Source organism: Mesoplodon densirostris, chromosome 12 (assembly GCF_025265405.1).
Source record: "Mesoplodon densirostris isolate mMesDen1 chromosome 12, mMesDen1 primary haplotype, whole genome shotgun sequence".
In the NCBI taxonomy this organism is placed as follows: Eukaryota; Metazoa; Chordata; class Mammalia; order Artiodactyla; family Ziphiidae; genus Mesoplodon; species Mesoplodon densirostris.
The window spans coordinates 8,999,386-9,060,333 of record NC_082672.1 but is presented as its reverse complement, the minus strand read 5'-3'; the positions used below and the strand labels follow the sequence as shown (position 1 = coordinate 9,060,333).

General features: G+C 39.5%; 1 protein-coding gene across 1 annotated transcript; it reads right to left on the bottom strand.

The window, feature by feature from the left end:
• Window positions 1-16,841: 16,841 nt before the first annotated feature.
• On the bottom strand, window positions 16,842-37,083 carry RSPH3 (radial spoke head 3). The gene is given in 10 exon segments (XM_060114795.1): window positions 16,842-17,820; window positions 18,235-18,321; window positions 20,724-20,886; window positions 22,440-22,643; window positions 23,995-24,140; window positions 25,705-25,846; window positions 31,598-31,685; window positions 36,222-36,667; window positions 36,669-36,764; window positions 36,766-37,083. Coding segments are annotated over 10 exon segments (1,965 nt in total). The 5' UTR covers window positions 37,045-37,083; the 3' UTR covers window positions 16,842-17,506.
• Between the last annotated feature and the right edge of the window lie 23,865 nt (window positions 37,084-60,948).

The window sequence follows — 60,948 nt, the reverse complement described above, 5'->3', positions numbered from 1 at the left end:
ATATTGAAGAGGAGGGAACATTCTCAAATTTATTCTATAAGGCCACCATTACTCTGATAACTAAAATCAGACAAAGACACTACAAAAAAAGAAAATTACAGGTCAATATCTACGATGAATATAGATGCAAAAATCTTCAATAAAATATTAGCAAACAGAATTCAACAATATTTAAAAAGGATCATATACCATGATTAAGTGGGATTTAATTCCAGGGATGCAAGGATGGTTCAATATCCACAAATCAATTAATCTGACACACCACATGAACAAAATGAAGGATAAAAATCACATGATCATCTCAATAGATGCAGAAAAAGCATTTGGCAAAATTCAACATTATAAAAATTCTTATCAAAGTTGGTATAGAGGGAACATATCTTAACATAATAAGGGCCATTTATGACAAATCCACAGCTAACATTATACTCAATGGTGAAAAGCTGAAACCTTTTCGTCTAAAATCAAGAATAAGACAAGGATGTCCACTCTTGCCACTTCTATTTGACATATTATTGGAAGTCCTAGCCACAGCACTCAGACAAGAAAAAGAAAAGTCATCCAAATTGGAAGGGAAGAAGTAAAACTGTCATGTATTTGCAGATGACATGATACCTTATATAGAAAACCCTGAAGTCTCCAAGTCTCCACCAAAAAACTATTAGAATTCAGTAAAGTTGCAGGATACAAAATTAATATACAGAAATCTGTTGCATTTCTGTACACTATAATGAACTATCAAAAAGAAAAAGCAATAAAACAATTCTGTTTACAATTACATCAAAAAGAATAAAATACCTAGGAATAAACTTAACCAAGGAGGTGAAAGGCCTATACTCTGAAAACTACAAAACACTGATAAAGGAGACTGAAGATGATGCAAAAAATGGAAAGATATCCCATGTTTATGTATTGGAAGAATTAATATTGTTAAAATGTCCATACTACCCAAAGCAATCTACAGATTTAATGCAATCCTTATCAAACTTTTCACAGAACTAGAACAAATAATCCTAAAATTTATATGGAACCAGAAAAGATCCTGAATAGATCAAGCAATCTTGAGAAAAAAGAACAAAGGTGGAGGTATCACATGCCCTGACTTCAGACTATACTACAAAGCAACAGTAATCAAAAAGTAATGGGGGGCTTCCCTGGTGGCACAGTGGTTGAGAGTCCACCTGCCGATGCAGGGGACACGGGTTCGTGCCCCAGTCAGGGAAGATCCCACATGCCGCTGAGTGGCTGGGCCTGTGAGCCATGGCTGCTGAGCCCGTGCGTCTGGAGCCTGTGCTCCGCAACGGGAGAGGCCACAACAGTGAGAGGCCCGCGTACGGCAAACAAACAAACAAACAAACAAAAAGTAATGGTACTGTCACAAAAACAGATACGTAGATCAATGAAACAAAATAGAGAGCTCAGAAATAAACCCACACAATTATGGTCAATTAATTCATGACAAAGGAGGCAAGAATATATAGTGGAGAAAAGGCAGTCTCTTCAATAATTGGTGCTGGGAAAACTAGAAAGTGAATGAAATTTGAACATTTCTCACACCACATACAAAAATAAACTCAAAATGGAGTAAAGACCTAAATGTATGACCTGAAGCCACAGAAGAAAACACAAGGAGAACACTCTTTAACATAACTCGTAGCAATATCTTTTTGGATCTGTCTGCTCAGGCAAAGGAAACAAAAGCAAAAATAAACAAATGGGACCTAATTAAACTTAAAAGCCTTTACACAGCAAAGGAAATCATTGACAAAATGAAAGACAACCTACGGAAAGGGAGAAAATATTTGCAAATGGTATGACTGATGAGGTGTTAACATCCAAAATATATAAACAGCTCATAAAACTCAATATAGAAAAACAAACAACCCAATTAAAAAACAGACAGAAGACCTTAATAGGCATTTTTCCAAAGAAGACATACTGATGGCCAATAGGCACATGAAAAGATGCTCAACATCACTAATCACCAGGGAAAAGCAAATCAAAACCATAATGAATATCACCTCACACCTGTCAGAATGACTTTTGTCAAAAAGACCACATATAACAAATGTTGGCAAGGATATGAAGAAAAGGGAACCCTAGTGCACTGTTGATGGGAATGCAAGTTGGTGCAGCCATTATGGAAAACAGTATGGAGGTTCCTTAAAAAACTAAAAATAGAGCTACCATATGATCTAGCAATTCCAATCCTGGGTATATATATCCAAAAACCCCACAAAAACACTAATTCGAAAAGATACATGCACCCCAATGTTCATAGAGCATTATTTACAATAGCCAAGATATGAAAGCAATCTAAGTGTCCATCAACAGATGACTGGATAAAGAAGATCTGGTATATATATGATGGAGTATTATTCCGACATAAAAAAGAATGAAATTTTGCCATTTGCAACAACATGGATGGAACTGGAGGGTATTATTCTTAGTGAAATAAGTCAGACAGAGAAAGACAAATACTGTGTGTTATCACTTATATGTGGAATCTAAAGAATAAAACAAATGAATGAAGATACCAAAACAGAAACAGACCCACAGATACAGAGAACTAATCAGTGTGTACACCTGAAACTAATATAATATTGTAAATCAATTACACTTCAATAAAAAAGTCTATAGATCTTGAAAGTGATAATAGAAAGTAAAATTTCAAGACTCCTCTCACTCCCAATGAAAAGAATTTTTGCTAGTTTCATTTATAGGATAGGAATTGTCAGGAGTTATTAATATATGTACCCTACTCAAGAGATGAGGGAGGTCTGGACAAATATTCCTACATTTTTAGATTCCACAGACTCATAACTTTTAAAAAACAAGCTTAAGAATGCACATGTAGAGGGAAAAATCCCAAGCAACTACCCTCTGTTACCTTTATTTCAATTTCTTTCATCACCCCCTTCCCAAATATAATCTCAGAATTAAAGATCTTTAAACAAAAAGACTCATAGCATTGTCCTTATTTTTCAAGGTTTGCCATGCTTAATGAAGAGTTTTTGTGGACTGAATCGAATTTTGAGATCCACAGGATTAGACAGGTTCTCAAGTCTCTTTCTGTACTATGATTATATGGTCTTCAACTCATTTTTAGGGCCTGAAATCCATACATAATCAATGTCCTGTCATAAATCATTAACTTTATTTGCTTGCTGAATTTTGATGGCCACGAAAAGTCTTTCACCTTGAAATGCAGAAATTCTTCTGGTAGACTCACAGTGAACTCATAGTAGAATGGGTTAGAAACCATCACGGGGCAAGAAGGATTGACTTGTAAATAAACTGGTATTGTATCTCAGCCATCTCTAGGGTTTAAAACTTTAAGTTTTTCTTTATTTTTTTGGAATTTTAAAAATATTTACTATTCTGACAGTTGAAATTTCCTAATGGATTGAAATATTTCCTAAATGACTAAGATATAGTCATATACCCTAAATCAGCAAAGAATATTTGCAAAAAACCAATTCCACCTGTAGAAAATTAAAAGCAGTGTGTTTGCTGGGTTTTTTCCCCACGTATATTTTGTTGTTTTAAAGGGGAGAGCTTTTGAGTTATTGGTTACTTATTAGGTGGTGGAAATCTGCTCTTTTGAAATTCTTTCATGGAACTCTTTATCTTAAGGTAGGTATATCTGAAGGAGCAACAACTCAAAAGACTGAGAATATGATGCTCTTTCTTTGTGTGACAGCAAAAACTAGTTTATCTACAGGAAGCCTCAATTACTGAACATATTTGGGGCAGAAAAACAGTCTTTCATCTATCCAGGAAGACTGAAGAATAAATTATTGTGGACAGCAAAATTGTGCAGTTGTCTGATCTTCAATTTTTTTCTATAGAGCATTACACACTAAGAATCTTACATGGAATGCACTGAACATAATTTCACTAATATTTTGATGCTTCATGGTCATCTTTATAAACATTAACTTTTTTATGCCAGCTGTATGGAGATATAACTTACATATAATAAAACTCATCCATTTAAAGTGTACTACTCGGTGCAACTATGACCACTATTTAGAGCATTTTCATTACTTAATACCCATTAGCAGGCATGCCAGTTACAACCACAAATTTACTTTCTGCCTCTAGGATTTGCCTATGCTGGACATTTCATATAAATAGAATGACATAATGTGACTTATGACTGGCTTCTTTCTGCAGTATAATTTATTTTCAAGGTTCATCCATGTTATAGCATATAAATAGCACTTCATTCTTTTTATTGCCAAATAATATTGCATTGCTTGGATATACTACTTTTTGTTTATTTAGTCATTGATGGATATTTAGATTCTTTCCATATTTTGGCTTTTATGAAAAATGCTGCTATGGACATTCATGTACACATTTCTGTGTGGATATGTTTTTATTTCTCCTGGGTGGAGAAATGGAATACCTAGGAGTGGATTGCAGGGTCATACGTAACTCTATGTTTAACATTTTAAGAAACTGTCAAACTGTTTTCCAAAGTGGCTGTACCATTTTACAATTCCATCAGCAGTAAATGAGCCTCCCAATTTCTCTTTATCTTCATCATCTCTTGCTATTGTCTGGCTTTGATTTTAGCCATCTTAGTGGGTATGAAGCAGTATAATAATGTGATTTTGATTTGTATTTCCTTGTTGACTAATGACGTTGAACCCCTTTCATGTGCTCATTGCCCATTTGTTTAAATTCTTTGGGAAAATCTCTATTCAAATCCTTTGCTGATTTTTAAATTGGGTTGTCATTTTATTGTTGAGTTGTAAGAGTTCTTTGTATATTTTGGATATAAGTTCCTTATTAGGTATACGGTTTCAACATGTTTTCTCCCATTCCGTGGTTTGTCTTTTTACTTTCTTGATGGTGTCCTTTGAAGAACAACATTTAAAATTTTGATGAAATCAAATTTATCTATTTTTTTCTTCTGTCATTTATGCTTTTGATGTCATATATAAGAGACCATTTTCTAACCCGTGGTCACACAATTATACTCCTCTGTTTTCTTCCAAGAGTTTTAAAGTTTTAGCTTTTTACATTTAGGTCTTTGACGTAAATCCACATGAGTTCATCCATTTTGAGCTAATTTTTGCATATGGTATGAAGTAGGGGTCAAACTTCATTCTTTTACCTGTGGGTATCCAGTTGTCCCAGCACTATTTGTTGAAAAGACTATTCTTTCTCCATTGAATAGTTTTGAACACTTGTTAAAATGAATTGGCCATAAATGTATGGGTTTATTTTGACTCTCTGTTGACCTGTACATCTATCTTTATCCCACACTACACTGTTTTCATTACTGTAGCTTTTTTTTTTTTTTTTTTTGCTGTACGCGGGCCTCTCACTGCTGTGGCCTCTCCCGTTGCGGAGCACAGGCTCCGGACACACAGGCTCCGCGGCCATGGCTTGCGGGCCCAGCCGCTCCGCGGCATGTGGGATCTTCCGGGATCGGGGCACGAACCCGTGTCCCCTGCATCGGCAGGTGGACTCTCAACCACTGCGCCACCAGGGAAGCCCTCATTACTGTAGCTTTGTAGTAAGTTTTGAAATTGGGAAGTGTGAGTCCTATGACTTTGCTCTTCTTTTTCAAGATTGTTTAGTTTTTTTTTTTTAGTTCTCCTGAAATTCCATATGAATTGTAGGATAGGCTTTTCCATTTCTGAAAAAAAGACTGTTTCGATTTTGATTGGTATTGCATTGAATTTGTGGCTCACTTTGGGGAGCACTGCCATCTTTCCAATATTGTCTTCCAACATGAACATACAATGTCTTTCTATTTATTTAGGTCTCTAATTTCTTTCATCAGTTTTGTTGTTTTCATTATGTACGCCTGCATCTCTTTGGTTAAATTTATACTTCAGTATTTTATTCCTTTTGATGCTATTATAAATAAAATAGCTTTCTTAATTTCCTTTCAGATTGTTCATTGCTAGTGTATAGAAATACAATTGACTTTTGCATACTATTGATTTTATAGGCTGAAAACTTGCTGAACTCATTAATTAGTTCTAGTAGTCTTTTCGTAGATTCCTTAAAATTTCTGTACACAAGACCATGCCTTCTGCAATTAGAGGTAGTCTTACTTTTCCTTTTCAATCTGGATGCTAGATACCTTTTATTTATTTTTTCCCACCTAACTGCCATTGCCAGAACTTTCAGTACAATGTTGAATAGAAGTGGTAAGAGTAGACATTTTTGTCTTGTTCCTGATCTTAGGGGGATAAAGCATTCAGTCTTTCACATTATGTTATGATGTTAGCTGTGGGGTTTTCCTAAATGCCTTTTATAGGGCTGAGGGAGGTCTCCTCTATTCCCAGTATTGTTGGCTACTTTAATTTAAAAAACTGAATTTTGTCAAATGCTGTTTCTGCATCTATAGAGATGATCAGGTTTTGTTCTTTATTTTATTAATATGGTATATGACATCGATTGATTTTCAGATTTCACAACTTTGTATCCTTGGGATAAATCCCACTTGGTCATGATACATAATCCTTTTTATATGTTGCTGGATTCAATTTGCTAGTATTTTGTTGAGGGTTCTTGCAACTATGACTTTAAAAAATGTTGATCTGTAGTTTTCTTTTGATGTCTTTGGTATCAAGGTAAACTACCCTCATACAATGAATTGGGAAGAATTCCCTCTTCTATGTTTTGAAGAGTTTGTGAAGGATTGGTATCTCTTTTTCTTTAAATGCTTATTAGAATTCACCTGTAAAGCTATCTTAGCCTGGGTTTCTGTGAAAAGTTTTTAAAATTATTAGCTCAATCTTTTTATTTGTTATAGTTATATTCAGTTTTTCTATTTCTTCTTAAGTCAGTTTTGGTAATCTGTGTCTTTCTAGGAATTTGTCCAATTCATCTAGGTTATTTAACTTTGTAGCATACAGCTGTTCATAATATTCTCATTATAATTCTTTTTATTACTGTAGAGTTGGTAGTGATATCCTCTCTTTCATTTGTAATTTTAGTAATTTGAGTCTTCTTGGTCACTCTAGCTAAGGGTTGTCAATTTTGTTGATACTTGCAAAGGACCAACTTGTGGCTTTATTGATTCTATTGTTTTTCTATTCTCCGTTTATTTCTACTCTAACCTTTATTATTTTCTTCCTTCTGCTTCCTCTGAGTTTATTTCACTCTTCATCATCTAATTTCCTAGGTGGAAGATTAGGTTACTGACTTAAGATCTTTCTTCTTTTAAACAAAGGGAAATTCCTGGTGGTCCAGTGGTTAGGACTCCATGCTTTCACTGCTGAGGATACAGGTTCGATCCCTGGTTGGGGAACTAAGATCCCGCAAGCTGCGTAGCGTGGCCAAAAACAAACAAAAAAAAGTTGGTGCATCCCATAAATTTTGGTAGTTATATTTTTGTTTTCATTCATCTCAAAATACTTCCTAATTTTCCTGTGATTTCTTTTTTGGCCTATTTATTTAGGGGTATGTATAATTTCCATATTTGTGAATTTCCAAAATGTCCTTCTGTTATTGACTTCTAATTTAAATGTATTGTGGTTGGAGAACATACTTCGTACGACTTTAATATTTCAAATTTATTAAGGCTTATTTTATGGCCAAATACCTATCCTGGAGAATGTTCCAGGTACACTTGAAAAGAATATATAATCTGTTGCTGGGTGGAGTGCTCTATGGATGTGTAATCCTAGTTGGTTCATAATGTAGTTCCCATGTTCTATTTTTTTGTTGATCTGCTGCCTAGTTGTTTGATCCATTACTGAAAGTGGGGTTTTGAAGTCCTCAACTGTTGTTTTCGAATTGTCTATTTCTCCAGTTAGTTCTGTCAGTTTTTGCTTCACTATTTTGGAATTCTGTTGTTATATTCCTAGGTGTTTATAATTGTTATGTCTTCCTGATAATTGATACTTTTATCATCATATAATACACTTCTTTATCTCCTGTAACAATTTCTGTCTTAAAGTCTATTTTGTCTGATATTAGTATAGCCACTCCAGTTCTCTTTTAGTTACTGTTTGCATGTCATATCTTTTTCTATCCTTTTACTTTCAACCCACTGGTTCTTTCAATCTAAATTATGTCTCTTATAGATAGTATAGTTAAATTGTTTTTAAAAAATCCATTTTGCCAATCTCTGCCTTTTTTTTTTTTTTTTTTGCGGTACATGGGCCTCTCACTGTTGTGGCCTCTCCCGTTGCGGAGCACAGGCTCCGGACGCACAGGCTCAGCGGCCATGGCTCACAGGCACAGCCACTCCGTGGCATGTGGGATCTTCCCAGACTGGGGCACGAACCCGTGTCCCCTGCATTGGCAGGCGAACTCTCAACCACTGTGTCACCAGGGAAGCCCATCTTCTGGCACTTTTAAGTACATCATTCTACTGCTTTCTGACCTCCATGGTGACTGAATAAAAACAAGCTGTTAATATTGAGGAGCCCTTGTATATGATGAGTTATTTTTGTCTTGCTGCTGTTGAGGCCCAGGGCATGCTGCCCCCAAATATGTCTCAGTGGCATATTGATTATTTTGAATTAAAGTTACTTGAAAAACAGTCAGTGAAAAAAATGATATAAAAAACCCACTATGCTCCCCACTCCTTACCCCCTAAAAGTGGGAAATAAATCTCCCATGTGAAGAAGGTATCCTCCCTGTACCAGCAGGATAGAAAGCATCCTTAACAATGGAGTTAGAAAATTCAAGCTTAAGAAAGCGGTATAAACAAACTTTGTTACTTCCTTTCTTTGCTACTCCAAGCACAAACCCCTTTATTTTATAACATGCACAAATAATTGTTTCTTTGTCTAAAAATGATATGTAAACAATCTGCTTTGGTGACTTTGGGGGTCCCATTTATATGAGACCTCTGTACATACAAATTCAACTGATTTTTTTTCCTATTAATCTGTCTTATGGCAGTTTAATTATTAGACCAGCCAAAAGAATTCAAGATGGGTAGGGGGAGAATTTCTCCCTCCCCAGCACTGTCTCAGAATTGTCTTTGTCTCTGTCTCTTGGCAGTTGGACTATGATGTGTGCAGTTGTGGATCTCTTTGAGTTTATTATACATGGAGTTTACTGAGCTTCTTGCATGTAAATATTAACATTTTTTTCCATCAAATTGAGGATGTTTTTAGCCATGGTTTCTTCAAGTGTTCTTTCTGCCCCTTTCTCTCTCTCCTCTCCTTCTGGGATTCCCATTATGTGTCTGTCAGTGTTCTTATAGTGTCCCACATGTCTCTGAGGCTCTATTCATTTTTCTTCATTCATTTTTCTTTCTGTTCCTCAGAATGGATAATCTCAATTGATTTAACTTCAATTTCATGGCTTCTTTCTTCTAACAGTTCACATCTGAGGCCCTCTGGTTAATTTTTCATTTCAGTTATTGTACTTTTCAACACCAGAATTTCTATTTGGTTCCTTTTTATGATTTCTATCTCTTGATATTCACTCTTGGGTGAGAATCATGCTCATACTTTAAGTCTTTAGACATGGTTTCCTTTAGTTCTTTGAACATATTTATAATTGCTGATTAATGTCTTTGTTAAATAGGTTCAAAATTTGGACTTTCTCAGGGACAGTTTCTATTGACTGCTTTGTTTTTTCTTCTGCATGGACCATATTTTCTTATTCTTTCCATGTCTTGTATTTTTTGTTGAAATTTGAACATTTTATTCTATTTATTTATTTTTGGCTGCATTGGGTTTTCGTTGCTGCATGTGGGCTTCTCCCTAGTTGCGGTGAGCGGGGGCTACTCTTCGTTGCGGTGCGTGGGCTTCTCACTGTGGTGGCTTCTCTTGGTGCAGAGCATGGGCTCTAGGCACACAGGCTTCAGTAGTTGTGGCATGCAGGCTCAGTAGTTGTGGCTCACAGGCTTAGTTGTTCCACGGCATGTGGATCTTCCCGGACCAGGGCTCAAACCCGTGTCCCCTGCGTTGGCAGGCGGATTCTTAACCACTGCGCCACCAGAGAAGCCCTGGACATTTTAAAGAATTAAACTGTGGTAACTCTGGACATCAGATTCTTGCTCTATCCCTTCAACCTGGGTTGTTTGTTGGTGTTTGTCTGTTTAATGGCCTTCCTGAACAAATTCTGTAAAGTCCGTGTTCTTTGTGTTGCCACTGAAGTCTGCTCAGTTGGCTTAGTGTTCAGCTAATGATTAGAGAGATTTCTTAAGTGCCCTGAACCAGTAAGTCCTACACCCTTTGCTGAGGGGCTCTATGTGTGTCGAGACACACCCTCAGTATTTCAGCAGTTTATAACTCTGACTTAGCTTTTAACTCCTGCTTGTGTAGATCCTCAAGGTCAGCCGGGGATGAGAGATAAGGGCCTTCCCAGGTCTTTCCTGGGCATGCAAACAGCCCTACAAAGCACCCTATACCTGTAGATTCCCAGGAATACGTTGAAGCTTTTCAAAACCTCCTGTGGACATCTCATTCCTCAGATTTCCTTTCCAAGTTTTTTGGCCAGCCTCCTGTTTGCTCCAACTGGCATTTCCGCCTCAGACAGCTGTGATGTTAGACAATTACTGCTGATTATTTATTTATTTTTAAACAAATGCCCTGGTGTTGGGACTTTCCTCACCGAGCAAGCTCTGAGTCAGGTCAAATAACGATAAGCCCTGTAAAAGGACTTATCCAGGGAGCTAGCCGCCAGACAGGTCAAATACTGACAGTTTTCTGGGGATATGGCTTTTCTGGAGAGTTCTAGGCATGCTTTGTTCCCTCCAGGGGCTGACAGGCTGCTTGTTTTCTCAGTTACCATGGTTTTGAGTCTGTTGGTTTTCAAGGCTATTATGGAGCTGGGAAGAATGAGATGGGAATAGGGCAAGTTAAAATGCCACAAAGCTTACTCTTGTGTGATTCAGCTACTTTTCTTGAATAAATACTCTTCATTGTTGCAAGCCTTTGGTTAATTTCCAGAGTTCTGAAAATGTCATTTTTTGGACAATTTTTGCCTGTGTTCTCATTGCTTTTATGGAGGACCTGAGTTTCAGAGGTCCTTACTCCACCATTCCAGAATTGCTTCTTCCATAAACATTAATTTCTGTACTGTGCTGTAATGTAATCATGTATTCAAGAGTGGATGAGGAATATTCAATTTTGGCCCCAGACTGCTGTGCCTTTTGAGCTATCTATTTTTTCCCGCCTTTCTTCTACCTTTTTTTTCTTATAAATGTTAGCCCATGGTCTTCCCATAGCAGTCCCTCTCTCCTTGTCAATATGTTACTTCTAATACGCTGTGGGGTTAATAAACAGCCAAATTGGGTAGCAATGTTAGAATAGCTTTGGATGGTCCATGGCAAAATGTGTGGACTCTGACACTGCGACTGCTCAGAAGTCACTTTGGCTTTCTCTCTCCTATGCTCTAAAAATGAGGTTTCTAGATATCTGAATTTAGAAGAAGTGAGTTGGTGATGTCCAAATCATGGGAGATAACAGTCCCACAATACTCCTTGCTGAGTCAGATTATATCTATAGTAGTATACCTAATTTTGGGAAACATGTTTTAAGATGACTTTGACCAAATAGGAATTTCAAGGTAACAGTAACCAGGATGGAGAGTGAGTAGTTCTAAAACTATGCCATACAAGGAATAATTGGGAAGGGTGGTGGTATTTCACTGGGAGAAAGAAAAACTTGGAAAAAAGAAAAAACTATTGGAGTACAGGACAGGGCTGGTATGGTAATAAAATTATTCTGTCTCCCTCCACCATAATCATGCCAATTGATTACAGGTTATAAAGGAAAAAGAATAGGTTATAATGGGACAGATTTTGACTCAGTATAGAAGAGATTTCTAAAAATGAGAACTGTCCAACAATGTAATTGACTAAGTATTTACCGTAGCTTGAGCCTGGGGAGACAAAACTAAATAAGATAGAATCACTATTCTAGGGCAGCTCATAAAGGGAAAGCCTCATCCTTAGTGATTAAACAGAGACTAAGTGACCACCTGTTAAGGACGCTGTATTGGATAGAAGACTGGAGTATATACAGCTAAAGTCCATTCTAAAACTACCATTTTAAGGCTCTGAGGTACAGGGTGGAGTCTGCTGCAGTCCCTACAGAGCTGGCAGATGACTTTAGGGCAAGATAGAATATTCAGTGTGAGTCTAGAGCAGCAGTCCCCAACTTTTTTGGCACCAGGGACTGGTTTCGTGGAAGACAATTTTTCCAGGGATGGGGGAGGTGTAAGATGGTTCACGCGGTAATGAGAGCGATGGGGAGCGGCAGATGAAGCTTCGCTGGCTGGCCCGCTGCTCACCTCCAGCTGTGCGCCGCTTCCTGACAGCCTGAGGACCGGTAGTGGTCCGCGGCCCAGGAGTTGGGGACCCCTGATCTAGAGTCTCCAAGGAGTACAATATATTTTTGAACTCTCTGTCTACAAAGGTCTCTTTAGGGTCATTAAGTTATGTATGACGTTGGAGGCAAGTCAGCTTTACTTTAGGGATTTACTGACACCTAGTGGTAAAAATAGATATCAATATAATCCAAAATGTTAGAAGACAACACACACAAGTTCATTATCAAAAATAAAGATGTATAGAATGGACTAGAGGATATGGGAAGGGGGAAGGGTAAGCTGTGACAAAGTGAGAGAGAGGCATGGACATATATACACTACCAAACGTAAAATAGATAGCTAGTGGGAAGCAGCCGTATAGCACAGGGAGATCAGCTCGGTGCTTTGGGACCACCTAGAGGGGTGGGATAGGGAGGGTGGGAGGGAGGGAGACGCAAGAGGGAAGAGATATGGGAACGTATGTATATGTATAACTGATTCACTTCGTTATAAAGCAGAAACTAACACACCATTGTAAAGCAATTATACTCCAGTAAAGATGTAAAACAAAAAACAAAAAACAAATAAACCCACTGGGGGAAAAAAAAAAGAATCTGCCTGCCAAGGCAGGGGACATGGGTTCGAGCCCTGGTCAGGAAAGATCCCACATGCCACGGAGCAGCTAAGCCCATGTGCCACAACTACTGAGCCTGCAGGCCACAACTACTGAAGCCCGTGCACCTAGAGCCGGTGCTCCACAACAAGTGCAGCAAGAGAAGCCACCGCAATGAGAATCCCGCACACCGCAACAAAGAGTAGCCCCCGCTCGCCACAACTAGAGAAAGCCTGCGCATAGCAACGAAGACCCAACGCAGCCATAAATAAATAAATAAATAAACAAACAAACAAACAAATAAATAAATAAATAAAAATTAAGTCAGAAAAATAAATAAAATAAAGATGTATAACAACAAAATGTATAATTTACAAAAATTATAAATGCACATTGTGATAAAAATGTATTAATGTTTCAAATTCTATTTTCAAAAAGAATTTTAAATTCTTTAAATGTTACATTTTTATATTGAAATTTCACACTTAAAACATCACCTAAGCTATCAATTTATTAAATTTTAATTTGTAAGTTGAAAGCACTAAAACAGAAAGGTTAATATGCTCTAATTCAAAGGGAGAATTATAGACATCAATCCAATACCATTAACAGTAGTTTTTCATGATAGTGACACCTGATCTGCAGCATTTTTGTTTGGGTCTCTGTGAACAAACTTGGAGAAGCCTGGAGAAGGTTGGTTCTGGTTAGACCTAGGAACTATGGCTAAAAAACAATAGGTGTTAATTGGGCTATGGGGAAACCAAACCCATATTTGGGCCTCTTCAGAATGCCTTTATGCTAAATAAACTGAGATAAATGGCTATGGCTATTGAGCTATAGAATACATAATAAAACTTTCTGTGATTCACCTACAAACAAAAGAGAAAAGCAGAATGTAACAAATTTTGCATAGTAAATAAAACATATGAAAACTAAAATTATAGATAAAAAATTTAGCTGATGTGGTTAATATGTTTTAACATGACAAGAAAATGAAAGTTTTTTAGGTTAGAAGAAATGAGTACCATTAATATTCTGATGGTTATGGTACCATAACCTTTTGATAAGATATGCAAAATGCCACTTCTCCCACACCCATTATGAGTTTTAAAGGAACGATCATCTCCAAATCCTTTTTCCTTCTGCAAAACCTCCAATCTCCTACATGTTTTCAAAATAAGCCACAGTCTGATAAACCAGTTCTTTTTCCTAACTACAGAGGCAAACCCATTATGTGTGGTGAAGAACTCAAGACCAGGCAATCTGGCTCTGGTGTCCGCTTTCAGTCACCACCCTGTGATGCTCTGAGTGACTTCTCAGGCCACGCCAATATTCCTCAGCTCAACAGAAGTCAGAATGGCTTAAACACCATGATACCTACACTAGAGAAAATTACTTCTACCTTTCAGATCTATTTCAGTGATATGGGAATTTTTGTCAGGGATGACAATCTCTATAATGCTATTACGTATTATCCGTTTTATTTGTTTTATTACTATTTAGCTTCTGTTAGCTTAGTGTTGGTTGAAAATAGAAAGGAACAGAACTTGTAAGAAGAGTATTGGCAAATGTGAGCATAGCCAATTTAAAGTTTCCACTCAATATTTTTTTCTACAGATAATATATAACTGGCTTCACGGGACACTGCCCTAACTTCTCAACTATTTTTTTCTCTCTAGGATGGAACAGGATGGCAGTTAAGCTTAACCAGCTTCAGTGTGGGGTCTACAGATTTAGGTATATTTAATAAATTGAATTAACTTATGGAATTGTAGAGCTCAGAACTGGAAGGTTAGCAAAACATCTGCAAAGTGTTTAATGGACTGGCTTACTATAGAAGGTCATTCTTTTTTTTTTGCGGTACGCGGGCCTCTCACTGTTGTGGCCTCTCCCGCCGCAGAGCACAGGCTCCGGACGCGCAGGCTCAGCGGCCTGGCTCACGGGCCCAGCCGCTCTGCGGCATGTGGGATCCTCCCGGACCGGGGCACGAACCCGCGTCCCCTGCCTCGGCAGGCGGACTCTCAACCATTGAGCCACCAGGGAAGCCCGACTGGCTTACTATAAAGGAAGATTAGAATTGTGGAAGATAATCAACCTCAAATCCATCTTGAAAGCATTCTTAAAATTGTGGGCATTTAACAATCCATAATAAAAGTGATCCACAACAACCCCAATTAAAAAAAATTTCCTGGTCTTACTACCAAAATTAGTATTTTGTAAATTTTAGGAGGATCATAAAGACTGTTTAACAAGATAGAACTAACCCAGCAACGAATAACAGCAGTGATTCCAATTTTTAAAATGCTGTTAATGCAATAATTTATTTGAAGTTATTCTTTGCACCTCACAAAGGTTCAAGGTTGTTCAGAAGAACGTATAGTAGATTAGAAGGAAGGAGATTTGGGCTCCAGCTTTCATCCCATTACTTACTAGGCTTGTCACTTAGGGCAAATCTCTTAAAACCCCTGAGCTGTGGTTTCCTCATTTTACCCCTGCTTCATTCAGCTCCACTGCTAGGCTGTATCTGCAGCCTCCTCAAGGTGCTCCACACCCAGCAGGCACCCAGTGAATGTCTGCTGGCTGAACAACCAAAGATCGATTGAAAATGAAAATCAAAATATTGTCACATACACCGCAGAAGTCGCTCTGAGGTTAAAATGATGTGGGGTTATGATATGTAGAGAATTAGCTTGAGAATCATGAAAAATGCTATAGAGACATACAGTGCAGTTCTTTTTACGAATGGAGAAAGATGTTCTTATATATTTTTAATACTTAATTTAAAAAGAAACTAAGGTTGGGACTTCTCTGGTGGTCCAGTGGTTAAGACTTCACCTTCCAATGCAAGGGGTGCAGGCTTGATCCCTGGTTGGGGAGCTAAGACTTTGTGGCCAAAAAACCAAAACACATAAAACAGAAGCAATATTGTAACAAATTCAATAAAGACCTTAAAAATGGTCCACATCAAAAAAAATCTTAAAAAAAAAAGAAACTAAGGTAAGTGTATTAGTAGCTGCAAGCTATTTCAAATAGCTTATATATTTATAAATATTTATATATATTTATAAATATTATACATTTATAAATATTTATATTTATAAATATTATATATTTATAAATATTCTGAGAAAAACAGACTATATCTACCTAAAGCCTCAGAAGACTTCAGTGATTAAAGATTAACATAACTTTAGAAATAAAATATCTGTGGTTTTCAGTAGTGCAGGTAAATTTACCAAAGAAGATCAGATTAAAAAGTCAAATGGTGGGCTTCCCTGGTGGCGCAGTGGTTGAGAGTCCGCCTGCCGATGCAGGAGACACGGGTTCGTGCCCCGGTCTGGGAAGATCCCACATGCCGCGGAGCGGCTGGGCCCGTGAGCCATGGCCGCTGAGCCTGCGCGTCTGGAGCCTGTGCTCCGCGGCGGGAGAGGCCACAACAGTGAGAGGCCCACGTACCACAAAAAAAAAAAAAAAAAAGTCAAATGGTAATTCCCTATAACACAGTCATACTAGGTATTATCTTACCATATTTTAAAAAGAGATTTATATGTACTAATGTTGAAAGGTCTAAGATATACTGTTAGGTGAAAAATGCAAATAATACAACCCATGTATTTCCAGGTGTTCAAATCTATATCTATAAAAATATCTTGAAAAAGGCCTGGAAGGTACACACCTGATGGATGACAGTGGTCATCTCTGAGGAGGGACTTTTAGCTTTATTGGCACTGTCTGAAATTTTTTTTTTTTTTTTTTGCGTTACGCAGGCCTCTCACTGTTGTGGCCTCTCCCGTTGCGGAGCACAGGCTCCGGACGTGCGGGCTCAGTGGCCATGGCTCACGGGCCCAGCCGCTCCGCGGCATGTGGGATCCTCCCGGACTGGGGCACAAACCCGTGTCCCCTGCATCGGCAGGTGGACTCTCAACCATTGCGCCACCAGGGAAGCCCCTGCCTGAAATTTTTTAATAGCAGGAATGTGAAAAAATAGATGAGAGCATATTACTAATTCATAGAATCCCTTGAGCATTACTTGAATATTGAAGATTGAAGGGGTAACTATCTGTTTAAGTTTATACAAATATGGGTATACTTCTTGGTCTTTGCAAGGAGAGAGCACTATAGCTTTCAGTTACCCAACATTTAGGGATTCTTGGTTAGAGTAAGTTAAACAGTTTTTCTGCAGAGAAGAAAAGCTCAATGGCTGTCAGCACTGATATCTAACATTAAACAGCATACTTACTAAAAAAAGAACTAAACCACAAAACTAAGGGAAAATATATTAGCTATATATGGTGGTAATGGGAACAGTAAGTAAAAATGTATTAGCTACACAGTGGCGATGGAAGGACAAGGAAAAATACATTCATTAGTTATACATACTGGTAATGGGAAGCTTGTAATTAGACATAATTCTCATTAGAGTTATAATATAGCTTCTAAATAGTCTACTATTAAATAAAGTTTCATTTTAAAATTTAGTTTTATTATTTCAACGTATTTGATTTACTCAGTCCATTAGACAGGAGCACATGTTGACTAAACACAACCTAATGCATAACCTGAGGGGACTCGCGCATCATTACCTGATTGCCTGCAATGCTGACTGGCTGCTGATGGGTTCCACGGCTCTGAAGCTCCCCTCTATTGCAACAGTTCTTCACTACTGAAGGACTTCCTCATTTCTGTTTGCTCATCCTCTTGTTCCATAAGCTTCCTTTCTTGGGATGACACTCTCTCCATATACCTTGCATCATATGATGTTCTTTGCAGGGAGTCTCTGTCTGGAAGTGGCCTCTGTGCCTGTGATGCACCGTGATCCTGGAATTCGTAGCCCAACAGTGGATCTCTCATTCCTCCAGGACCATTGAGCCCATCCTCAGGTTTCAGAGAAGAGTGCTTGTCCTCCTTACGCTCATACAGACTCAGTCGTTTCTCAACCACCTCACGAATCAACACTGAAAAATTATATGTGCAGAAATCACTGTGATTTTTCGTATTTTAGTAGTTATAATGCTGACTTACAGATGAGTACAAAATATTCACCAGCCCTCGTCCCTTCCCTGTATCATGACCTTTTATATAAAGTCAACATACTTACCTTCTGTGCCACTTAATGCACTAAATATGCATTATATTCAATGCCCGTTTTAACAGAATATAATTTATAAAGTAATGACAGAAGAGATTAATTCTGATCAAATTATAAAAGAACCAAAATTAATACTGAGGGCAAAAATATGTATCTTTGTTAATATAATCGATATACTGAAAATTTAAAAACCAAAACTTTAAAATATCTTTCTTCTATATATTCTTTCTACTGAAAAATTTCAGAGATGACTTTCCAATAATAAAATAAAAGAACTTACTGTCAACCACTGTTCTTCCAACCATGCTGCACTCCATGGTTTTGACAACTTCATTCATCAGCCATGGAAGGAATCCTATCTCAATATCTGTAATTTAAAAAGTTAACTTCATTAAGCAATTTTTAGGAATCATTATAGATTGGAAGAATTTGTGCTTTCCCCCTAATGTTACAGATACATCAATATTGTTTTCTTATTATAAAATGTCAAATAGACTTACACAGCATCACTTTTGTGGTTACCACATTCTCTATATATCTTCTGGTCCATTTCCATTCAACTGCAGTAGAAACAGTATTTTTAGAACTATGAGCCCTTCCTTGGAGTCAAAGCTGTTAGAACTGACTTTATAGGTGCAACGTGAGATGAATCAAGGAGGCGGTGGGTGGAAGCAGGGGGTGTGGAACTGGGAGCAGAACTCCAAACCAAATGCAATGCAAAGCCAGGACTGAGCAATGCTGGCACCTCCACCTGAAGCCCAGCTGAAGCCTGGGGATGACAGTAGATGATCAAGATTCAGAGGTAAGGGTCAGAGGGCATCTAAGAAGGCCATGTAGAAATGGGTCGGAAACGAGGTGTTTCCATTAGTGATAAATTTGTTCAAATTGAAATGGAAATCTACTCTATGGTGTAAGCCTTTAAACAATATGGTCCCTGGGCTTCCCTGGTGGCACAGTGGTTGAGAGTCCCCCTGCCGATGCAGGGGATGCGGGTTCGTGCCGCGGTCCGGGAAGATCCCACATGCAGCAGAGCGGCTGGGCCCGTGAGCCATGGCCGCTGAGCCTGAGCGTCCGGAGCCTGTGCTCTGCAACGGGAGAGGCCACAACAGTGAGAGGCCTGCGTACCGCAAAAAAAAAAAAAAAAAAAAAGGTCCCTTACAATATACATTTTAATGTTTTAAAATGGCTTTTTTGGGGGACTTTTCTGGAGGTCCAGTGGTTAAGACTCTGCACTTAAACTGCAGGGGGCACAGGTTCAACCCCTGTTTGGGGAACTACGATCCCACATGCCGTGCGGCATGGCCAACAAAAAAGAAAAGGCTTTTTTGGGGGGCAGGCATCTAATTGTTATTTTTCAATGGGTGACAAGAGAGAGTGTGATAGAATATATATTCACTACTATAAATAGTCTTAATCTGAAGCATGAATCTCCTTTGCAAGCTTTTAAATGATCTATAACTGACTTTTCCAGCAACCCATGAATGCAGAAAAGGTTGCTGGCCTCTGTGACTAAAGCAAGAGGCCCAGCTGGACTCCGGGAAGCTGGCAGCATGGCAAGGGCACTGGACCTGGAGTCAGAGTCCCAGTCAGTCCAGGCCTAAGCACCCCCCGAGTGTCCAAGAGCAATTCAAGTTCTCTGAGCTTCAGTTTCTATTTCTGAAAAATGGGACTTAATCTGCTGTACTCCCTCCCTCACAGCCCTTTCGGATGGGCCAAATGGTATCACGTGTGAAAAACACGACAAAAATTGCGAAGTACAATAGAAGTATAAACTAATAATATTTGTCTGTAACCTGACCCTTATGTATTGAATTGAGTGTGTCATCGGTGAAAACTGACATTGCTAATATCTGCCCTCAGCCAGTATTAGCCCTTTGAAATAGGACCTGTGTACAAAGCAACATGGATGTAAGTGCTTTTGGACCCGAGGAAGGAGGGCGGCAGTGAGAAAGTGCCATCTCTTCCCCTCCGTTTGGCCACACTAAGCTGAGGAGAGTGGCTCTGAGGGGATGCTGGGGGATGGCTAACAGGTACAAGTTCTATCAAGGCTGAGATCAGGTTGGTTTGGTTGTTGTTGAAGCCTCCAACTCTTAATACAGTGCCTGGGATAGTATAAACACCTCATTACATAACCTCACTAGCTGTCCCCAAAGAGATTTTGATTGGAATAGGAAGTCTACTGAGAAAAACTTAGCGACAACTACTTACACATATAGATTACATATACAATTGACCCTTGAAGGACGTGGCGGTTGGGGCTGCTGACCGCAGGCACAGCCAAACATCTGCGTATGACTTCACAGGCAGACCTCTGTATCTGCAGGTCTGCATCTGCGGCTTCAACCAACCATGGGCCGTACTATGCTGCAGTACGTGTTGGGTGAAAAAAGTCCGCGTTTAAGTTTTATTTACATTATGACGTTTAGCTCCTAAATAATGCTCGTGTCACACAGGAGGAGACTGAAGGTCATCAAGCTAGTTAATGATAAAACTGGGATTCAAGCTCAGGTTTTTGACATCAAGTCCATATTTCTTTCTACTATCCAATGTTGTTTCTCAATGAAAGTAAACATCCTAAAATCAAGATCTTTATAATGCACCTCTTACTAGTAACAGTTCTTTCTTAAAACAAATTGATTGTAATTGATTTTAAAATTTGTTTCAGAAATAGAAAGATTCCAATTCAAAATAAAAATGGGCACGTGATAAATCCGAACCATGAAGAGGATGCTTATTGTGACAGTTAGTCTAACAAAGACCTCCACAGACCTCTTTCAACAGGATCATAAAAGTAGCCACCATCCCTGAGGCTGCTGAAAACAGAAGGGAGAAGGTCGGCCAGGTAACGCTGTGCAAACGCTTGGGCGGCGATTTTCTGTGCAGTCTCGTTATGCTTGTGGACCACTTGCCACTGCTGTTGCTTACGACGTTCCTGCCCAGAGAAAAATGCCACCACAGGTGGTTATTCAGCTATTACGTCTTCCCCAAATACTGATTCTAGTGAGCGGAAGAATTTGGACTTATTTTTGTATCCAAAAGTGAACAGCAAGGTGTCTATTACCAGTTCATGTTTTTCATCAAGATTTTAATGAATTTCAACAGCTAGGTAGGTACTGAATTCAGAGGAGATGAAGCTTAAGGTAAAATTTGTTTCCTGATCCATTTTCAAATAAAATAATTTCAAGACATACATGTTTGACTGTATGGCTGATATCAAAGCATAATAATAGTTATATGTATTTTTAATTAGTATTTTAAAGTATTGCTGATATGAAAATTACAGTTGCTTAGACATCTTTGATTAAAAACTTGGGCCAATAAATTACCTCATTTGTAATGATTCTTTGAGTTCATAAAGTTCAGAAAATTATGAAACCTCTTTTTGTTTTTGTTGCTTCTTGTAGCTCATATGAAATCTGTGAAGCTAATGAACTATTCTCTATCCCTATGTACAAGTGGGAACATTAATATATTTTCTAATTAAATCTATTTTCAAAGTTTAAGCAAATATAAATCTAGATGATTTGTAGACTTCATTTTTTAAAATATATTTCCTAACAGTAAATCAACAAATTTAACTATTTTTTGATAAAGTCTCCACTAATTATTTCAACAAAGCTAATTCTGTCAGTGTTCATTGTATAATTGTGAGCAAATAATCGTGCATTTGCACAATCTTTACCATCAGCCCCATGCTCTTTACACAATTAATTATTCACTTTGGAGGAGAACTGAAAGTCCATTTGACTAGGTTTTGGGTAGAATGTCCCGACAACTAAGCTATTCTGTGTGGTAAGCTAGACTCTTTGAGCCCTTTCAGGTGTTTGGGAACTCTTTCATCATTTATCCAGCCAGTGTTTAATACAGGGTGACAGTTATTGCCAAACCCAGACAGACTCTTATCTAAAGATTACTGAGCCTCGTGCTTCCTAACTAGAGGTTTCTGGTATATTTTAAAAATTGGATCCTAAAACTTTTTTTATTAAAGGTTCTAAAAACCTATAATCTAGAGGAATATTCTATAAAGACCCAAGTAGTAGACTCTACAGATGTGCAGCAAGGCTCACCACAGAGAAGAAGATCCAGAATTCTAGGCAGACCCTCTGCTTCTTACCACCCACCTACCCAAAGATACTCCACTTTTTCCTGCCACCTTCTCTGCCACTGACTTGGGGCAAATTGACGTTCTTTCTTTCTCTAGCACTCTTGATATTTAAGAGTGCCTTTCACTGGAACATATGTAATTTAAATTGTTACATTTAGGAACTTTGGGAACTCTGCGTAGGTACATTTATGTAAACTGGAATTTAAAAACGTAATTCAGTCCAGGAAAGATCTGTGATCTACAGGAGAGACCTGAGCAACAATTACTACAGGTCTTTTCTATATGTTGGCAAAGATCTTTAGCTCTGTTCATACTACATGTGATTTTGAACATAGTCTATTAAATAACCAAAATCTAAGAGAGAAACTAAAATTCTGTACTTTTTCCTCTCGGTGTCGTCTCTCTCGCTCTTCAAGTCGCTGAACTTCCGCAAGCTCGACGTTGCGTAACTCCTCATGTGCGCGCTGACGGGCCTGCAGGTTCGCCAACTCTTCTTCTTCCATTACTTCCAGAAGAGACTGCTCGATGGTCTTTCCCACCAAAACTTCTAACATTGGTTTAACTTCAAGGTCAAAGTCAAAGAGCTTAAACACACAAAACAAAGCAAGTTTAAAATTGTAATCATGAACCAAAGGCTCAGTGAAAAAATATCCAGAAGAGTAGCAATAACAGGATACTATTTATTGAGTGTCTTCTGTGTGCCAGACACCGTGCTGGTGTTTTATTTATGGTTTCTAATCCTCAAAATAGCCCGAAGGGCACACAAGCTGTTCACAAGCAAAAAATGATTGAGTCAAAGTTATAAAAAGACCTATGCAATCATCAGAATGAACCTCGATACTCAACAATTTTCAGATCAAACTCTGAAACCCAAGGGAAATATCTGTCTTTCTTATTCTCTGCCTTTTCTGCTCAATTTTTACTGGTTGTTTTGATAACGGTTTGAAGAACAAAGGAACAAGAATAATGGATATTTTGGTGATTCATCTCTAGGATTTCGAGGCAAATATATCCTTCTATGTAGATTATGAAAACTTACTTTATTTCCCAATTTCAATGACAGTACTTTCAAGTTCCTTCGAATCTTAAATCTCACTGAAGTCATTATGTATATAAGGATTGCCTTCTCTTCAATTTCATAAACTGGCCTATTTATGCATTCCACACTGATATGAAAATATAATTATTTTAGGATTATTTTCCTAACATAGATTATCTTCATAAAATTTATGTAATCTACAAGGAACTAACAGTGGAACTTTTTATACCAGAGATATTACTTTTCTTTATTTGGTACAAATCTACCTTATATTCATACATTAAGCAAGTATGCAAACACACAAAAATTAAATATGTAAATATTCTAAAGACATTTCTAAAAATTTTTATTTCTGAACAGCAAAGAGGGAAAATGAGATCATGGTATTTAAAAACATGCAGACCTACTAGAGAATGGACTTGAGGATACGGGGAGGGGGAAGGGTAAGCTGGGACAAAGCGAGAGAGTGGCATGGACATATATACACTACCAAACGTAAAATAGATAGCTAGTGGGAAGCAGCCACATAGCACAGGGAGATCAGCTCGGTGCTTTGTGACCACCTAGAGGGGTGGGATAGGGAGGGTGGGAGGGAGGGAGATGCAAGAAGAGATATGGGAACATATGTATATGTATAACTGATTCACTTTGTTATAAAGCAGAAACTGACATACCATTGTAAAGCAATTATACTCTAATAAAGATGTTAAAAAATAATTAAAAAAATAACATTTCTGGGTAGCTCAGGATAAAACTATTATAGATAAATTTGGAAAGAAATGCAGTAAGCAGAATCTTCTTGACTGTGAAGTGGTTTGTATTCATGTTAAGCTTTTAACTAAACCTAACTAACTATGTATAAAGAAGATAGAGGGAAGTCCAATAATGTACTATACCTCTCCTTCTAGAATTTGGGTGGCCACATCTTTGCCAGTTTTGGCAGGAATAAAGAGCGGTGTTGGTGGTTTGTCCAAAAATGCATCTGTTTGGCATTCCATATCAACTTCTATTATGCGGTCAGCAATTTCTTCAAGGTATAATTCTAAGAGAACACCATATACACTGAGTTTGAAATTCTGGTCTATTTCAAGTATTTGAAACTACAGTCCCTTCAAAATAGAATTGAATGGATCAGAAAACAAGTCTTGGAATAAAAGTACTCAAATGTGGGGTTCAATTCACATAGTGTACTAAGCGTTTTTATAATATTTGGAAGACTATAGAGTCACTCAGGCTAGAACATTAATTAAATGTTGAGAAAGCACTGAGCTTTGTATTTGAAAACAGAACTAAAGAAGAGCATGAAACCATAGACGTACGTAAGACACAAAGTATAACACAGGATGCAAAGTTAACAATCCATTTATTAAACGAGTCCTAAGAGAGTCAACTTATAAAGATTTGAAAATTCCTGGATATTTAAAAAAACTATGCACCATGTCACTGTGTTACTTGATGTTTCCTCTAGCCTACATATTATAAACAGACATATGAAACCAAATTTCACCTTAGGAATAATTTATATGTGGCAAGGGCAGTAGGGTATCATGCAAAGAACATGAGAACCGGAGTCAGATGTTGAACACAGAACCTAGCCAAATTACATCCTCTTTGGGCCTCAGTTTCTTCATGTGTAAAAGGGATCATAATTATCAGTCACATGGAGTCTTCGTAATAATAAAGGAGATACATAGGAAAAAGACCTGGTATAGTCTCTGAGATATAAGAAATACTCAACAAAAAGTACCTGCTATTCCATCACTTAATATTCTGATGGTGTAAATAAACACTAAAATTTAGCTCTCTCAGAATTACAGCTATGTTGGCTAATCACAGACATATACTCATTCTAGACTTGGCCACAACGTAGGGAAAAAACACGGAATGGTCCTCTTCCTTTCATCCTTATTATCCAGAAATATCTCAGATGAATCCACTCACCATCTTGGCAGGGTGCAAGGTGAATGCCGAGTAGTTACACTGGTCCAAGGAGAACACCAAGTATTGTTTGACTATCAAGATTCTGTCAACAACACAGCTAGACCCTATAGGTCTAGGTAAGCCTCCACAGCTGACAACAGTCAAACAAGCAGGAAAAGCCTGGCACTAGCCTAGGAGAGCCCCCATGGCCCTGGGGAGTATGCAAAGCGAATGGAGAACAAAAGGAGAGACAAGAAGAGGCCATGGTGAGAGAAGTGGGCGACTCAGATCTAAATGGGTTTACTCCCCTCAAAAGACAAAACACCAAAATAAAACTAGATTGCTGTCCTCTCCTGTTGGTCCAACACTGATTCATGTTGGGCTATAAAAAGTAAGAAATAATGCCAGTTTGAGAATAGAATATGTGAAAAGGGCTAAGAGAGAACTTAATTTGGTCATTAAATTCTTTTTTCAAAAACCCCATCTCATACTTTCAGCCATACCCAATATAATAATAATATATAGTCTATGAGTTTGTTTAATGAAGGGACTTCTCCAACCATGTGACTGGGGAAGTACTGGACAGCATAACAGATACATAAATAATATAAAGGCCAAATAAAATGAACTGACATAGAAAACCAAGCACACCCAGGAGCCACCACGCCAATGGCAGGCCCACATACCTGTCTGCACATCTACATGCTTTCTGCCTTCCACGGGTTCAGGCGTTCGTGGTCTGAGCTGTTTTTGGGCTCGTTTTTTGGCAAGAGCCCTCCTCTTAGCCTGCTGCTGTCTCTGAATCTCTGCAGGATCGGGCTGCCCAGGCTGAGTGACAGAAAAGGCTTCTAAAATTTAGAAAATATTTCTCAAAACATATAGGACTGCTGTTCCAAAAGTGATTCCTGGATGGTATAAAAGCATCTGTCATAGAATGCCTCCTGATTATCAGTGACTTGATGATTAAAAATTTGAACTTTGGTAATTACAAAGGTATCTGACAAAACATATAAAGTAACTTCAATTTATGACTGTTAATTAAAATGGGTGCAGAATCCCATCGAATAAATTGTTTTTCCTCATTCAAGGATTTTTACCATGAACTCCTCTGGTGCCTAGTAAACCGATACAACCATTCAGTCACAGTAAATTTTAATGTGTAGTTAAGAAATTGAAAAGCGCTCAAATTTTTAAAAAATCTGATTTCATGGACAGAATTTCCTTAAAAGATATATTAGCTCACAAAGAAAATATCCTCAGTCCGAACGAAGCCTGTCCAAGTGCACAAAATAATAGCTGACTAAGGGATTAAAAGTATAATTATTCACAGTAGTTCTGCAATATGTGGCAGTCCTTGATTTCATATCCATATCTAATTTTGTAGTCCTTCTCTATAGCTAACTTGTCTTATCTCAAGGTAAATATGAAAAGAAAAGGAGAAATATAAAAGTACTTTACATGAAAATTTTTAATATTTAAAATTAGATTTCTAAAAACATTTTAATTGAAATGAAATTGTAGTTTTTTTGAAAAGAAAAAAGAAAATTACCTATAATCCCATCTTCCTAATACAATGGCTATTGCTAGTTAAATGCATACAGTTTTTTTGAAGTTGTGGTGATACCATACATTTTATGCAGTTTTCCTAACTTAACACTACCTATCGTAAATTTTCCCCATATTCACATTATATAGTGGAAAGAAGAGCATTGGCTCTGAAGCTCAAATTCCAACTCCTTAATTTATTAATTACTAGGATTAGTAAAGCTTGGACTAATAACCCACATTTTCAGATATTCAGTTTTCTCATCTGTACAATGGGAATAATATCTGTTAAGTTTTAGATTATAAGGAACAAATCAGATGATAATGTAACAAGTCTAACACAATACCTGTCATAGAATAGCTCTTCCCTTACATAGTTATCATTTCCTTTTATTATAAAATAACCACCCAAAAGAAAGAAATATCTTTACCAAATATCTTTACCAAAAAGAAAGAAATATCATCTACAGTTTTGTTTTTCTAATATAATTACTAATATCATTTTGGGATAATTCAATGGAGGACTTTTCCTTTGTATAACGTGTATATTCTATATTACTATAAATATCATGCTTGATTTATTTCTATTTTTTTAATGTAATTATAAATGTCAGCCTTGAAAGATTTAGGGTAACAGAAATACAACAAGTTCATTTTAGAAATGCATTGCCTAACTTAACTGTTTCAGATCTAGTTATAATCTCTTTTTTTTTTTTTTTTTTTTTTTTTTTTGCTGTACGCGGGCCTCTCACTGCTGTGGCCTCTCCCGTTGCGGAGCACAGGCTCCGGACACACAGGCTCCGCGGCCATGGCTCGCGGGCCCAGCCGCTCCGCGGCATGTGGGATCTTCCGGGATCGGGGCACGAACCCGTGTCCCCTGCATCGGCAGGCGGACTCTCAACCACTGCGCCACCAGGGAAGCCCTATAATCTCTTTTTAAAAAAGTTTTATTTTGAAATAATTCACAGAAATTTGCAAAAACTGTACATAGCGTCCTGTGTATGCTTCATCCAGCTTCTTTCAATGGTGACATTTTATACAGTTATAACAAAATATCAAAATCAGGAAATTAACACATAAGATGTTAACAGATCTTACTTGGTTTTCACAATTTTTACAGGCATTGATTTGTGTCTGTGTATATTATTCTATGTGATTTTATATATAGATTTGTGTAACCACTACCACAATAAAGATAGAGACCTATCTCATTGCCCCAGAGGAGCCTCTTTTATATTTCTCCAAGTCCCACCTTCAATTCTGTTCTCCATCTCTAGATTTTGTCTTTTTAAGAATGTTATATACAAGGAATCATTCAGAATGTAACCTTTTGAGATTGCCTTTTTTTTTTTACTAAGCATAATGTCCTTGAGGTCCACCCACGTTGTTACCTGTATCAATAGTTCATTCCTTTTTTAAAAAATTTATGTATTTAATTTATTTATTTTTGGCTGGGTTGGGTCTTCGCTGCTGCACTCTGGCTTTCTCTAGTTGCTGCAAGCAGGGGCTACTCTTCGTTGCAGTGCATGGGCTTCTCACCGCAGTGGCTTCTCTTGTTGCAGGGCACGGGCTCTAGGCGCATGGGCTTCGGTAGTTGCAGCACATGGGCTCAGTAGTTGTGGCTCATGGACTCTAGAACGCAGGCTCAGTAGTTGTGGTGCATGGGCTTAGTTGCTCCGCGGCATGTGGGATCTTCCCAGACCAGGGCTTGAACCTGTGTTCCCTGCATTGGCAGGCGGATTCTTAACCACTGCACCACCAGGGAAGCCCTCATGGCCTTTTGTTAGTAGTACTTGATTGCATGGATGTACCAGGTTTGTTTAACCATTTACCTACTGAAAAACACTTGGTTTTTTCCAGTTTTTTGGCTATTATGAATAAAGCTGCTATGAGTGTTCATTTGTGAACAGGTTAATATGTGCACATATGTTCCCATTTCTCTGGGATAAATGTCTAAGAGTTCAATTGTGGACTTGAATGGTAAGTGCTTGTTAGTTTTTATAGGCAGCTACTCAACAATGTTCTGGGGTCAATGTACCATTTTACATTTCAAACTGCAATCTACCAGGGTTCCAGTTGTTCTACATCCTCACAAGCACTTCATCTTACTATTATTTTAAAAGTTTAGCTTTTCTAACAGGTGTGTAGTTACATCATTGTGGTTTTAATTTGTATTTCTCTAATTGGTATTTCCCTAATCTTGGTTTCAAGACTTTTTTTGTGTTTTGCTTTTGGAAGTTTGATTTTGATGTGTCTTGGTGAAAATGTGTAGGTTTATGCCTTTTGTCAAACTTGTAGAATTTTCAGGCACGATTTCTTTGAGTATTTTTTCAAATCCCACACTTTTCCTCCTTTCCTGGGACTGAATTTAGATATTTTATAACGTAATTTAGATATTTTGTTATTGTTCTTCAGATCTCTGAGGCTTTTTTGGAGGCAGGGGTCTATTTTCTACTTGTTCTTCAGACCAGGTAATTCCATTGATTTGTTTCTGTATTGACTGGTTGTTTCCTATGTCATCTCCAATAAGTCCATCTGAGAGATTTTTATTTTGGTTATTGTATTTTTCAGTTCTATATTTTCCATTTGGTTCATTTTAATATTGTCTATTTCTTTGCAAAGATTTTCTATTTTTTTCCATTTGTTTCAAGAAAGTTCATAATTGTTCATTTTTGATGGAAGTATTTTTACGATGACTGCTTTAGAAGTCTTGTCAGGTTACTCCTACGTCTGAGTCATCTTGGTGTTGTCACCTCTTGATTGATTTTTCTCATTCAAGTTGTGACTGTCCTGGTTCTTGGTACAATTGAGTGATTTTTAAATTGTATTCTGGACGTTTTGGGTATTATGTTGTGAGACTATGGGTCTTAATCGTTTTAGCAGGAAGTCACCTTTTGTTTTGGTGCACAGGTGTGAGTGGAGAGGGAAGTTTACCACCAGGCAGTGAAAGCAGGATGCCAACCTGCATCACCTCACTGGTGCCCGGTGGGGGTGAGAGTTCAGCTCCTTGCTATGCTCCACTGACACTAGTGTTGGAGTGCAGGGGAGTTGAGTTCTGGCTAGCACTGCCTCTTACTACCTTGTTCCTCCTTGTTGCTGTCAGGTAGGGTTGAAAATTCAGCTCCCTCCTGGCTCGGCTGATGCCACCCCAGAAAAAGTAGGAGATCCATTTATACCATCTCTTACCACCTCACTGCCCCTGGGTGAGGGTGGCACTTCAGCCTCCTGCTCTGCCCTTGTTGATACCAACTCCATGGATGAATCAGAGGACTGATCCGTGTTGTTACTGTCACGTGGAGATCACGTGATATTAAAAGGTCCAGCTCTCCACCTTAGCCTCACCAATGGCCATGCAGAGGGGCAGGGCGGTTTATCCACTGGTGTGTGGCTGGAGGAGGGGTACTATGGTAAGAAGGTTTCTGTTCCACGAGGCCACCCTCTATCTTTGGATAGAGGGAGCAGGCTTTTCTTAGGGCGTGCCAGGTTCCAGAGTGGTCATGGCTGCAGGTGGCAGGCTTCTCTGGCACTCTGGGATATGTGAGAGGCAAAAAGAAAACCCATGGACTCACTGCCATGTTGTTCAAGCCCAGAGGTCCCTAGCCAGTCCACTTTCTTCTTTCCACCTTTCAGAATCTTCCTATGTTTGTTTGTGGTGCGACATCCAGGGTTTTTTAGTTGTAAGAGGAGGAATAGGAAGGAATTGGTGAATTCCTACTTGTCTGGAACTGGAAGTCTGAGTATACTTTTAAAGTGAGGTGTTGATGAACTGACTAAAGAACTAAAAAAAAAAAAATGTACCAAATCATCATAATATTTTTTTTTTTAAATGGGACTAAAAAAGCAGTGATTCTCCATTCTACTCTTGTTCGAGGTCTGGCAGTACTCATCGCTACTGCCACAAGAAAATGCTGGAACGTGTCTATATCACATGTTTGAGCTATTGTTTCTAAATGCTGGCCCCTAAACTGGCTGTACCAGAATGGCCCAGGGAAGTTTATTAATACTACATACCCCTGTGTCTAACTTTTGGAGGTTCTAATGCAGTAGATGCATGGTATGCTGAAGCATATATATTTTTGAGTTTTCTAGGTGATTTTGATATATGCTGATTCAGAATGTCTAACATCCCATACATCCCATGTGGTGTTAAGCATTTATATGTCAAATAGTGTTTACAAGTTAACTATATTTCATTTCTGTGCCAAGAAATCATTCTTTTTTTAAATTAAATTTAATTTTTTTAATACAGCAGGTTCTTATTAGTTATCTATTTTATACATATTAGTGCACATATGTCAATCCCCAAGAAATCATTCTTAATATCACACTACATCTTACTCATCTCTGTATCCTACATACCCAGCACAGGACTTAAAACTCAATAAATATTTGTTGAGTGAACTAAAGAAAAGAAGCATAATTCAGACTTTTTGATTAAATAATGATAACAGTATTGGAGCATGAGATAATTTAAACAAACCTAAATATATTAGACCAGTGCTACTGAAAGTGTGGTCCTCAGACTCGTGTTGTCTGTGAGCTATTTGAACTGGTCTATAACAATTTAATTACAGAAATTGAGAGTAAGCATTTGGAAACTTTTAGAATAGATCTCCACAGTTCTATTAACCTAGTAAAAAATTGGGGTTTGTATTTTTTAAAATACTTTTAATTGTGGTAAAATACACATAAAATTTACCATCTTAACCATTTTTAAGTGCACAGTTCAGTGGCATTAACTACATTCACATTGTGCAACCGTCACCACCATCCATCTCCAGAACTCTTTTCATCTTGTAAAACTGAAACTCCGTACCCGTTAAATAACTACTCCCTATTCCCCCATCCCTGGCAACCACTATCTGGCTTGTATTTTGCATGTCTTTTTTTAAAATTTCATTTTTCTAGCAATCCATCTTTATTTTATTTCATAAATGTGTTAGTCTGTAACAGATTAGAAATTAAAAGAAAGAAACAAAAATTGGTCCTTCACCGCATGAACGCTCTGTGTTAGACTATTCACATTATACTTACCAGTGGTACTGTCTGCAGAGCATAAGTGTTGCCTCGGATCACCCTTCTGTCATACATTATGTTTCCGTAACGCATAGGTTCTTCAGCTCTGTAAAAAAGCAAATTCTAAATAATGACTGTAATAGAGTATTGGTATCTGTCAATTCATTTTTTAAAATTGAAGTATACTTGATTTACAGTGTTGTGTTAGTTTCAGGTGTACAGCAAAGTGATTCAATTATACATATAAATATTTTTTCAGATTCTTTTCCATTATAAGGTATTACAAGATACTGAATGTAGTTCCCTGCTATATAGTAGGTCCTTGCTATTTATCTATTTTATATATAGTAATGTGTATCTGTTAACCCCAAATTCCCAATTTATTCCTCTCCCTCCTTTCCCCTTTGGTAATCATAAGTTTGTTTTCTATGTCTGTGAGTCTATTTCTGTTTTGTTAATAAGTTCAATTATATCACTTCTTTAGATTCCACATATAAGTGATATCATATTTGTCTTTGTCTGAAGTCAACTCATTTTTAATAGGATTTAGAAATGAAAATATTTTCATTTAAGATGAAAATATTTTATTTTTATTTTTTTAGCACAGTCCATAAAGTAAGGAGACAAATGGCTGCCATTTATGGAATGTTTATTATAAAGCCAGGCGCTTCACAGGTATTATTTATTGCTCACAATAAGCTTCAAGTTGGGAATGATGGTTGCCATTTGACTGAAGAGGAAGTAGACCCAGAAAGGAATCTGACCAAGGTTACTTAGCTAGTGAGAGGTGGAGCTAGATTTAGGATGTAAATCTGTTAGACTACTTAACAAACCTGAAAAGAGCCCAGGTGAAATGGGGCTTGCTCTAAAGGACTGAAAAAATTTTGATTCCAGAATTGAAAAGTTACATTAATAGAATCAGGCTTTAAAAATGTTAAATTTATTATTGTTCTTTAACCTCAAAGATATTTTGAAATGATATTTTAAAAATATTAATAAAATTTTAACTTCAGAGGTCAGAATGATCAATAGTGAAAAATACACAGCTGATATTTTCATTTGAAATTCTTTAAACGATATGCCATTTGTGGCTATGAAACCAAATAGCGACCTATACCAATAACAGTACTCTCTCAGAAATGATTCTGTTAGGGGTAGTAAATTGCTTGTTTATCACATACTGAAACCACTGCTGGATAGCCTGACATCATATTACTTAAAACCCAGACATGCTTCACTGCTCATCTTACTTGACTCCTGGACAGTGTTCGGCTCAGCAGGCCACTTCCCCGCTGAAGTATGCTCCATCCCAGGCCTCCCTGATACCACCATATTATTCTGAATGCTCTTCTGCTTTTTCTGACTCCTTTCTCAGCCAGGTGTTTGCTATTTCCCCCCACTGGAGAATTTCCTCATGATTCAGCCTTCTCTTGTCCTGAGTTGACCTCATCCACTCTCAAGGCTTCACTTAATGTCCATATACCTAAAACTCCCAATTTTATCTTTAGCTCAGAACTCTCCTCTGAGCTCCAGACTGTACAGCCAGTTGACATGCCTGATGACATCTCACTCAAAAGTCTCAAAGGCAACCTCAAAATTGAACTAATTATCATTTTCCCACTCCAACTTGTTACTTCTGTAGTGTTCTCTATTATATTAAATGGTACTACTAACCACCCAATTGGTTTAGAAGCCTGGGAGTCATCCATGACTCTTCCCTCTTCTCCATTTTCTACAACCAGCAAATCCTATTGATTCTACCCCCCAAATCTTTCTGGCATCCATCCACTGCTCACTGCCACCACTATCGTTTACTGGGACTGTTGCAGAAGTCTCTTAACTGTCTCTTAACAGCATTTCTATCCACTGTAGCCAGTGATCTTTCAGAATGGAAAAATCCAAACATAATGCTTACTTGATTAAAGCCTCCTAGTGCTAATCAAAAGTGATAGTGAGGATAAATTTTGGTTTTGTTTTTATGATATCAAAGACAAAAAGAAAAAAATCCATAACACCTATTGCTGGAGAGGATGTGGGAAAAAGGGTATGTTTAAACATTTCTGGAGGAAAGATATTTTGTTCCATTTGTCTGTATTAAAGAAACACATGACTTAACAATCCCACCCTGGGAATCTGCCTCATAGATTTAAAAAAGCCAGTACAGGGGCTTCCCTGGTGGCGCAGTGGTTGAGAGTCCGCCTGCCAATGCAGGGGACACGGGTTCATGCCCCGGTCCGGGAAGATCCCACATGCCGCGGAGCGACTGGGCCCGTGTGCCATGGCCGCTGAGCCTGCGCGTCCGGAGCCTGTGCTCCGCAACGGGAGAGGCCACAACAGTGAGAGGCCCACATACCGCAAAAAAAAGAAAAAAAAAAAAAGCCAGTACATAAGGCTATTTACTGAAACTTCCTTCTTTGTGGTAAAAACTTGAAGTGAACTGAATATCTATCAATAGTGGAAAATTTTAATAACATATGGTATCAGGCGATATCATGCTGCTATTAAAAACAATTGGAGGAATTTCCACAAAGAATTAAGTGAGTGAAGGAAGATGTTGAGAATTGTGTATGTTACCATTGCTATGAAGTAAAGCCCTTGTAGCTGTGTATCTGTATGTATATATTTATACACGTGTACATAAACATGTGAACCTGGAGAAAAGTACAAAAGTATTCATTCAAAGTCTTTAACATGGTTTGGGGGCAGGAGAGGGAGAGCAGGTTTGCAAGGGAAGGGGCTGGGGAATAAAGCTGTACTAAGAAAACCCACAGGCATGAGTGATAGGATAATTATTAAAAGATTAGATATGTATGTGCATGTATACATAAAGAAATTAGGGTAAAAAGGAATTAGAAATTATAAAATGGGTGGGGGAGCGAACTGCAGATTAATAGGTGTAGTATGATTCTACTTTGGAAATAAACCTTCTATACATATGTGCATATGCTCCTGTATGTGTGAACAAGCAAGGAGGCGTGGAAGAATAAGATTTTTTAAAAAATTTATTTATTTTGGCTGCATTGGGTCTTCTTTGCTGTGCGCAGGCTTTCTCTAGTTGTGGCGAGCGGGGGGCTACTCTTCATTGCGGTGCGTGGGCTTCTCATTGCGGTGGCTTCTCTTGCTGCGGAGCACGGGCTCTGGCGCGCAGGCTTCAGTAGTTCTGGTGTGTGGACTCACTAGTTGTGGCTCACGGGCTCTAGAGTGCAGGCTCAGTAGTTGTGGCGCACGGGCTTACCTGCTCCACGGCATGTGGGATCTTCCCGGACCAGGGGAAGATCGAACCCATGTCCCCTGCTTTGGCAGGCGGATTCTTCACCACTGCGCCACCAGGGAAGCCCAAGATTGTTAAATTTGGTTACAACAAGAAAGTGGGAGTAGAGGTCGGTGGGAGATAATTAACTCTGCCTTTATTCCCCCTTATTTTGTATTTCGCATTTGCTTCAACAAGCATATATTACTTTTATAAATTGAAAATTACCAATAAGGATAATTTTAAACTGAAAAATCAGGCTCCTTTGATTTGAAAAATCAAAGAACTCCTTCCAAAGGCTTGAATCAACAGATTACTTGAATATACCAATCAACTAACTCTATAAAAAAAGAAATTGTTCCTAATGAACCACCATTGATTCTTATTTCAACGGTTGGTGTGATTTAATAGGAAGGATTTGTAAGCAACCACTTAAAGGCACCAGGAAGTATTTCTCAAAGGAGTCCCTTTTAAAATTGAATCCTTTTATAATATAAATAATTTAAATTTTCTTGTTTTGGTTTTCTTAAAGTGGTAGACACTTCTTATAAAAGAAGTCTTTATTGTCAGAATAAGATAATTATGAATTTAGACTCTGTTTGAAATAAGCATCAAGAGCTACACTGCTCCTGTTCAGTCATTAATTCAGCAATTTGTGTTGAGTGCTATGTGTCAGGCACAGTCTTAAGTGAACAAAAGTCACAAAGGTTCCTGTTTGCATGGAGCCTGCATTCTTGGAAAGTTCTGCTGATTCCCAAATTTGAGGCTCACGGCAAGAACTTTAGGAGAACCATAACATTTCACGCCCTTTCCAAATATGGATATTTGAATATTTGCAAAGACTGATGAATGTAAAAGTACAATTTGGGGTCCAGCATGTTAGCATAACCTGATTCCTGCCCAAAGACTGCTGTGGAAACAGCTTTAGTTGGCTCCCATTTTGGACACGCTATTGCGTGTGACACCTTTTTACCTCAGTTTCTTCCTTTGCATAATGGAGTTATAGACCAAGTTCACAGCACTGGGGACTACGTAAGAAAATGTCTGTAAATGCCCCTAGAAGGTGCTTGCATGGCACATAGTCGGCCAACAATAAACATCAGTTGACTCAAACTTAGTGAAATAAGTCGGTTCCGTCCACATGTTATCAATCATGCCAGCATCATCATCAGTAAGAGTTAACTAATGCCCTTTCTTGCTTCAGTTCTCCACACCACGGGAGAGTTCTTTAGGGGAGGAAATTTTATATTTCGCAGAGTGTAGAGAAGGGAAAGCAGCATAGGCAGGTTTTGCCAGGGCGAAGGGGCCAGGACCCCGCGGCCCCGGGACGTGTGTGTGTGTGTGTGGGGGGGGGGGGGTGGAGACCACAGAAGGGTTGGTTGGCTCACTCACGGCTGCATCTGGTCGTCCCGGTAACGGCGGCGCTGGCAAGGCAGGGCCCGGGGCCGGCTTTTGTAGGTGTAGGTGGCCATGGACGGAGAGGCGCGGTCCGTCAACGTGCAGGCCACGCCCAGGGTCAGACCGCTTCGCTTTCGGTGAAGCTTGGCTTCGAAGCAGGTGGCCACGAAAGTGTCGTGGGAGCCGGAGAGATGCACGTAGTGCCAAGGGCAGGGATTCCGCGACGCAAGGAGAGGCGGCAAGAAGGGAAGCGGGCGGGACGGGAAGTTGCCAGGGCAGGAGGTGGGAGCTACACTCGGCTTACTCGGTGCAGCACTGAGCCCGCCGGCGCCACCCGCGCCGGTTGCCCAGCAACCAAGCGTTCCGGCTGGAAGCGGGACCTCAGGGAAGTCCCTGCTGGCGGGTTTCCGGGGGAGAACAGTGCGCCGGGGCACTTCCGGCTCTTGACTCCGCCCACCCAAGCCTACCTTGTAGATGCACCTGTGCGTGAAGGAGCCGGGCATGGCGATCCCCCGCGGAGGCTTGAGGAGGACGGCGGCGGTCCCCGGCCCCACTTTTGAGTGTAGCTTTGCGGGGCCTGTGTTGGCGCCGTTCTCCCAGGCCTCGTTCCTTGGGGGCCGCCCTCGGCTGCTTCTCCCGGCACTGACGCCGCGCCTCTTCTCCGGGCTGTCCACCTACGATCGCACACGCGTGGCACCCGGGCTCCCAGCTCTGTTACGTGCCAGGGCCGGGCCAGGGCTTCCCTGGTGCCTCCCAGCACCGCCACCTCTCCCGCCCCAGGGGCCGCCTGCCGCCGTCCTCCGCAGCTGGTCTGCATTTTCCGCCTTCTCTGCTTACCGCTCTGTTGCTAGTCCTTCAAGAGACCCTCGGGCGCACGGAGCGTGAAGGCCTGCCCCAGCGACGTCTCATTTTGGGAAAGGGTGGGCACTTTCTTGAGTCTTTTAGGCCCCCTTTGCCCTGAAGAATGAAGCATCATGGGGTGAGTCTGCCCTTAGAAACGCAATGGATTGGTTTTAGTATTGGCAATGTAAAAATATTGGTTTGTGTAAGTGAAGTTTAGGCATCCCTGAGTGATCGGTTATTTGCATTTGCGTTTGCGTTCTTCAATTCAGTTAAGTGCTGTGTGGATTTAAATCCAGGTTCTGCAATGTACTAGCCCTGTAACCTCTGGCAAGGTAATGTTTTTGTGCTTCATCTTGCTAATTTGCAAAATAGGGGTAATAGAATTTATCTCTTAAGAGTTTGTCATGAGGATTAAAAGAATTAAGTGTAAAATACGTAGAACTGTATTTGGTAAATGATAAGGCGTTCTATTAAGATCGAGATCCCTCCTGTGCTTTGAAGCTTATGGTCTAAAGCAGATGTAGGCATTGTATAAACACTAACATAAAGGTATATGGTAAATGCTAGAGGTAGAAACACTGGATGAAGATTTTAGGTCCGATCTCTTAATTTTGAGGTGGTTTCTGAATGGGCCAAAGGACAAAGTGACATTTAAATTGTGTTTGATGTGCGTAGAAACAGATGGACTAGATGTGGGGGGCTAGAGAAAGAAACGAGTTAAAGATCACTCTAAGGGTTTTGATTAAATGTTGGACACTGTAGAAAAAAATGCAGAGACGCTCTAGCTTATGTTGTTTTTCTTCAGAGGATTTAGTTTTATTCAACTGGCAGAGTTGGCATTTGATAAAGGATTCAGGCTTTGGGAGGACTGATCGATTTCTGGTTTGCCCTTATTCCAGACCATAGGCCTTTAAGAATCTCAACAGAAAACCTAGCATTTTAACAGGTCCCCATCTTGGGGAACCTTGAACTCTGTAAGTTTGTATTCCCAGCTCTGTGAGATTGTGGAAAGGTCTACTTAGCTTTCTGACCACTTAGCACCTGCTTGGTATCTTGATTTCTAGTGCCCTTGCAGCTTAGAATTAACCAAATGTCTCAAGGATAAAAGGATAATAGTCAAGCAAATTGTCCGATATACTTCTCTGTGGTCCCCCTATCTCTGGGGTCTTGTCCCTTCAAGACCTGTCTAAAGTTCTCAACTCTAACTTCTATCTTCCCAGATCTGAAAGACTCCTGACACTTCTGGATCACTGCTTTCTGCTTGCACTAAGTGCTGTGCTCAGAAACTCAGTAAATGCCCCAGGAGAAAAAGCAATGGAGAAGTTCTCTATCACTATGTATTTTTCTTCTCCCTGGGATCCCAATCCCTTATGTCCTCACTGGCTTGGTTGCTCTCCAGTGCCTTCAAATCGCCTGTGTGATTTTTGTTTTGTTTTGTTTTTTCAGCTTTTCTTGGGTTTTGTTTTACTCTTATCCTTTGGTTTTATTTTTCTTTTCAGCAACAGATATTCCTAATTCCTATAGAAGTGTTGGTTTGATTCAAGCTATTAAGTCATAGCTAGAAGTTATGCCAAGAATGAAGTTTCCGTTTACTGATACAGGGAACACTGGGAAGGAGCAGATTTGGGGGCGCAGCACTGGAAGCTCAGTTTTGGGCACATTAAGCTTGAGAGGCATGTTAGTCATCTGAATGTAGAGATATTGAGTAGGAGTTGGATATGGGAGTCTAGGGTTTCAGGGGATTGGTCCAGAGTAGAGATGTGGATTTTTGACTCAATAGCATATAGATGGCATTTAAAGCCATGAGACTTGATGAGATTATCAAAGGAGTATAGAGAGATGAGCCTTGAGCATATTTAGAGGTTGGAAAGTTAAGGAATAAGCAAAGGAGACTGAAAAAGGTGATCAGAGAGATGGAGGAAATTGCAGACAGTTTGGTCACCTGGGAGTCGAGTGATGAAAGTGTTTCAAGGAGAAGGGAGTAGTCAGCGATGTCTGATCCTATTCAGAAGTTAAGCAAGATGTGAACATTGGATCTAGCAACATAGAGGTGATCTGGAAAAGCACACCTTCAGTAGAGTTATGGAGAAGAAAGGTCAGTTATAATGGATTCAGAAGAGAATGGGAGGAGAGAAATTTGTGACTCAAGGAGGTTTGCCACAAAGGAAAAGAAGGAACTAAGGTGGTAGCTAGAAGGAAGTTGGGTCAAGAGAAGGTTTTCTATTTTTTAATGGGAGAATTAACTGTATATGTGTTTATTTAAAGGAGTGATTCAGTAGAGAGGGCAGAATGGATGATGTAGGAGAGAGAGGGAATGGATGTAAGGATGTAGGCAAGAAGGGCTGGGCTCTTACCCACAAGTAGAGGGATTGGCCTTGTCTAGAAGCATGGACAGTTCATCCATAGCATTGGAGAAAAGGTAGGTATATGATCACAGATTCAGGTAGATTGGTAATACAGATGGTCCCCAACTACAGTGGTTCGACTTATGATTTTTTGACTTTACAATGTTGTGAAAGCAATAGCATCCAGTAGAAACCTTACTTTGAATTTTGAATTTAGATCTCTTCCCAGGCTAGCAGTATGTGGGACCATCCTCTCTCATGATGCTGGGCAGAGACGGTGACCCACAGCTCCCCGTGAGGCATGACAGGAGAGTCAACAACTGATACAGTTACAACCATTCTGTTTTTTACTTCCAGTAAGGTGTTCCACAAATTACATGAAGTTTTCAATACTTTATTGTAAAATAGGCTTTGTGTTAGATGGTTTTACCCAACTGTAGGCTAATGTAAATGTTCTGAGCATGTTTAAGGGAGGCTAGGATAAGCTGGGATGTTTGTTAGGTTATGCATTTTCGACTTATGATGTTATCAACTTACGATGGGTTTCTTGAGACATAACCCCATTGTAAGTCGAGGAGGATCTGTAATTTTTTTTTTTTTTTTTTTTGCGTTACATGGGTCTCTCACTGTTGTGGCCTCTCCCGTTGCGGAGCACAGGCTCCGGATGCGCAGGCTCAACGGCCATGGCTCACGGGTCCAGCCGCTCCGTGGTATGTGGGATCTTCCCAGACCGGGGCACGAACCCGTGTCCCCTGCATCGGCAGGCGGACTCTCAACCACTGCGCCACCAGGGAAGCCCCTATAATTTTAAAACCCCTTAGCAATTCATGGAGGTTTCTGATATAGCAGGCACTATGCTAAGCACTTTGCATGCATGATTTCATACAACCTTTGAGGTTGTATGACCCTTTGAGGTTAGTTGTCATATTGTTTCTATTTAACTTACAAGGAAATTGAAGCTTAAGGATGTTAATGTAACCAAAGCCATACAGCAAGTAAGTGACCGAACCAAGATTTAAACCCTTATCTGTCTGACTCTAGAACCTATGCACTAACATATCAGCTTACGGTGGTTGTTCTCTTCCCATCCCTCCACCTCTTTTGCTGTGTATCTCTCTCTCTCTCTCTCTCTCTCTCTCTCTCTCTCTCTCTCTCTGTATATATATATATCTATATATATATCTATATATCTATATATCTCCCAAATAATCACCAAGCCGTGCCCATTTTACCTCCTAAATGCTTCTTGATTCTGAGTCCTCTTCTTTGCATTCTTACTATTCTTACCAGCCTTTGACCAGACCCATACAGCCTAAGTTGGATCTTCTGTGCAACCAGAGAATGGTCTATCTGAAGTGCAACTCTGATCATGCTAGTTCCCTCCTCAAATATTTCTGTCACCACTTTGCCCTATGAGTTCAAACTCCTTAAACGTGCTGTGAGCCTTCACTGTCTGGTTACTACTGCCTGTTTTTCCATCTCAAATATTGTTAGACTCTCCATAGTCCTCAACCAATTTCTATCTTTTACTTATCAGGTGATACTCATAATAATGTGTTGACATGTTTGCCTCCACAACTAGGCCATGAGTTCCTTGAGGGTAGGGATTGTATCCTATTTGTGTTTGTAATGTTTGTCTATAATAGTTTGTTGAGTGAATGTGTGAATGAACGAATGAATAGCACAGTTGTATAGTTTTTCCAAGGAAAAGAAAAGGAAGCATCTTATCCTTTTAGAGTTTTTTTAAAAAATGAGTGAATGGCTGTGGTTTCTGAAATTTTCTGAGCATAGGTAAGAGAATGCAAGAGAGAACTTAGGACAGTTCATTATTCAAGACACATCAAGCACCTTCCTTGTACCAGGCACTTTAGTGAGAGCTAGGGATAGGTAGAGGCAGATAACAGGCAAGTAAACCAAAAAAGAAAGAAAGAAGACAATTGGGGAGAGTGATAAAAGCTGCGATGGAAACAAAGCAGGGTGTTATGATAAGGAGTGCCTGAGCAGCTGCTTTAGATTAGCTCGAAGACAAGGCCTGAGGAGGTAATACTTACCTTGAGACCCGTGTGACATAAGAAGGAAGCAACCATATGGAATTTAGAGGACAGCAGCACAGGCAGAGGGCAGGAGCTGGTGCACCATCCCGTCCTGAAGGCGGAAGAGAGCTTGGCAGTGAGTCTTTAGAGGTAGTGAGGCGACAAAGCGCGTTAGGGCCTTGTAGCATGGGGGAGGACTTTGGAGTATGGGGAGCTGTTCAAAGGTTTTTTTTGTTTGTTTGTTTGTTTTGCGGCACGCGGGCCTCTCACTGCTGTGGCCTCTCCCGTTGCAGAGCACAGGCTCCGGACGCGCAGGCTCAGCGGCCATGGCTCACGGGCCCAGCCGCTCCGCGGCATGTGGGATCTTCCCGGACCGGGGCACGAACCCGCGTCCCCTGCATCGGCAGGCGGACTCTCAACCACTGCGCCACCAGGGAAGCCCCAAAGGTTTTAAGGTGGGGGGATGACCGAATCTGAGTTAGCTTGTACAAAGGTCACCCATCGCTCCGTGAAGAAAGGATTGTAAGAGGTAAGGGTACGAAATGAGTCAGGAAGGCGTTGCAGGTTAGAGAGAGGGTGTGGCTTGAGTCAGGGTGATGGCAGGGAAGGTGGAGAGAAGGAGTGCATTTGGGATACTTTGGAGAATGAATTTAGGTAACTTACTGATGGATTAGATGGAGGGGAGGAATAAAGGAGCAAAGGGTGACTGCTAAGTTTTCGGCTTGAGCAAAATGATGTGATAATCATGTCATTTATAGAGACGCAGCTGACTGGGTGGACGGAGTAGGAAGTCAGGAGTTCTGTTTTGGGCACGTTCATTCTGAAATGCTTTGGGCATCAAATGGATGTGTCACGGGAGTAGGCTAGAGATGTGAGCCTGGAGTTTGGTGGAAAGGTTGGGGCTAGAGATAAGAGTTTGGTACTCATGAACAGCTTTAGAGATTTTAGAAGTTGAAAAGAAACAGTGTGGTCTTGCTGAAACCGAAAGTTTCAGGACCGGTGGGGTCAGCCTAGTCAAATATGAGAAGTTAAGTAAGATGAGAACTGAGAAGTAACCATTGGGTTTGCCAACATGGAAGTTGTCTGTGAACTTGACAAAAATAGCAGTTTCCGTGAAGTGGTGGGAACTGAGCCCAAGTGGAGCAAGGGGAGGACAGTTTTAGTTGTGAGAAGCAGAGTCTACAACCATGGATTACTCCTTCCAGAAGTTTTGCTATTGTCTTAACTACTTAGTGAAGGACATAAGGCCTTTGGACAAGTCTCTCAACTGAAAATGGATGGTAGTAGCTCACACATTAATGTGTTTTTGCCACAAGGTGTCACCAATTCTTTATTATCTTCTGGTAAGTAAAATTATTGCAGCACAAGCATACCTTGTATTAAGGAAATACTGTTTTTTGTTTTTTGTTTTTTTTAAAATCACATTTACAAAATAGGCCAATTAGAAGGTAGTTGTTTATACTGGGGAAAGGTTTCCTTTCAAGAGCCAGTCTCTCTAGAATATTCAACATCTGTGCACAGGCCTTAAGGGGCACATTGAACATGAGGCTAGGAATCAGAGGGCCAGGATTCTGGACTTAGAGCACTGCATGGAGGGTTAGAAGACTGGGGTGCAACTCCAGTTTTGCGCTCACTAGCTGTGTGACCTCAGGCAAAATTTAAATGATTCTTTGTCTTATTGATTTTTTAATCTTTCATTATTATTTTAAAATAACAGAGTAGAGGCTACTTTACCCATCTCACCCAATTATTTTTACACGTCAAAAGAGATGTGTGTAACAGAGATGCTTAGAAAATGGTGAAGTGCAATGTAAATACAAGATTTTAAACAATTTTTATATAAATCATTTATACCCAACTTTATAGCAATGTAGATATAACATTAGGCAGTTATATTAGTGAAGACTCTTGATGGCAAATGGTAGAAACCCAGTTTGAACTTGCTTGGCAAGCAGGGTATGTTTTGATGTTTCTAAGGGCAGTTCATGTGACTTCCGGAATTGCAGCGCTGCGGGGATGGGAGGGCTTCGGGCGTCACTGGAATCAGGGATTTGAATGACAGCAACGTGGGCACCCCTACTTTCCTCTTTCCTTCTGTATAATGTCTTTATCTCTTTGGTTCCAGCTTGCTTCCTCCACCTAATAGGGAACATGTTGATATTATGAAGGTTGTGGGACATCCACATGACAGCATCCCGTAGGTTGAGAAGACAGAGCTGAAGAAGTAGATGCTATAAATTACCTTGATTTTGGTGAAGAGAATGTGAATTTCAAATTTATGAAAGCCATTGTCAATACTGATTTTCAAATTAATAAAAATAAAAACCAAATGTTCTGAAACAGTCTAGTATCTTTGGGTCTGCATGTCTTTATTTTTAAAAATTAGACAGTCTTCCATTATTATCTTCAATAAGTTCATATTATAAAGAGTTAAGATAATGGGATCAATGTACCTAATTTAAAGAAATCAGAGTTTTTTTAAAATTACCAAAAAAAGAGGTATAATTTTTTTAAAAGAAATCTTCATTTTAAACATTTCAGAATGGTATTCTTTTAAAAGGCATTCTGATCTGGAATATATGTTAATTAAAACCTATTTTTACATAACTCTTCAGGAACATATGTATCACAATTTTATGAGGGGTATTTGCTAGTCATGTATGATCTATTTAATTTCTTTTAAACCCCCCCAAGTATGCCAATTCCTTTTAACCAAAAAATCTTAAAAAGAACTATTACTGAATTTTTTCCCTGCATAGGCATTAATTAATCAAAAGTCACTGTAGTTATCCATGAGATTTTATCTGAAAATAAATTCTGAGCTGGATTCCCTTAGCAGAAGCAGAAGCAAGTTTTATAAACTTTCTTATATTGAATGGATGGAATCTCTCTTCCCAGCCCTGAGATTATGGTGAAATCCAGGAAATGCAGACCCTAGCACTTAAGTCCCCTGTTTTGAGGGAAACATCTCAAAAGCAGAGACCATTCCCTTTCCTGGGAGACTGGTGTCTCCCTGCTCTCCATACAGCTCACCCAAACATTGACAACATCGGTAGAATTGTGCTTTATTGTATATATGCCCCAGCTGTTTATGAATATTGTTAAATATTTAGATCTCTATAAGAAACTCTGATACAACATAGGACATAACTAGGTCTTCTAAACTGTGTTCTAGGATATTTCCCAAAATTATAACATCCTTGTCCCTGTGATTTGTTTTAAAAGGACAGGGTTGGGGACTCTTGGTTTAAAATGGCATTGACTGAAGTGGGAATTTCTTCCAGCTACTAGCTACATATCCGTGGCAGCAGTGATAGGGTTTGTCCATTTCTGTTTAGAAAAGCTCAGTAGATGTAAGCAAGGGGCAGGGGGATAGAAGTTGTGCATAGCAGTCTGTTTCAGCTTGAGAAGGAGATTTAAAATGCACCCAGGTAGACAACGAGTGAGGCCGGGGGGCAGTTATGATGCTGTTTGTTGGCAAAGCACCAAGTCTGGATTTATTCCCTTGCTGTAAGGTAAGAGTGAGGAGGAAGAGCAGAAACATGGAGCTTCTGGAAAAAGTGCTGTCAAACAGGGGAAAGGAAATATGTATTTGGACAGTCAGAGGAAGATGCATCTCTAGAAGTGAGACTGTTTGGCATCCCTGAAGACATTGGCACCACCCATGAATAAAAGCAGGAAGCCACAAGGAAAAGAATACTTGAAAGACAATGAGATGCGATTGAAAGGGGGTGATATTATAGGCAAAACTACTTTCTGAATGCCAGGGATTGTGCTGGGGGCTGAGATTAGGATGATGAATAAAGTTGCCATGGTTCTTGCCCTCACGACTCTAGTGGGGTAACCAGGGGAACAGAAACTTCCAATCCTGTGTGATATGAGTGATAACAGGGTGGGACAGGGTGCAATAGAAGCACGAGGACCCCTAACCCATGCTGGGGGTCATGGCAGGCTTCCTGCGTGACATGATGCTGGAGATCAGGCCGTATGAAATTGTAGGAGTTTGCCAGATGAAATGAAGGGGAAAGAATACCAGGTGTGAAGCCCAGGAGGTGAGAGAATGCCTAGAATTTTGAGGATCTGAGAGCTCAACGTGTCTGAATCAGAATATGAGGCAGGGGGTATTAAAAATATGTGATTAAAAAGAGATTAAACCTGCAGTTACAGAATTCAAATCCACATTATGGAGAATGTTGTTGAACGTCAAATCAGAGATTTAAAGAACCATCCTGAGAAATGTTCCCAGAACTAGAGGAAAGGATTAAAATATTGACCCAGCATGGGAGATGATAGGTATTGATATATAGGAGAGCAGATAAGAATTCAACCTAAAGCTCATATTCCTATGGGACCATAGAAGTAACAACGAAAGATGTAATTTAAGAAGTGTTCCCTGAGTTGAAAAAGTAGTTGAATACACAGATCAAGATGGCTCTCCACAATCCAAGAAAAACTAATGGCAACATTTTTATACTACAGAGATATAGAAAACAGTTCTTATGAGCATTCAGGCAAAAAGAAGCAAATTACCTTGCAAGAATGAAAATCCCACTGACCTTAGGCTTTTCTGCAACAAGATCAGAAGACAATTTAACAACATCTAATAGAGTTTTCAGGGAAAATGTTGGGAACAACCTCACCCTCAAAAATTCCATTATTTTTCAAGGCAGTAGCATTTACTTTCAGACTTGCAAAGCCTTGCACCATAGACCATCCTGTCCCTCATTAAAAAATACTCACAAAAGAGCAGTCAAAATGAAGAACTCAGTAATGAGGAAATTATGATTCACAAGGACTTATGAGACCAACCTTACTCACTTTGGACCAAAATACAGCTACTTGGTTGACCTCCATGTGGTCTGGTCGGTTCTGGGGACTGAGGGTTAACTTGTCCTACAGAACTTCCCTGAGCTATTCCTCCTGAGGCAACTCTCATGTCCCAGAAAATGCATTTCTTGCCTCACATGCTTTACCCCTTGTTTCAGAAGGAATGTCATGTTTGATGACTGCTTAAAACTGATTTGGTTTCCAACGTCTGCTAATGTTGGCTTAGCTACTCACCTGGTTGAGATACAATGTCGAGAAGAACTAAACACTCCCCTCTTCTCAGAACAGAGTCATGTAGCTTATTGATCATTTTCATGTCCAGATCTTGCAGTTCTTTTAATTGGGCAAGACTAGTAAACTGTGTCTTAGCAGCCATTGAGTCCTGAATCTTTGCCTTATCTCATCTGGGACTTGTGAATGTCCCTGTGTTACCTGTGGTTGGAACCAGCATGTTCATTATATACATATGATGCTGACGTTTAGAAATGTAGCTTATCTCTTTTTCTATTTCTTACAGAAAATCTCAGAAGCAGATGCACAATTTATCATGTCCTTTTGATCAAGGAAGTTAGTGACTCATTTCAGTAAGAGAGATATTCTTAAAGGCACAGAAAAAACCCTGAAAATCATAACATTTCTAGTTACTATTGCTGTGTAACTAGTTCCCCCAGAAATGAGTGGCTTCAGTAATAACCACTGTCTCATGCTCCCAGATTTTGTGGGTCAGGAATTGGAACAGGATGCAGTGGGGATGGTTTGTCTTTACTCCGTGAGGCCTGGGACCTCAGCTAGTAAGACTCAAACTGGGGATGACTTGACAGCTAGGGGCTGGAAACATCTGGAAGCTCTTCCACTCTCCTGTCTGGTGCCTGGGTTGTGATGACTTGAATACTAGGACCACTGAGCAAAATAGTTGCTAACTTGCCCAGACTCAAGGAAAGGGGATGTAGATCCCACTTTCAGTGGGAGGAGTGTCAAAAAATTTGTGGCTCTGTTTTAGAAACTACCTAATAATAAATTGCTAACATTGGTTTTCTTTGGCTCACAGGTTTTGGAATGGTGTTATGGGTTGAATTGTGTCTCCCCACAAATTCATCTGTTAAAGTCCTAACCTTCAGTACTTTGGAAATAGGGTCTTTGCAGATACAATTAGTTTATTTAGAATGATGTCATACTGGAGTGGGGTGGGCTCCTAGTCCAACATGATTGGGGTCCTTTTAAGAAGGGGAGTTTGAACACAAACCCCCCCACACACACACACAGGGAGAAACCCTGTGAAGCTAAAGACAGAGACTGGTATGGTGCTGCTACAAGCCAAGGGATGCCAAAGACTTCCAGGGAGCTACCAGAAGCTAGGGGAGAGGACTGGAATAGACTCCTTCACAGCCCTCAGAAGGAACCAACCTGAGTAACACCATGAACACCATGATCTTGGACTTCTAGCCTCCGCAACTATGAGACAATAAACTCCTGGTATTTAAGCCAATCGATTTGTTACAGCAGCCCTAGAAAACTAACACAGATGGTTTTTAGTTTCTTTATACTTTTCAATATTTTTCATATTTTTGACAAGGAACATATGTTTCTTTAAAAGTGAGGGAAATAGGGCCTCCCTGGTGGCGCAGTGGTTGAGAGCCCGCCTGCCGATGCAGGGGATACAGGTTCGTGCCCCGGTCCGGGAGGATCCCATATGCCGCGGAGTGGCTGGGCCCGTGAGCCATGGCCGCTGAGCCTGTGCATCCTGAGTCTGTGCTCCGCAACGGGAGAGGCCACAGCAGTGAGAGGCCTGCGTACCGCAAAAAAAAAAAAAAAAAAAAAAAAAAAAAGTGAGGGAAATAGATTTATTTAATATAATAATTTCAATTTCTAGTTTCCATAAAACATGGAAATATACTTTGGTTGTATCTGAGTAATGCAACTATGGGTAATTTTTTAAAAAATGCCTTCTACTTCTCTATACTGAAAATGTTTTCTATCATAAGTGTGTGTCATTTTATTATGGGAGGGAAAAGAGACCGCAGGAAGCAGCCATTGAAAGTAGAAAGAGTAAGGGCTTCAGGGAGATGACCCTGTGTCCTGCTCTGCTACTTAGTAATTCTGAGCCTGTTTCCTAATCTGAACATGGGAGGACTATTTCTCAGTGTTGCTGTAAGATGTCAATGAACGAACACATCTGAAATCACCTAACCTGGTGCCTCATAAGCTTCGCCTTCACTCTCTACAGTTTAACTGACAACCTCCATGACTGTGATTATGGGGGTGGGTGGAAGACTGAAGTAATTTAAGAGCTCATGCATGATTTTCCCTGATGGTTAGTGGGAGACTAAGGGCATGAAAAGGTAGGGAGCCTAGAGGTGGCTTTTACTGTGAAGCAGAGGCCGCTTGAGCTAATAGTCTCTACTTACCCAGCTCCCTCCTAAGGCTTTGGGCAGGGTCAAGGTCAAAAATGGATCAAATGGTCATGTGGCTTTGAAAAATCTGCAAAAGGTATTTTAACTGCAATCAGTTAGGACTGTGGTCTCCTTCCACTCTGACCCTCTGCCCCGACCCCCAGCAACTTGGATGGCCTTGGAGTGGCCATGGGGATTTGGGGCCTGGGCTAAGGGAAAGTTGACTTATGGATACATTTAATTTGGGTTCAGTGAGATGTATTTATGTGGTTTGCAGTCACCTCCTTGAATATGTAAGCTGTTAATAGCTAATCTGGGGTACAAGGGCCTTGAAGAGGTATTCCCACTGGACACTGTGCCTACTCACCCAGCTTTTGAGACGAATAAGAACACATATAAGGGGCTTTCCTGGTGGCGCAGTGGCTAAGAATATGCCTGCCAATGCAGGGGACACGGGTTCAAGCCCTGATTCAGGAAGATCCCACATGCCGCAGAGCGCCTAAGCCCTTGCGCCACCGCAATGAGAAGCCCGCACACTGCAACGAAGACCCAATGCAGCCAAAAATAAATAAATTAAAAAAATATATATATATAAAATATGTTAAAATACACATGTAAGAACACTTTTTACAGAGCCTAGCACTGACGCAGTATGTGGGTACTGGAGGAGAAAAAAGGTTTGAGATATATGGAGCCAGAAAGTTGCCTGTGGAAAAAATTTCCAGATTTTACAGCTTCTATATGAAAGAAACTTGATAGAAATTTCTCCAAGTTTGACAACAGTCTTAAAAATTTAAATGACATTACCAATAATGAGTTGAGAAGCTGAAAAAATTATTCTAAACTATTAATGTTGACGAGAACACCATTTTAATCAAGTAAGCTAAAAAAATCAGATTTAAGTTTTATTCTTTCTACACAAAATGTTACAAAATCTTTATAGGAAGAAGTGATTTAAAAGGGTATGCAGAAAAAATCTTATTAAAAAGTGATTAAAAAACTACAATGAGGTATCACCTCACACCAGTCAGAATGGCCATCATCAAAAAAATTTATGAACAATAAATGCTAGACAGGGTGTGGAGGAAAGGGACCCCTCTTGCACTGCTGGTGGGAATGTAAAGTGTTACAGCCACTATGGAGAACAGTATAGAGGTTCCTTAAAAACTAAAAATAGAATTACCATATGACCCAGCAATCCCACTACTGGACATATACCCTGAGAAAACCATAATTCAAAAAGAGTCATGTACCACAGTGTTCATTGCGGCTCTATTTACAATAGCCAGGACATGGAAGCAACCTAAGTGTCCATCTACAGATGAATGGATAAAGAAGATGTGGCACATATATACAATGGAATATTACTCAGCCATAAAAAGAAACGAAATTGAGTTATTTGTAGTGAGGTGGATGGACCTAGAATCTCTCATACAGAGTGAAGTAAGTCAGAAAGAGAAAAACAAATACCATATGCTAACACATATATGTGGAATCTTAAAAAAAAAAAACAAGGTTCTGAAGAACCTAGGGGCAGGACAGGAATAAAGACGCAGACATAGAGAATGAACTTGATATGGGGAGGGGGAAGGGTAAGCTGGGATGAAGTGAGAGAGTGGCATGGACATATATACACTACCAAATGTAAAATAGATAGCTAGTGGGAAGCAGCCGCATAACACAGGGAGATCAGCTTGGTGCTCTGTGACTACCTAGAGGGGTGGGATAGGGAGGGTGGGAGGGAGACACAAGAGGGAGGAGATATGGGGATATAAGTATATGTATAGCTGATTCACTTTGTTACAAAGCAATTATACTTCAATAAAGTTGTTAAAAAGAAAGTGATTAAAAAGTGTATGCAGAAAAAGGAGCATTAATGAAATGTGTCTAGAGGTTGTTAATCAAAATATTAATATTATGTAATTTTGAGGGGGGATTTTATTGTCACACAAACCACTGCTTCATTAAATTTATAACTTATCTAATATGAACATTAAGTTTATAATTTGTGATTTGTTTCTCTATATAAATATTTGTATCCATTTTAAAATTTGTATTTGTAAGTTTGCATCCTTTTTCTCCAAAATGACAGAAGGCCCCTCAATACCTGGGTCTGGCTTAAAAGAGCCCAAGTTTCAGATTAATCCTTGTTCTTCTGCAAAGTTGTTACATGAATCTGATGCTAATATTTAGCATTGTAGCTTCCGCTTTTCCATTTCCTACAGCAGAACTGAAAATTGGAGGAGGTATTTACCGATCATTTCCTTTTGATCTAAAAGGTTTCAGTGGCTCTGTCTAATAAGAGTTTGAGGATGCTGTTCACCTAGTCAGAGTAAAACCATGACTCAGAGTGTGAGAAAATGGCTCTCATCTTCCCAGGAAGCTTTAAATATAAAAACATGCTGTGCTTTTGAATAAAAAGTACAATTTAAAGCCAGTAGGTGGAAATTTCTTGTAAGAAGATATCAAAACCCCCTCACTCTTCCTGTTCTTAAAAATAAGAGTTATTTTTGTCACAGGAGCTGAGACCTGAATATATTTTTGGAAGTGAATTAGGCAGATTGTGATAAGGCCCATGAGTCTGTACATCTTTCCTTGGGGCAGCCCCTCCAGTACCCCCCTTTTGCACCCACTGTGCTTGGGTGTCTTGCTGTTTCAAAACACAGGAAAAATGGACTTGCATAATAAAATTACTTTTGCACATATATGATTTTAATTTAAAGCCAGGAACTACTCTGTTGTTTTAAAAATATTTCAGGTCTGTGAAGCTCTATTACAGATTTATTTAAAGCAGATTTATTACAGAAAGAACATAAAACCAGTATCCAGCCTCGAGTATGGTCCTCACCGCCTATGCTGGTATGGAGAAAAAGAGCACGTCTTCAGAATATCCATGTTCAAATGCCGACTTCATTATGGGGCAAGTTACTAAATTTTCTCATCTATAAAACATAGATATTAATATTCACCCACAAAGTTGTGAGAATTAAATGAGACAGGTAAAATTTTTTTAAAAACCTTTCCCATCTAGTCCCCTGGCGCCAAGAAGGAGCTAAGTAAATGCTTAAAGGAAAAGAAAGATAATGTCTTAAATCTCCTTGCAAAGAGTGGGATCTAGAATATAGCAGAAAAGAAGGATCAAAGGAAAAGAATTAAATCATGGAGCCCTTGAAGTTGATGAATATTGAAGGAAGTTGTAGAAAGATGAGTGATTGTAGTTTGGAGAAATTCTACTAAGATGTAAGCAGATAAATTATGTGTAAGGAACCACTGTTAGATTTTCCTGGTTGAATTAAAGTTTTCACATTCGTTTATTTGTTTGTTCTTTCATTAACTCAACAAACATGTAACGAACATTATAACATATGCCAGGAAGGTTTTTAGGACGGGGAATACAAAGAGAAACGCAACCCGTTTTTGCCCTCAGAGAAGTTACAGTCTACATGGGGGAGAGTAACGTGACAAAAACAAGAACTTTAAAATGTGGGGTACAGAAGAGGAGGGATCAGTTTTACATCAGAAAGGAGGCGGGCTCAGCGAGGGCTCCGTGGCAGAGGTGATTCTTGAGAAAGTGTCTGCACAGCAGAGGAGGTGGAGGAGGGTAGACGGTGTAGAGCGCAGGCAGAGGAGCTGGAGTGAACAAAGGCGCAGGCATGAATCAGCTTTGCACGCGTGTGGGAGGGGCAGGTGGGGCGATGGCAGGCGGTGCAGGGGCGCCTGGAGCTGTGGGCTGGAGAAAGGCAGGGTCAGATGGCGGAGAGCCTCACCCGCTATGCTTTGTGGCAGGGCCATGAGGGGGTAACGACAGTGGTGATGGAGGGGACTCCAAGAACAAAGAGACCACCTCTAGTGGGCCAGGCAGGAGAGAGGAATGTGAAGGTTTTGATAAACACGATGAAGTGAGATTTGGAAGGTGAGGCTTCCCATCACTGCTCGCTGTATCAGTTGCAGGGGGAGCACAACTGACGTGTCGAGCACAAAACGGAGCACTTCTGCCCATAAGACAGCCTCTCAGATCGCTCTAAGGGATGGCTCCCAAGAGGTAAGGGAGGAGCCAGGATATAGAGGAGTTTTTGCAAGAAAGACCAGGTATTCAGAACGTCAAAAGATTACTGTTAATTAAAGAAAACGTGCTTTTCTATATACGGGAAGATGCAGGAGTCTGGGCTCATTGAAATCCTTCCTTTGATATGTACCTTAGGACCAGTATCCTGCTTTTCTCCAGCCTGAATCCCTTCAGGGTGCACAGCTGGGGGCAGCTGCAGTGGCTACTGGCTTGATGGCCACAACATCCTTTGTATAATGATACGTCAGGCACAATTTTTTCATCAACAGAGGCAAGGATATTAAATAAGATGACATTTTTAAAGCCTGGGCATTTGATGATATGGACTTGGACCAGTAGACTGTAGTTTAAATTTTGCCTAATTTCTAACTCTTTGATTTCTAAGAATGGCCGGAAAATTTGAAAAATTACTATCTCTGTTATGGGGTTGCATAGTCAGATACGAACGTTCACAAATTAGATCTGAAACATGACTCAAACAATTTGTTTAAAAAATGATGTAACAAGAGGAACTGCACACATGCAAATGAACACCTGTGAAAATTCTTAGGCAAGAACTGCTAAGTTTAGCAACATGAGTTTAGCAGTTTGAGAGAGGAATCTCTTTTGAGGCCAAATGCCCAGTTTTACAGATTGCTTTGCTGCTTGGCTCTGCTGGAATGTTTGTTGAACAAACAATTCCTGTCTTTAAAGGAGTTATTGAACTTTATAATTAATAATCCTGGAAGGAATAAATTTAGATCGTGTGCATCTCATTGTGTTCTGAGGCCTGCAGATGTTTGATGTACCTTTCAGGATTTAGACATATAAACCTCACTGTATAAAATTTTCCTTAGTAACTAAGTGCATGCAATTCAAGTGTTGTGTTACCTACAAGTCTGCCAGAAACCAAGCTACACTTTTTCTTATTTCCAATACAGTGAAAACCCCATCACTTTTTGCTACAGATTCACAGATAAAAATAATTAGGGTCACGAATGAAATGCCCAGATGACTTCCCTGTCACACTACAGAGAGAGTCGCCACTTGACATGTTTCTGGTTCCTTAAGACTTTAAAATATTTTTCTTTCTTTTTTTCATACTTTCTTAAAACTAAAAAAAGAAAAAGAAAACATGGAAAGAAAAAAATAGAAGATATATACCAAGAAAATATTAACCAAAACAAAGCTGACATTGACACTGTTAATAATATACAAAATAACATCAAGAAAAAGCAGCATTAAGGACATTATAAAATGATTAAAGATTCAATTCATCGAGAATGTATAACAATTCTGAACTTGTATTCTTTTTTTTATTAAAAAATTTTTTTTGATTACCAAAGCAAAGACACTGATAAAGCAAATACAATCTGCAACAATAAATACATCTGCAATAGATGCTAAATTTCGTTAAATTATGTAAGTTAGACAGTAAGCGTGGTCTATTTTTGCTTCTTTCCAATAGAATACATTTGATCACTTTTTTTTATACAGCAGGTTCTTATTAGTCATCCATTTTATATACATCAGTGTACACATGTCAATCCCAATCTCCCAATTCATCACCCTCCCACCCTCCCCCCACCACCGCTCTCCGGCCTTGGTGTCCATATGTTTGTTCTCTACATCTGTGTCTCAACTTCTGCCCTGCAAACCAGATCATCTGTACCATTTTTCTAGGTTCCACATATATGCGTTAATATACGATATTTGTTTTTCTCTTTCTGACTTACTTCACTCTGTATGACAGTCTCTAGATCCATCCACGGCTCTACAAATGACCCAATTTCGTTCTTTTTTATGGCTGAGTAATATTCCATTGTGTATATGTACCACATCTTCTTTATCCATTTGTCTGTCAATAGGCATTTAATTTGCTTCCATGACCTGGCTATTGTAAATAGTGCTGCAGTGAACATTGGGGTGCATGTGTCTTTTTAAATTATGGTTTTCTCTGGGTATATGCCCAGTAGTGGGACTGCTGGGTTATATGGTAATTCTATTTTTAGTTTTTTTTTTTTTTTTTTTTTTTTTTTTTTTTTGCGGTATGCGGGCCTCTCACTGTTGTGGCCTCCCCCGTTGCGGAGCACAGGCTCCAGACGCGCAGGCTCCGGACGCGCAGGCTCAGCGGCCATGGCTCACGGGCCCAGCCGCTCCGCGGCATATGGGATCCTCCCAGACCGGGGCACGAACCCGTATCCCCTGCATCGGCAGGCGGACTCTCAACCACTTGCGCCACCAGGGAGGCCCTATTTTTAGTTTTTTAAGGAACCTCCATACTGTTCTCCATAGTGGCTGTATCAGTTTACATTCCCACCGACAGTGCAAGGGGGTTCCCTTTTCTCTACACCCTCTCCAGCATTTGTTGTTTGTAGATTTTCTGATGATGCCCATTCTGTTGTGTGGTGACACCTCACTGTAGTTTTGATTTGCATTTCTCTAATAATTAGTGATGTTGAGCAGCTTTTCATGTGCTTCTTGGCCATCTGTATGTCTTCTTTGGAGAAATGTCTATTTAGGTCTTCTGCCCATTTTTGGGTTGGGTTCTTTGTTCTTTTAATATCGAGCTGCATGAGCTGTTTATATATTTTGGAGATTAATCCTTTGTCCGTTGATTCATTTGCAAATATTTTCCTCCATTCTGAGGGCTGTCTTTTCATTTTGTTTATGGTTTCCTTTGCTGTGCAAAAGCTTTGAAGTTTCATTAGGTCCCATTTGTTTATTTTTGTTTTTATTTCCATTCCTCTAGGAGGTGGATCAAAGAAGATCTTGCTGTGATTTATGTCAAAGAGTGTTCTTGCTATGTTTTCCTCTAAGAGTTTTATAGTGTCTAGCCTTACATTTAGATCTCTAATCCATTTTCAGTTTATTTTTGTGTATGGTGTTAGGGAGCGTTCTAATTTCATTCTTTTACATGTAGCTGTCCAGTTTTCCCAGCACCAGTTATTGAAGAGGCTGTCTTTTCTCCATTGTATATCCTTGCTTCCTTTGTCATAGATTAGCTGACCATAGGTGCGTGGGTTTACCCCTGGGCTTTGTATCTTTTTCCATTGATCTATGTTTCTGTTTTTGTGCCAGTACCATATTGTCTTGATTCCTGTAGCTTTGTAGTATAGTCTGAATTCAGGGAGTCTGATTCCTCCAGCTCCATTTTTTCTCCTCAAGACTGCTTTGGCTATTTGGGGTCTTTTGTGTCTCCAGACAAATTTTAAGATTTTTTTGTTCTAGTTCTGTGAAAAATGCCATTGGTAATTTGATAGAGATTGCATTGACTCTGTAGATTGCTTTGGGCAGTATAGTCATTTTCACAATATTGATTCTTCCAATCCAAGAACATGGTACATCTCTCCATCTGTTTATATCATCTTTAATTTCTTTCATCAGTGTCTTATAGTTTTCTGCATACAGGTCTTTTGTGTCCCTAGGTAGGTTTATTCCTAGGTATGTTATTCTTTTTGTTGCAGTGGTAAGTGGGAGTGTTTCCTTAATTTCTCGTTCAGATTTTTCATCATTAGTGTATAGGAATGCAAGAGATTTCTGTGCATTAATTTTGTATCCTGCTACTTTACCAAATTCATTGATTAGCTCTAGTAGTTTTCTGGTGGGATCTTTAGGATTCTCTATGTATAGTATCATGTCATCTGCAAAGAGTGGCAGTTTTACTTCTTCTTTTCCAATCTGTATTCCTTTTATTTCTTTCTCTTCTCTGATTGCCGTGGCTAGGACTTCCAAAACTATGTTGTATAATAGTGGTGAGAGTGGACATCCTTGTCTTGTTCCTGGTCTTAGAGGAAATGCTTTCAGTTTTTCACCATTGAGAATGATGTTTGTTGTGGGTTTGTCATATACGGCCTTTAATATGTTCAGGTAGGTTCCCTCTATGCCCACTTTCTGGAGAGTTTTGATCATAAATCGGTGTTGAATTTTGTCAAAAGATTCTTCTGCATCTATCGAGATGATCATATAGTTTTTATTCTTCAGTTTGTTAATATGGTGTATCACATTGATTGATTTGTGTATATTGAAGAATCCTTGCATCCCAGGGATAAATCACACTTGATCATGGTGTATGATCCTTTTAATGTGTTGCTGGATTGTGTTTGCTAGTATTTTTTTGAGGATTTTTGCATTATATTCATGAGTGATATTGGTCTGTAATTTTCTTTTTTTGTAGTGTCTTTGTCTGGTTTTGGTATCAGGGTGATGGTGGCCTCATAGAATGAGTTTGGGAGTGTTCCTGCCTCTGCAGTTTTTTGGAAGAGTTTGAGAAGTATGAGTGTTAGCTCTTCTCTAAATGTTTGATAGAATTGACCTGTGAAACCATCTGGTACTGGACTTTTGTTTGTTGGAAGATTTTTAATCACAGTTTCAGTTTCATTACTTGTGATTGGTCTGTTCATATTTTCTATTTCTTCCTGATTCAGTCTTGGAAGGTTATACCTTTCTAAGAATTTGTCCATGTCTTCCAGGTTGTCCATTTTATTGGCATAGAGTTGCTTGTAGTAGTCATTTAGGAGGCTTTGTATTTCTGCAGTGTCTGTTGTAACTTCTCCTTTTTCATTTCTAATTTTATTTTTTTTTATTTTTTTTAATTTATTTTTTCTTTTTGCTGTATGCGGGCCTCTCACTGCTGTGGCCTCTCCCGTTGCGGAGCACAGACTCCGGATGCGCAGGCCCAGCGGCCATGGCTCACGGGCCCAGCCGCTCCGCGGCATATGGGATCCTCCCAGACCGGGGCACGAACCCGTATCCCCTGCATCGGCAGGCGGACTCTTAACCACTGCGCCACCAGGGAGGCCCTCTAATTTTATTGATTTGAGTCCTCTCCCTCTTTTTCTTGATGAGTCTGGCTAATGGTTTATCAATTTTGTTTATCTTCTCAAAGAACCAACTTTTAGTTTTATTGATCTTTGCTATTGTTTTCTTTGTTTCTGTGTCAGTTATTTCTGCTCTGATCTTTATGATTTCTTTCCTTCTACTAACTTTGGGTTTTGTTTGTTCTTCTTTCTCTAGTTACTTTAGGTGTAAGGTGAGCTTATTTATTTGAGATTTTTCTTGTTCTTGAGGTAGGCTTGTTTAGCTATAAACTTCCCTCTTAGAACTGCTTTTGCTGCATCCCATAGGTTTTGGATCGTCGTGTTTTCATTGTCATTTGTCTCTAGGTATTTTTTGATTTCCTCTTTGATTTATTCAGTGATCTCTTGGTTATTTAGTAACGTATTGTTTAGCCTCTGTGTGTTTGTGTTTTTTACATTTTTTCCCCTGTAATTCATTTCTAATCTCATAGTGTTGTGGTCAGAAAAGATGCTTGATATGATTTCAGTTTTCTTAAATTTACTGAAGCTTGATTTGTGACCCAAGATGTGATCTATCCTAGAGACTGTTCCTTGCGCACTTGAGAAGAAAGTGTAATCTGTTTTTGGATGGAATGTCCTATAAATATCTATTAAATCTATCTGGTCTATTGTGTCATTTAAAGATTCTGTTTCCTTATTTATTTTCATTTTGGATGATCTGTCCATTAGTGTAGGTGAGGTGTTAAAGTCCCCCACTATTATTGTGTTACTGTTGATTTCCTCTTTTACAGCTCTTAGCAGTTGCGTATGTATTGAGGTGCTCCTATGTTGGGTGCATATATATTTATAATTGTTATATCTTCTTCTTGGATTCATCCTGGATTGATCCCTTGATCATTATGTAGTGTCCTTCCTTGTCTCTTGTAACATTCTTTATTTTAAAGTCTATTTTATCTGATATGAGTGTTGCTACTCCAGCTTTCTTTTGATTTTCATTTGCATGGAATATCTTTTTCCATCCCCTCACTTTTAGTCTGTATGTGTCCCTAGGTCTGAAGTGGGTCTCTTGTAGACAGCATGTGTATGGGTCTTGTTTTTGTATCCATTCAGCAAGCCTGTGTCTTTTTTTTTTTTTTTTTTTGTGGTATGTGGTCCTCTCACTGTTGTGGCCTCTCCCACTGCAGAGCACAGGCTCTGGATGTGCAGGCCCAGTGGCCATGGCTCACGGGCCCAGCCACTCCGCAGCACGTGGGATCCTCCCAGACCGGGGCACGAACCCACATCCCCTGCATTGGCAGGCGGACTCTCAACCACTGCACCACCAGGGAAGCCCAGACCTGTGTCTTTTGGTTGGAGCATTTAATCCATTCACGTTTAAGGTAATTATTGATATGTATGTTCCTATGACCATTTTCTTAATTGTTTTGGGTTTGTTTTTGTAGGTCCTTTTCTTCTCTTGTGTTTCCCACTTAGAGAAGTTCCTTTAGCATTAGTTGTAGAGCTGGTTTGGTGGTGCTGACTTCTCTTAGCTTTTGCTTGTCTGTAAAGCTTTTGATTTCTCCATCAAATCTGAATGAGATCCTTTCCAGGTAGGGTAATCTTGACTGTAGGTTCTTCCCTTTCATCACTTTAAGTATATCATGCCACTCCCTTCTGGCTTGTAGGGTTTCTGCTGAGAAATCAGCTGTTAACCCTATGGGAGTTCCCTTGTATGTTATTTGTCATTTTTCCCTTGCTGCTTTCAATAATTTTTCTTTGTCTTTAATTTTTGCCAATTTGATCATTATGTGTATCGGCATGTTTCTCCTTGGGTTTATCCTGGATGGGACTTGCTGTGCTTCCTGAACTTGGGTGGCTATTTCCTTTCCCATGTTAGGGAAGTTTCATCTATAATCTCTTCAAATATTTTCTCAGGTGCTTTCTCTCTCTCTTGTCCTTCTCGGACCCCTATAATGCAAATGTTGTTGCATTTAATGTTGTCCCAGAGGTCTCTTAGGCTGTCTTCATTTCTTTTCATTCTTTTTTCTTTATTCTGTTCCTCAGCAGTGAATTCCACCATTCTGTCTTCCAGGTCACTTATCCATTCTTCTGCCTCAGTTATTCTGCTATTGATTCCTTCTAGTGTAGTGTTCATTTCAGTTATTGTATTGTTCATCTCTGTTTGTTTGTTCTTTAATTCTTCTAGGTCTTTGTTAAACATTTCTTGCATCGTCTCGATCTTTGCCTCCATTGTTTTTCCGAGGTCCAGGATCATTTTCACTATCATTATTCTGAATTCTTTTTCTGGAAGTTTGCCTATCTCCACTTCATTTAGTTGTTTTTCTGGAGTTTTATCTTGTTCCTTCAACTGGTACATAGCCCTCCGCCTTTTCATCTTGTCTATCTTTCTGTGAATGTGGTTTTTGTTCCACAGGCTGCAGGATTGTAGTTCTTCTTGCTTCTGCTGTCTGCCCTCTCTAAAATATTTTTCTTAATGTTTGTTTGGGTGGTATTTGCATTTTTGGAAACTGGTCAATTTTTACATATGTCTAAATGCCTCCTATAATTTAAGTACACTTAACACACCAAAAGAATTTTCCAAGATATGATCACATCTTATCCTTTCAATAAGCCTACTGGGGTGGGGGGTTGTTAGGGGTACCAGCCCAAGGCTGAGAGCTCTTTACTAGGTATTACATACACAGTGGAGAAGACATTAAGCCCAGCGGTACAGTGGAGTGGGCACCTAACAGACCAAACCTCACACAAATTAGAACTATAAACTCCAGACAAACCACAAAAATCAATGAAGGGATCTGGAGAGTGAACAAAAGCAGGCAGAGGGGAGTTGAATGTTGGAGGAGGGTGTGTGTTTCCTGGCATCAGCTTTGACTGGAGGATGGGACATGGTCAAAAAGGGTGTGTGAGTGGCTAAAACTCCAATAGAAGATCTGTCATATTTCTGGCCTGAGGAATCAAGGTGGAGCCTGGGGCAGTCAGGGCCATGAGAGAGTGAGGGATCATCCAGAAAAGGGGTGACCTAAATTCGGTGTTTTAACACTGCACGAGGCAGACTAAGGGCAGCTAGCAGTTAAGGTTTAGAGCACAGTTGGTTATCTGTGGGTTATACCCTGAGAAAAGGAGGGCCACCTAAGGGCCATGAGCATCCAGGGGTTTTGGTGTAGGGAGCGGGGATCCTGGAACCAATCCCTCAAGGATCCTGAGGGACAGCGTAACTGAGATCTGAATTGCCACCCACCACAGGTGAGACAGCTTGCAGTTTGAATCTAACCAAGTCAGTTGCCTGTTAAGATGAAATATAAACAATCTTGGGATGAACACAACAGAATTCAGTCTTGACTACATAACATTCACAATGTCCAGGTTATAATCCCAAGCTATTCAAAATGAGAAGAACCAGGAAAATGTGGCCTATTGTCAAGAGAGAAGACAAGGGGAA